The 72,089-nt window shown below is 41.0% G+C and overlaps 1 protein-coding gene across 1 annotated transcript; it reads right to left on the reverse strand.

Annotated features, from left to right (window-relative positions):
* Positions 1–26,526: 26,526 nt before the first annotated feature.
* On the reverse strand, positions 26,527–37,087 carry ARMCX4 (armadillo repeat containing, X-linked 4). Its single transcript, XM_008584682.1, is given in 12 exon segments — positions 26,527–28,836; positions 28,909–29,607; positions 29,716–30,833; positions 30,954–32,144; positions 32,265–34,201; positions 34,203–34,302; positions 34,639–34,708; positions 34,711–34,735; positions 35,055–35,138; positions 35,493–35,560; positions 36,318–36,402; positions 36,897–37,087. Coding segments are annotated over 9 exon segments (7,176 nt in total). The 5' UTR covers positions 35,129–35,138; positions 35,493–35,560; positions 36,318–36,402; positions 36,897–37,087; the 3' UTR covers positions 26,527–26,874.
* Between the last annotated feature and the right edge of the window lie 35,002 nt (positions 37,088–72,089).

The following is a 72,089-nucleotide window of genomic DNA, read 5'->3' on the forward strand; positions in this document are numbered from 1 at the left end:
AGAACAGGGATTGCTGGATCATTTGAAAATCTATCTGTAGTTGTTTGAGAAAACTCCAAATTGTTTTCCAAGTGATTGTGCTAATTTGCAGTCCCACCAACAGTGCAGTAATGTTCCCTTCTCTCCACACCCTTGCCAGCATTTGTTATTCACCATCTTTTTGATTATAGCCAGTCTAACTGGAGTGAAGTGGTATCTCAATGTGGTTTTAATTTGCGTTTCCCTGATGACTAGTGATGTCTAGTATTTTTCATGTGTCTATTGGCCATTTGTATGTCTTCCTTTGAAAAATGTCTATTCAGCTCCTTTGCCCATTTTTTAATTGGGTCATTTATTTTTTTACTGTATAATTGCTTGAGTTCTATGTATATTATGACTATTAGTCCCTTGTCAGATGCATAGTTAAATAGCAAAAATTTTCTCCCACTCCGTAAGTTGTCTTTTCACTCTGTTGATTGTTTCTTTTGCTGTACAGAAACTTTTTAGTTTGATATANTTCATTCTTCTGCATATGGATATCCAGTTTTCCCAGCACCACTTGTTGAAGAGGCAATCTTGTTGCCAATGTAGATTTTTGTTGCCTTTGTCTAGTATCAGATGACTATAAGCCTGAGAAGTGATTTCTGAATTCTCTATTCTACTCCACTGGTCTGAATGTTTATTTTTATACCAGTACCATGCTGTTTTGGTTACAACAGCTTTGTAGTATAATTTGAAGTCAGGCAGAGTTATGCCTCCAGCTTTGTTTTTGGTTTGTTTGTTTGTTTTGTTTGTTTGTTTTGTTTTTGCTCAGGATTGCTTTGGCTATTCGGGGTCTTTTGTTTTTCCATATGGAAAGTAAGATTGTTTTTTCCATTTCTGTGAAGAATGTCCTTGGTATTTTGATGGGGATTGAATCTGTAGATCGTTTTGGGTAGTATAGACATTTTCACAATGTTAATTCTTCCAATCCAAGAGCATGGAATATCTTACCATCTTTTTGTGTCTTTAATTTCTTTCAGAAGTGGTTTGTAATTCTCATTGTAGAGGTGTTTCACCTCCTTGGTTAAATTGATCCCTAGGTATCATGCTTTTTTGGTGAAAATTATAAATGGGCTTACTTTCTTTATTTCTCTTTCTGTTAATTCATTATTTGAGTATATAAATGCTACTGATTGGGGGGCATTTATTTTGTATCCTGCAACATTACTGAAGTTATTAACCAGCTCTAGGAGTTTTTTGATAGAGTCTTTAGCTTTTTCTATATATAGTATCATGTCATCTGCAAATACAGAAAGTTTGACTTCATCTTCTCCAATCTGGATTCCCTTTATATCTTTCTCTTGCCTGATTGCTCTAGCTAGTACCTCCATTACTATGTTGAATACAAGTGGTGAGAGTGGACATCCTTGTCTTGTTCCTGTCCTTAAAGGGAAGGCCTTCAATTTTTCTCCATTCAGAATAATACTGGCGGTGGGCTTGTCATAAATGGCTTTTATTGTGTTAAGATATTTTCCCTCTATACCTAATTTGTTGAGAGTCTTTATCATGAAGGAATGTTGAATTTTGTCAAATGCTTTTTCAGCATCTATTGAGATAATCATATGGTCTTTGTCCTTGAGCTTGTTGATGTGATGTATCACATTTATTGACTTTCATATGTTGAACCATCCTTGCATCCCTGGGATGAATCCCACTTGATGATAGTGTGTAATTTTTTTAATATGTTGCTGTATTCTAATTTTCTAATATTTTGTTGAGGATTTTAGCATCTAGCTTCATCAAGGATATTGGCCTATAATTTTCTTTTTTTTGTTTTGTCTTTATCTGGTTTTGGTATCAGAGTTATGTTGGCCTCATAGAATGAATTTGGGAGAGTAGAGTTTGTTTCAATTGTTTGGAACAGTTTCATGAGAATTGGTATAAACTCCTCTTTAAAAGTTTGATAGAATTCAGCTGTAAAGCCATCTGGACCCAGACTTTCTTTTGTTGGAAGATTGCTGATGACCACTTCCATTTCCTTGCTTGTTATTGGTCTGTTCAGGTTTTCCATCTCTTCTTGGTTCAGTCTTGGTAATTTATGTGTCTAGAAACTTATCATATCTTCCAGATTTTCAAATTCATTGTCATACAGTTGTTTATAATAGTTTCTAATGATTTTTTGTATTTCTTTGGTATCAGTTGTAATGTCTCCCTTTTCATTTCTGATTTTTGTTATTTGGGTCTTCTCTCTCCATTTTTTTTTTTTTTTTTGGTTTTCCCCCCCTTTTTTTTTTTTTTTTTGGTTTTCCCCCCCTTTTTTTTTTTTTTTTTGTTAATCTAGCTAATGGTGTGTCTATTTTGTTTATCTTCTCAAAAAACCAACTTTTAGTTTTGTTGATCTTTTCTATTGTTCTTTGGGTCTCTATTTCATTTAATTCTGTTCTGATCTTAATTATTTCTGTCTACTGCATTTAGGTTTGGATTGTTGTTGTTTTTCAAGTTCTTTGAGGCAAAGTGTTAGGTCGTTTATTTGGAGTCTTTCCATTTTTTTGATATAAGCATTTATTGCAATAAATTTGCCTCTTAGTACTACTTTTGCAGTATCCCACAAGTTTTTGGTATAATGTATCTTTATTTTCATTAGTTTCTAGAAATTTTTTGATTTCCTGTTTAATTTCTTCTTGGACCCATAGGTCATTCAGGAGCCTATTATTTATTTTCCATGTATTTGTAGAGCTTCCAGCATTTTGCTTATTGTTTATCTCCAGTTTTACTCCATTGTGGTCTGAAAAGATTGTTGGAATGATTTCAATTTTTCAAATTTGCTGAGACTAGATTTGTGACCTAATATATGGTCTATCTTGGAGAATGTACCATGAGCTGATGAGAAGAAAGTATATTCTTTAGCTGTTGGGTGAAATATTCTGTATATACCTGCCAAGTCCAGTTGGTCTAAGGTGTATATTAAATCCTGTGTCTTCTGTCAATTTTGAATAATTGAGGATGATTAGTTTTACTTGTTCTTCTTAGGGCCTATCTTTTATGCTGTTAGGTTTACTCTAATGTCTAGAGACTCCTTTCTTTTTGTTCATATTTATAATTGAGGCTCTATATTGTTAGGTATTGGTAGCTAGTGTGCTCTTCCACATAATGATAAAATTCAATTTCACCCCCTAAGTCTGCATCCTTGAATATGATGGATAACTTTAGGACTCTATGCACATTTTTACTTCCATCTGTGAGTAAGTAACAATGCATCCACAAGTGGAATAAGGTCTTTACTCTGAGACAAACCCCACCATTACCACCAATCTGCCAATTATCTAGGTATAGAAGGAGTTATAAGGTATTTCTACATCTTCTTTGGGCCTATTCCTCTGCTCTACTCTGCTGAAGTACAACTCACCTTCACTTTCCCTCTCTCAAACATGAAAGAACAATATTTTCTCTGTAGCCCAGTCCTTGCACAAAAAATAAGTGAGAGATGGAGATGATAGAGGGAGAGTAAGATTTTTACTTTCTTCTTAATATTTTTTCTGAACCGTTCTAATTGCTTTCCTCATGCACATTTATTCTTTTGATGGATGAGTTCATGTGTACATGTGCTATATAGTGCAGAGACCACACTGATTTCCTATATAACCTTTTATTTTATTTCTATTTTTATCAAAATGATACATGCATATGGTGAAACAATAGAATTAGTACAGAGAGGCTATAATTTATTTGCGAATAACCCCTCCTCACCCCTAGTTCTGCTCCTAATTCCTTTTAGCCATATCTCTACATCTCTAAAGAGCAAGTATATAAAATTGTGTATCATGGATTTGCACTTAACTATATTTTTTAAAACATCTAAAATAAATATGACTTCTTTTACAAAAAGGAAACAACAATAAAAATTATTTTTTAAATCAGACTTGAGATGAGGGAGTTCAGTCAAATATGATGTACTGAACATATGTTATGGGTTAAACATGTCCCCCAAAATTTCATAAATTAGAAACTTAATCATCACTGTGACAGTGCTAAGAAGGTGAGAAGTCCTATTATGGCAATTGAAAGGTGGAGCTTTTAAGAGATGATCTGATTGTGAGGACTTTACCCTTGTGAGTGGATTGATCCATTCATGGAGAAATGGGTGTGGCTCTGATGACTTTATAATGACAGTGAGTAAGAAGCTTGCCTCTCTCTACCTCAGCCATTTTGCCATGTGATACCCTATGCTGTAAAGAGTCACCACCCACCAACAAGGCCCACACCAGATGTGCTCCCTGGACTTTGGACTTTCCAGCATCCAAAACTATACGAAATGAATTTTATTTCTTTATTAATTACCCAGTTTCAGGTATTTTTTAATAAGCAACAGAAATGGATTAATACAACATAGGATGGTTAATTTCATGTGTCAACTTGACTAGGCTATGGTGCCCAGTTGTTTGATCAAACAGTAGCGTGGATGTTGCTGTGAAGGTATTTTATATGTGATAAGCACTTACAATCCGTTGACTTTAAGTAAAGCAGGTTACCTTCCATAAGGTTGGTGAGCCCAATCTAATTAGTTGAAAGTCTTAAGAACAAAAACAGGTTTCCTGGAGAAGAAGGAATTCTGCCTCAAGACTAACATAAAAATTCTACCTGAGTTTCCATCCTGCTGGCCTGTCCTATATAGACTTTGGAGGGAAAACTACAACATCAACTCTTTGCTGAATTTCTAGCCTGCCCTACAAATTTTATTTTACTTTTTACTTTTCTTTCTATTTTTTTTATTTTTTATTAAACATAGTTGATTGTACATACCTGTGGAGTACACAGTTGAATATCAATACCTGTGTGAAATATACTACGCTTAAATCAGGATAATTAGTATATTCAACATTATACAATGTAATCATTTTTTGTGACCCTTTATCAATTCCTCCCTTACTCCATCTCCCCTTTTTCTACCTCTGGTAACCTCAGTTCTGTTCTCTCCTTTTGGAAGTTCAATATATTGCTGTGATTTTTGCATCTTTTTTTTTTTATTTGTTTATTTTTTAGCTCCCACTTATGAGTGACGACATGTGGTATTTCTCTTTCTGTGCCTAGCTTATTTCACTTAACATGATTTTCTCTAAATTCATCCATGTTGCTGTGAATGGCAGAATTTCATTCTTTTTTATGGACATTGTGTATATATACCACATTTTCTTTATCTAGTTGGCCATCGATGAACATTTAGGATGGTTCTATACCTTTACAATTGTAAATAGAGCTGCAATGAACATGGGAGTGCAAGTATTCCTTCAACATGATGATTTCCATTCCTTTCAGTATGTACCCAGCTGTGGAATTGCTGGATCATATGGCAGTTATATCTGTAGCTGTTTGAGAAACCTGCCCTACAAATTTTAGACTTGCCAGCACCACAATTGTGTGAGCCAATTCCTTAAAAGAAAATGGGTGTGTGTGTGTGTGTGTGTCCTATTTGTTATGCTTCTCTGGAGAACCATGACTGCTACAGATTTTGGTACCAGGAATGGTTCTATGGGAAGAGAATCTTATGTGTGAGTTCCTGGGTTTTGGAACTAGTTATCAAATTTGGTTGTATTTAAAGATACTAATGACTCTATTTCCAGTAGTAGAGCACTGATAGTCCATGACATGATAAGGCAATAGAGATGCACAAAATATTATCTTTGGATACTCTTAATCATATACTTGGAAGAGTCAAGGTTCTGGGTGACCATATATTTAATACCTTAGAATGCTTTTGCCAAACTAAAATGACATTGGTTGATTACTTCGAATTGTGCTGGATGAAGTGGGGAGAGAGAGGGATGAGCTCAAGGCTTCAAATTTCCAGCTCAAGCATTGCATAAATGGCCTAAAAGTGTCTATGTCTTCCCTGAAGGAAGCTCTTATATCATGGAGTTGCAGAGTTGAGATTGCTGAAAAACAAATGCAGAATTTCATCCTGCAAGTGGCTGTATTACAATGTAAATTGAATTCCCAACTCACAAAGTGTCTGATATTAAAGGTAATACATTGATTGGGAAGGAATGGGATTCTAAAAATTTGAATGAGGACATATTGGCAGCCCCTCCAACCCTGTCGAGGAGATTAACCCTGCTTTTCTTGAGGAAAGATCACTGGTCTCCCCTGGCAAGACACTGTTGATTCTCCTCAGGACATACCCCCACCACCTATCTTTGCTTCTAGACCTATAACTAGACCCAAATCACAGCAGACCCCAAAAGGTGAGGTACACAGTGTGACCCATGAGGAGATGCATTGCACTCAAAAAAAACCTACACAATTTTTCCAATTTGTATAGATATAAACCCAGGAAATACATGTAGGGATAGATATTAAGGGTGTGGGATAACTGAGGGAAGAGCATCAGTTCCAATCAGGCTGAATTTATTGCCATGAGCCTACTATGCTGAGAGTCTAGATTTAATGTTGCAGCTCAGGGGGTTAGAAAGGGCTCTAACAGTTTGATTGGTTGGATGAAACATGGACCAAAATATAGCCCACACTAAATAAAGTTGAAATGCCAGAATTTCCTTGATAGACTGTGCCGGAAGGTATCCAAAGGCTAAAGGAGGCTGGAATGTTAGAGTGGATTTATCATATAAAATATGCTTAACCACCCTGGAAGGGTTCAAGGATACCCTTTTCACCACGACTGTGAGGAATAAATTTGTGGGGGTAGCCCCATTATCTAGTTCTGTAGACACTCTTCTTTGTAGGCCAGGGAACTGCTGCCACTAAAGTGGGATTTTTAAATACGATGTGGATAATTGGATTCTGGAGTGTCAGTGGCCAAATGGCAACACTCATTCACCAAAGAAAAGGTGGGTATGGTTGCCATAATAAACAACAGAGTCAAAGCAGTAATCAGAATAGTCTGATTTTGCAGACCTGTGACAATGGCTAATTGATCATGGTGTCCCTAGAAGTGAAAGAAATGGGCAGGTACTATGGTTTGAATATCTCCCCTCAAAATTCATTGAAGCTTGATCCCCACAGTAACAGTGTTAAGAGTGTGGGAAGTCTGACTATGGTATTTGAAAGATGAGGCCTTTAAGAGGTGATTGGATCAATGGGCTATCATAGGTGTGGACTGCTGGCTTTATAAGGAAAGTAAGTGAACATGTCAATGTGCTCTTGGCTCAGCACTCACCATGTGATTTCTTTTGTTGCCATGGGGATCCGTAGAGAGTTCCCACCAAGAAGGCCCTCACCAGATACGCCCCCTGGACCTTGGACTTCCCCAGCCTCCAAAACTGTAAGAAATAAATTCTGCTTCTTTATAAATTACCCAGTTTTATATATTCTGTTATAAGCAAAAGAAAAGACTAATATAGCAGGTTACTAAATTCTTACTTGATCTGTACAAACTGAAGGGTTCTAGGTCAAGTGGACAGAAGTCTAACTTAAATCATAAAAATGGAGAGTCATGCCCCTCCAATCAATTCCCAGACGTGAGCCATTTTACAAATGTATAACCCCTTGAATAAAGGGGAGGCCAGGTCTTCTTGAGGAAGATCCCTGTGACATTGCCAAAAATTTATACTGGTAGTCTTTTTCCCAGCCTTTCCCAAAGGGACCTACAGCTTTTTACCAAGGTAACTGTGAGTTGGGGAAAAGGAAATAAACAGATCTTTCAAGGGACTACCAGACACTAATTTCAGGAGATTCAAAACAACACTGTGGCCCACCAGTCAGAGTAGGGGCTTATTGAGGTCAAGTGATCAATAGATATTTAGTTAAGGTCTATCTCACCGTTTGTCCAGTGGGTACCTGAGTCCATCCTATGGTTATTTCCCCAGTTTCAGAATTCTTAATTGGCATGGCAACAAACAGGATCCCCATATTGTTTCCCTTACCCGTGGAGTGAGGTCTATTACAGTAGAAAAGGCCAAGTGCCACCAGAACTGTCTCTACCTAAGAAATAGGTCAATTTCACATTCTTGGAGGGATTGCAGAGATTAGAGCCACCATCAAAGACTTGAAGGATGAAGGAGTGGTGATTCCCACCACATTCCTGTTCAACTTGCCGATTGGCCAGTGCAGAAAACAATCGGAGCTTGGAAAACAGCAGTGGACCGGGGACCAGAGGCATGCAGAAGAGGACCGTACCTACCTCCTGTCCAGGCACACAGTGCCAGCGCCTCAAGGCCCATCTGGGGACCAGCAGCATGGAGAAGGGGACCAGACACACCCCACAACCAGGCACACTGCCAGTGCCAAGGAGCATGCCAAAAACATCACCTCCATGTGAGTGGCCCACCACAGGCACCGCAATAACCATGGCTGCTGCAAAAGCAGCTAGACACCACAACCACCACGCAGATGGTCCACCAACCACTGGAGTGCACTGACACAAGGAGAGTCACTACCAGAGACCAAAGAAAAGAAGAGGATGTCTCTCTCCACAAAGACGATTTCAGAGTGACAGAAGAAGCATTTGTTCTATGATAATATTGGGGGACCTGATCACACCTCTCAGCATTGGACAGATCATTTAGGAAACAAATTAACAGAATAACCATTATTCTTTCAGAAGGAGAGAAGAAAGAAATCTAGGGTAATTAGAGGGGGGAGGGTGAAGGAGATGGGGAAGGGGAGAGATTGGACAAGGGGCACAAATAATAATTATGATTTGTAACAAAATATATGCTAGTAATATTGATTTGATAAACATATCTGAATGCTCAACCCCAAAAATATGTATAATAGATTTTGATTCAATAAATAAAATAAGTTAAAAAAAACATAACCAAAGGATATTTCTAACTGTAGCTGCTGCTCCAGATGTGCTTTCATTGCATGAGCAAATTAACACATCCCCTGGTGTCTGGTATGCAGTTATCGATCTAGCAAATGCTGTTTTCTCAATAACTGTTTATAAAGACCACCAGAAGTAGTTTTCTTTCAGCTAGCAAGGACAGCAATAGACCTTCACTGTCCTACCTCAGGAGCATATCAACTGTCCATCCCTATGTCATAATTTAGTCTGCAAGGACCTTGATTACCTTTCCCTTCCACAAGACACTACACAGTTCCATTACACGGATGACATTATGCTTACTGGACCTAGTGAGCAAGAAATAACTACTACTCCAGACTTACTGATAAGGCTTTTGCATGCCAGAGGGTGAGAACTAAATCTAACAAAAATTCAGGGACCTTCCACCTCAGTGAAATTTCTAAGGGTCCAGTGGTATGGGGCATGTTGAGATATCTTTTGTAAGGATAATGATAAGTTGTAACATTTGGCTTGCTACTTGGCCTTAGCAGATACTGAACACTTAACCATGGACCACCAAGTTACCATGCAACCTGAGCTGCCTATTATGAACTGGATGTTGTCTGACCTACCATGCCATAAATTTGGGCATACAAAGCAGCACTCCATCATCAAATGGGTGTGATACATACAACATTGGGGTCCAGCAGGCCCTGAAAGCACAAGTTAAGTTATATGTGGAAGCAGTTCAAATGTCCAGGGTCCCCACTCCTGATACATTACCTTCTGTCTTTTAGCCTGCAGTTACGGTCTCATAGGGAATTTCCTATTCACTGACTGAAAAAGAGTAAACTCTGGCCTTGTTTACAGATGGTTCTGCATGATATGCAAGCATCACCCAAAAGTGGATATCTGCACCATTACAGCCCCTTTTTGGGACACCTCTGAAGAATAGTGGTGAAGGGAAACCCTTCCAGTGAGCAGAATTTCAAGCAGTGCACCTGGCTATTCGTTTTTCTTGAAAAGAGAAAAGGCCATATATGTTATTGTGTATTGATTCATGGGCTGTACAGATAGGGACTTGAAAGCAACATGACTGAAAAATTAGTGACAAAAAGATTTGGGTAAGAGGTACGTGGATAGACCTCTCCGAACAGGCAAAAGACATAAAGATATTTGTGTCCAATCTGAATATTCACCAAAGAGTGACCTCAGCAGAAGAGGGTTTTAATGATCTGATGGATAGGATGACCTACTCTGTAGACACCAATCAGCCTCTTTTCCCAGCCACTCTTATCACTGCTTAATAGGCTAATGAGCAAAGCTTCCATGGTAATAGAGATGGGCTCAGCAACATGGACTTCCACTCACAAAAGTCGACCTGGCTACAGCCACTGCTGAATGCCCAATTTGCCATCAACAGAGACCAACATTGAGTCCTCAATATGGCAGTATTCCCCAGAGTGATCAGCCAACTACTTGGTGGCCAGTTGATTACACTAGATCACTTCCATCATGCAAGGGACAGCATTTTGTTCCTACTGGAATAGACATTCACTCTGGATGTAAATTTGCTTTCTCCGGTTGCAATGCTTCTGCCAAAACTATCATCTATGGACTTACAGAATACCTTATCCACCATGATGTTATTCCACACAGCATTGCTTTTGATCAAGGAACTCATGTAACAGAAAATGAAGTGGTGTAATAGGCCCAGGTTCATGAAATTCACTGGCCTTACACCATATTTCCCATTATCCTGAAGCAGCTGGCTTGATATAATGGTGGAATGGCCTTTTGAAGACTCAGTTACAGCACCAGTTAGGTGGCAACTTCTTACAGGCAATTCCACACAGGAGCAATGTTCTCCTGGAAACTGTGAATGCTCTAAATCAATGTATGGTGCTGTTTTTTCCCATAACTACGATTCACGGGGTAGAAATGGAAATGGCATCACTCTACCACCCCTAGTGATCCACTAGCAAAATTTTTGCTTCCTGTCCCCATGATCGTATGCTCCACTGGTCTAGAGGCCTTAGTTCCAAAGGGAGAAATGCTGCCAGCAGAAAACTTAACAATGATTCCGTTGAACTGGAAGTTAAGACTGTCACCAGCCATTTTGGGCTCCTCATGCCTCTGAATCAACAGGGACTTTTTGTCCTAGCTGGGGTTATTGATCCTGATTACCAAGGGGAAATTGGGCTGCTACTCCACAACAGAGGTAAGGAAGAGTATGTCTGGAATATAGGAGATCCCTTAGGGTGTCTGTTAGTACTGCCATGCCCTGTGATTAAAATCAAGGGAAAACTATAACAACTCAATTCAAGCAGTACTAATCAAAGCCCAGAGCCTTCTACAGAATGAATATTTAGGTCATCCGACCTAATGAAGAACCACAACCAGCTGAGGTACTTGCTGAGGGCAGAGGGGATACGGAATGGGTAGTGAAAGAAAGTAGTTACAAAAACTAGCTATGACCATATAACCACTTGCAGAAATGAGGACTACAATTGTTACATGTATTTCTTCCTTATTTTATTATGATTATGTTTGTGTATGTGTATAGCAAGTATCTTTGCTTTGTTCCCTCCCTTATTTCCTTATCATATAACTAAGATGTACTAGCTTTACATCTTAGTATTTAAGTTACAGGATATCAAGGAGAAGTATGAACATCACCCAAAGACTTTTTGTCCTGTTCTAGAGAAAGAGTTAGTGAGTTTTCAGTTGTACACAGGATATTTATATTATATTAGTGGAAGTATTACTTTGTTGTTGTCTTTATTTGGAGATTAAATATGGTTTAAGGAGATACGTATGGGTGCTCAGCAGACAAGGGGTAGACTGTGATAGTTAATTTTATGTGTCAACTTGGCTAGGCTATGATGTCCAATTGTTTGGTCAAATACTAGTCTGGATGTTGCTGTGAAGGAATTTTGTAGATATGATTAACCTTTATAATCTGCTGACTTTAAGTAAAGCAAATTACTCTCCATTGTGGGAGTGGGCCTTATCCAATCTGCTGAAGACCTTAAGAGCAAAACCTAAGGCTTCTTGGAGAAGAAAGAATTCTGCCTCAAGACTTAAAAATCCTACTTAGCTTTCCTTTTCCTTTTTTTTTTTTTTTTGGTGTTTGGTGGTTGGCCAGTACAGGAATCCAAACCCGTGACTTTGGTGTTATAAGGCTGCACTCTAACCAACTGAGCTAACCAGTCAGCCCACAAATCCTCCTTGGCTTTCTAGCCTATTGCATGCCCTATGGATTTCAGAGTCAAGATTGCAACATCAACTGTTACTTGACTTTCCAGCCTGCCCTAAAAATTTCAGATTTGCCAGCTCCTATTGTTTTGTGTGAGCCAATTTCTTAAAATAAATCCCTCTCTACCTCTCTCTCTCTCTGTCTCTCTCTATATATGCACACACACACAATATATAATCTTTTTTTGGTTCTATTTCTTTAGAGGGCCCTGACTGATATAGAACACATGCATTTATCTCAGCTCCATCTTGAAATCTCATTAAAGTAACAGTAAATAATAAGAAATAGAAAGAAAAATAGAAAAGAAATGAGCTGTATTAACAAAGTTTTGGAAGATAGATAGATAAGCATTGAATGACCTAGAAAAAAAAAAAAAAACAGAAAAAGCTGAAACCTATGTTCCATTAATAATGAGAAAGTATGTGACTCACTCTACAGAATTTTACAAAATGAGCAAACAAACGACATAAAAAAGCAAGGTGTCAGTTACCTCTGCAGGGTCCTCTTTACACTAAGAACAGAATGATTAGTTAAAATTTTTTAAAAGAGGTAGTTAGGCCCCAAGATCCCCTCTCCCAGCCACTGTATTAGATGTGTTCCCCTTTTCCCAGAAGACAAATTTACTTTCTGAAGAAATTAAACCAGAAAAGCTCTAAATTCATGAGCACAGCTGAGGATTGGTGTAATAAATTGTACTAGAAACAGAAAAATTTAGTGACGGTTTGCATATTGAAGGGTGAGACATTCTCCCCATCCAATCTTCTTTCCCCTACTCACCTTCCTGAACACCATAAACCAGGATTATATGCCCAAGGAAGGAAATTGGGAGATTCCTCTCTATGTAATCTAATCAGACTAATAAAAATACCTATGAAAATTGACACTTTGTATGCACCACCAATGAAATAGATGGATCTCTTCTGACCTAATGGTGGGTGAGGCCCATTCTTATATATGAAAAATGTTTGTTAGAGGAAAGCCTCTAACACGAAAGGTGAAAACAAAACAGCAAACCATAAAATAGAAACTCAGAGTAAAATGGACTATACACGGAACAAAAGAAAGTTGTAAAAACCTATAATATCCTTAGATAAATAAGAATATAACATATCCATGAAACAAGAGCAAAATGTGATTTTAAGAGGAAGAGAGATCAAGAAAAGCTCTACATATCAATAGAGGGTCAAAAGAGTGGAAAAAGAATCCTCAGATGTAGAACACAGTAACAGATAGAAAATAGAAAAAAAAGATAACAAAATTATCGTGTGAGAGGTAAAACACACAAATAATAAGAGTTCCATAATGAAAAAACAGAAAAATGGTGAGAAGAAACAATCAAACAGCTAATACAAGAAATTATTAAAGAACTAATACAAACTATGGGTCACCAGATTGAAATAACCCATCAGGTTCCTGCCACAATGAATAAAAATAGATTCACTCAAAATCATATTAAGAAATTTCAGAACATCGAGGATGAAAAGAAGAACTTAAAAGTTTTCAGAGAAGGAAAAAATGTCATGAACAAGGGTACTTCAAAAAGTTTCTGAAAAATTTGAATTACAAGACAATATGGATCATTCCATGAACTTTTTGAAGAACCCTCATATAATGAACAGGAAATAAAAGAACACTGGACTTTTCAACCCACACAGAACTAGAAGATGACAGAAGAATGCTTTCAAAATTCTAAGACATAAACTTCCAATTAAATATTTTGGGATGAACTTGGCATTAGACTTTTTTCCTCCTAAAAAATCGACACGAAAGATATTTTTAAGGTACAAGAACAAAAAGGAAAGGGGATAAGAAAACAGCAGCAAAATTTTAGAAGCTGGATTACAGACGGACAAATGGCAACTGACTTATTAAATTTGGCAAAGCAGAATCCTATGTCTGAAGCAGAGAAAGTAACCTAATTTGCATCACACAATGCCTAAGCTCAGAGATTCATATCCTCTAAAAGCAAGGGTGAAAATAAGTCTAAAAAATAGGACACTTGGCTGGAAGTCTGTTTTAAAAAGTTAAATCCTCGGACACTTTGCCACTCCAGTACCTCAGTGATGCCCTTCCCCTTCCCTGGCAGAAGACTGGAGACTATTCATTGAAGGAATGCTTGTCATTTGAAAGACTGAGAACAGCCCAAATGTCCATCAGAAGGAAGCTTTCTAAATAAATCTGGTACATCCACACAAAGGAATACTATGCAGCTGTAAAAAGTGAGTAAATTATGGACTGATATGGAAGAATTGCCAGGATGTATTGTTAAGTAAAACAAGCAAACAACACACAAAAGCAAGGTGCAGTGAAATAAGCCAGACAAAGAAACAGAAATACCACATGTTCTCACTCGTAACTGGCTGCTAGGAAGGAAGGGAGGAAGTGAAAGAGGGAAGAAGGAAGGAAGGAAATAAAGAAAGAAAAGACCACAACAATACACTGAACTTTCAGAAGGAGAGAACAAACCTAAGGATACTAAAGATGGAGGGGAGGGACAGTGAGGGCTTTGTAAGTGATAGGTCAGGCAAAGGGCATAAAGAAATACCGCAATTTGTAAGAATGAGTGACAGTAAGTCATTTTTTTAAAAAAGCAAGGTGCAGGATAGCAAGTGTGTGAATGTATGCATGTATATATACTATCCTTTATCTTTTATATAAAAAGGGTAAAATAAGAATGTTTAGATTTATATTTACTTACATATGCAAGAAGAAATCCTGGGAGTAAAAAGAAGAAACTAATAAAACTAATTAACCTGTTTGGAGAAAAAGGGAACTGAGTGGAAGAAAGACAGTAGTGGAAAAAAACTTTTTCAATGAATTTATTTTTTTTATTATTAATTTGAGCCTCATGAATGTATTACCCATTGAAAAAACAAAATACATAAAGAAAGAACCAGAGTGACATTTAACTCCTCAACAGCAACACTGGAAGCTAAAAGACAATAGAGCAAAGTCTTCAAAATTCTATTTCCAGCCAAGCTATCAATCAAGTGTTGAAGTAGAATAATGACATTCTCAGACTTGAAAGGTCTCAAAAATGTGCTTTGTATATACACTTTCTCAGGAAGCTACGAGAAGATGTGCTCTGCCAACAGAGGACATAAACAAAAACAGGAGAAGAAATGAGATCCAGGAAACAGTGAATCCAACACAATAGTGAGCAAGAAGAGTCCCCAGCATTATTGTGAAAAGAGATAACAAAATAAAATTTGTGTTGCATGCTTAGAGTGCAACCAGTACAGTTTGGAGCAGGTCAGAAGATTCCCAAGAGAAACTTGGTCAAGAAGATGAAATTGATAAAATACCTAATTTCATTGAACATAAAGAGAGAATATTTACACAATTGGGATAATATTTGGGAGATAAATTGGTGATAAATACATAGAAAAAGAGAGGAGGGGGAAAGATTATATCTAGGGAAACAAAAAGTAGAGCTGACTGGTTAGCTCAGTTGGTTAAAGTGTGGTGCTGATGACACCAAGGTCTAGGGTTCAATCCCTGTACTAGCTAGCCACCCCCATCCCCCAGAAAAAGTTGTGTGCAGGACATAAAAAGTAATCCTACTATAGCATGTGATTTAGCTGTTAATAGCATGTACATAGTCAAAATAATATTTTCAATATAGCCAAAATAACAATTGGGAGGGAAGGGTGTAAAAAATGTGGGAATGTATGATGAGATTAGGCAGGGGTGGGTATAAAAGAAAGAGCTAAACTCTCATCTCCCATGGTCGGAAGTCAGTGACTAAAACTCAAAAATCAAGAAACAGCAATATAAACATGTTTTTTAACATAAGTAGAAAATACCAAAATAATCAGCTAAAAGAGTTGAAACTGATTGTTTCTGGGAGTGGGAAATAGGGGTGAGATATAGGGATATTGCTGTTTTTCATAATAACCTGTTATGAGCTGAATTGTGTCCCCCCCAAATTCACATGCTGAAGCCCTAACTCAAAATGTGACTGTATTCAAAGATAGGGCCTTTAGGCATGTCATCAAGGTTAAATTAGGTTATAAGGGTGGGGCCCTAATCTAATAAGATTGGTGTCCTTATAAGAAGAGGAAGAGACACCAAAGATCTCTACCTCCACATACACACAGAGGCCATGTAAGGACACAGCCAAAAGTTGGCTGTCTACAAGCCAGGAAGAGAGGCCACACCAGAACCCAACCTTGATGGCGCCTTGATCTTGGCCTGCTAGCCTCCTTAACTGTGAGAAAATAAATGTCTGTTTAATACACCCACTCTGTGGTATTTTGTTATGGCAGCTCAAGCAGACTTGTACACCTGCCTTGTATAATTTTTTGACTTTTTAAACTACATGCATGCATAGCTTTGATTTAAAAAGTGGATTTGTAAAATTCTGAGAGAAATGACCTCAACCAAGACTTCTATGTACAATAATTATCAATCAAGTGTGAGGGTGGAATAAAGGCACTTTCAGAACGTTCAAAATCTCAAAGTATTAACATCCTATAAAGCCTTTATCAGAAACCTAGATGTACTCTAAAATGAGGTCATAAATCAAGACAGAGGAAGACATGGGAATCAGGAAAAGGAAGATTCAACATGAAAGAGAGACTAAAGAAAATTCCAGCATGATGACGAGGGAGTCCCTGGGATAATAGCCATACATTAGACCTAGAGAGCAGTCTTTCAAAATGGAGCAGGAATACAGAAGGATCCAGGAACTAATAGATTGCTACTGTTTGACCATATTGATAGGAGCTTTCTAGCTCCATTAGAAAGTTTGAGGCTGAATTATTTATAAGCACATTAAAAGTTAAGCAAACTGGGGCCGGCCCGGTGGCGCACTGCTACAGTGCGCCGCTTGGGAAGTGCAGTGACCCTCCCGCCGAGGGTTCGGATCCCACATACAGACCAGTTCCCGCTCACTGGCTGAGCGAGGTGTGGGAGCAACACCGAGGGTTGCGATCCCGTTGCTGGTCCCGGCCCGGTACGGGCGCAACACTGAGGGTTGCGATCCGTTGCCGGACACGAAAAAAGACAAAAAGGAAAAAAAAAAAAAAAAGTTAAGCAAACTGAATATGAGGCAATGATTAACTCCAGGAAAAACAAAAAATTATACAAGCAATCACAGTAATATATGACAATTACTATGTGCCAAGTACTACTCTGAGTGCTTAATCTTTTAATCCTCATAGCTATTCTAACAGATAGGTATTATTGTTTTTCCCATTTTAAATACGGGGAAATTGAGACAGAGAACAATGAAGAGATTTGCCCAAAATCACACAGCTATTAAGTGGCAAAACCAGGATTCGAAGCCACACTGTCTAGTGGCAGCATCCATGCTCTTAACTGCCTCTCCTTTTAATGTATCAGCTGTGAAAAATATTTACATAGACGTAAGCACTGAATATTGATTTAACATAATACAGTGATATAACAACAATATATTGGGAGAATGTGGGAGAAGTGAGTTTGTGTATAGGGTGGGAGGTATAAGACAACTGAATCCTTCCATTGTAGGAAGTCATAGCTGATGTATAAAATTTTTAAATCAAGAAATAAAAAGATTACTTACAAATATGAAGGTGATACCAGAAGAAATAGTAAGAGATTTGAAAGTACATATGTCCCTTAGTGTCCAAAGGGGGTTGGTTCCAAGACTCCCCATGGATACAAAACTCCACAGATGCTCAAGTTCCTGATATAAAATGGTGTAGTATTTGCATGTAGCCTACACACATTCTCCCGTGTACTTTAGATCATCTCTAGATTACTTACAATAACTGATACAATGTCAATGATATGCTAATAGTTGTTATACTGTATTGTTTGGAGAATAATGACAAGAAAAAGTCTGTAAATGTTCAGTACAGATGCAATCATCTTTTTTTTTCCAAATATTTTCTATATGTGATTGATTGAATCTGAGGATGCAGAACTCACAGATACAAAGGGCTGGGTGTAATTATCTCAAGGGACCAGAAATCTGGGGTGCAGAAAATGAAGGAAGATTCTGCTGGATTTTTGTTATTGTTGTCACTGTTATAAGCCTCGTGTCATTCTATAACTATTAGAATTTCATTTTAAAAACGAGGCTCTGAAACTGAACATACAGAAGGACTCCAATTCTGTGTAAAGAATGTACAAAACCTTGATGGTCATTATGGATTGATGTTTTTGTCCCCTCCAAATTCATATGTTGAAGCCCTAACCCCTACTGTGGCTATATTTGGAGATGGGGCCTCTAAGGAAGAAATTAAGGTTAAATGAGGTCATAAAGGTAGGGTCCTGATCCAATAGGATTAGTGTCCTTATAAGACAAGACACCAGAGAGCTGATTTTCTCATTCTTTTTGTGAATGCGCCAAAGAAAGTGTATGTGAGGACATAGTGAGAAGGCAGCCATCTATAAGCCATAAAAAGAACCCTCACCAGAAACTGCTGGCATATTGATTTTTGACTTCCCATCCTCCAGAAAATAATTTTTTTTAAGCAAGCAGACTAATACAACAACTCTGTGCTAACTGAAATAAACCAATCACAAAACGACAAAACCTGTATGATTACACTTGTATGGGGTACCCGTCATAGTCAAATTCATAGAAACAGAAAGTAGAATTGTGGTTGCCAGGGACTGGGGGGAGGGCGGAATTATTTAATGAGTACAAGTTTCAGTTCGGGAAGATGGAAATAGTTCTAAAGATGCACAGTGCTAATGGTTCCACAACAGTGTGAATGTATTTAATGTTACTAAACTGTACACCTAAAAATGATGAAGATGGTAAAAGTTATGTGTATTGTACCACAATTTTTTAAAGAAAAAACAGAATATATTGATGGGAGGCTGTACCTTCAGTTTCAATTCTGTACTTTTCTCTGCCAAATTCCCACATGTATTGGGCTTCCCCGGTGTTCTGTCGTCAGTTTTTCAATCTGTACCCCTCACTGGGGCTACCTGACTTACTCCTCAGCTTCTGTTATCATCCATAATATGTATCTTCAGCCCAGATCTTTCTCCTGCACTCTAGACCCATACCTTTCAAATGAACACTAAGCACCTCCACTTGGAAGCTCCACAGGCACCTCAAATCCAAAAAGTTCAAATCAGGATTCATTCTGCTCCCCTCCCAAATCTACTCCTTCATGTTTGAAAAATAGAAGGAATAGAGAAATGTTAATTCCCCTTCCCCTTTCATCTCCAACTCCAGATTATACTCTTTCCCCTACACTACAGGCTAATCAGTTCATGTGATTCCCAGAAATGAATCTTTTTGCCCAAGAATAATGATTGCATTTTCATCTTCAAAAAGTAGTGTTGATTGCTCATATGTTTATGACCCTTCAAGGTCACTACACCCTAAACCTTAAACCAATCCTTAGTCCCGAGTCTACTACTACAACAACACTAGAGTAAAGTATCTGGGGACCTGAGGCCAGAGTCAGACCCAAAACTGATTGTAAGGCCACTTAACTCTCAAAAACATCTAGGAATGTTGTCTACTGCTATCCTAGCTTTAGCACTGCCCTTAGAACAAGGGCATTGAGGGCCCTCCTTAGTCCCATGCTTTGGAGGGTCTTGCATAACACACACACACACACACACACACACACACAAATACACACACACGCACTCATTAAAGAACACATGGGTGTCTGTGCCACATGTGATCTGGTGCTCATTGTTGGCACAGTGCAACTTGTAACCCTAAACATCTGCACTTTGACTAACACTGTTCAGGCTCCAGGAATATCCTTCTCCACATCTGTTTTACTGTGTCCTCTAAACAAAAGGCAACTGTGTCCAAATGCCATGAATGGATTGTACCACTGCAGACATAAGAGACAGACATTACTTGTATTTCAAACTGCAGAGAAGATTCAGCAGTAGAATACTTAGGGAAGAGAAAAAGCTAACTTGTCAAAGCCTTCTCAGACACATGAATGCAATAGGTTTTTGCTTAACAAACTATAATTTCCCAGGCATACCCAGTGTCCATTTTCTTGCTTGTCTGCATTTTCCTGTTTATGGTTTCAGAGATAATCAAAATTAATGCAGTATTTGCAACAGCTCGTCTGAAGGCTGAAAAACATTTTGAAATATTAAACAACTCATATTATTCCTGATTTTAGGATGGATGGATAAATAAATAGAAGATTGATTGATAGATAGATAATAGCTAGATAGATAGATATAATATGTGTAAAGCATTGTCACAGATTGGATTCCCCAGGAAGCAGAATCTCAGATAAAAATTAGAGTGCAAGAGGTTTATTAGGAAGTGCTGCTGGGATCAACAGTTGTGGAAGTAAAGAGAGGAAGAAAGCAAGAATAAACAGAAGGAGAAATCGAATTTCAGTGTAAGGTCAACAGAGTGCCTCAGTATACCCTGTAGGGAATTCTAAAGATAGGATGAAACTTCATAGCTGTCCTGAGTTGGGACAAGAGGACCAGGTCTTTACAAGCAGCATCTATGAGTCATTGGATGTGGGCCACCCTGAGAATAAGGTGTGATCTTGAACAAGGTAGCTCTCCCCAAAGGGAGCTAATGGTCAAGAGCTGTCCGATGGCAACATTCCGAATAACTGAAGTAGTTAAGTCCTTTATTGCTAAAGGGAGTTCTGAGTAGGACATCAGTGTCCACTATAGTCCACCCCTCATGCATCCCAGATCCACTTCTTCATATAAGTCTTGGGATCAGCTCCTCCACGGGTCTGGTGGGCTTCTCTTCCTGGGAGAAACTTAGGACAAACTATAGCCCACAATACCACAGCTGGTCTCAAAGATGCAAATGATTGTCTCTCTCTTCCGCAATCAATTATAGATCCCCATCACTCTTAAGGTCTTAGTAGTTTACCTGGTGGTATGACCCAGATCCTCATTCCTGGTCACCATACCCCTCTCAGGCTGGAGTTGCTACATTTGCTGATACCCATATACTAAGTCCACCAATCTATGAACAATGATTGTTTTTGTTTTCCTCCTCAGCTTGTCATAAGGGATCCCCCATGAGGCCATAGGCGTAAGATAAGGGAAAGGTGCTAGTGCAACAGTGGTGGATATCATGGAGGATCTGCTCTACCTAACTGTGCAACTGCTTGTGCTTGATCCTGTATGTAAAACACCCATCTTGTTGCTGGGCCTTCCCAACCTTGTACCTTAGTGAAGGAGATAGAACTCAGCTCATGATAGGCAGTTCTGGCTTCATGGTCACTTGGTGTCCTACAGTCAGGCATGCCATCTCTACCAGGATATAGTAGCATGTCAGGAGCTGTTTTTAAAAGGTACATAATTTTCTACTGCATGTGACATGGCTTTTCTCCAGAACCCTAGTTAAGTTGTGATTTTCCCATAGGGACTTGCCAAAAACTCCACATGGCACCTTTTGCCAACACAGATACTAATACCATACCATAGGATCTGTCTTTTTGTGTGGGCTAAGTGGCAGGACTGCTTGAAAATGCATCCTGGACCTGCAGGGCCTTCTTCTGCTCTAGGCCCCACTCAAAGCTGGCAGTTTTTGTGTCACCCAGTATATATGAGTTGAAACAGTAATTGCAAGTGTGAAATGTGCTGCTTCCAGAATCCAAAGAGGCCTACCAGGTGTTGATCTTCCTTCTTTATGAAAAAGGTGGAAAATGCACTAATTTGTCCATTACTTTGGAGGTGGTCTTCTGGCATTTCCCAGACCATTTAACCCCTAAAAATTACATTTAATGTGGCAGGCCCCCAGATTTTCAGAGGGTTTATCTCCCATATATAGTGCATGTGTCTTACCAAGGCCCCCAATGTGCTAGCCCTTTCTTACTCATTTTGGTCCAATTAGCATGGTGTCATCCACATAGTGAACTAGTATATTCTGAAGAATGTTCAGATGGTCCAGATCTCTTCAGACTATATTATGACAGAGGACATGAGAGTTAGTAGATCCTTGAGGAAAAACTGTAAATGCATACTGTTGTCCATTCTACATGACTGTGAACTTTTTCTGATGTTCCATTCAGACTCAGAGAGAAAAACAAACACATTTTTCAAATCAATAGCTGAATATTAAGTACCCAAGGCCATGTTAATCTGCTCTAGCAAAGATACCATATCTGGCATGGCCATTGCAATTGTCCTACTACTAGAGTGAGTTTGCAATAGTCTACTGCCACTCACCAGGCTCTGTCCATATTTTGCAGTGAGCCAAACTGGTGAGTCAAATGAAGATTCAATGGAGACTACACGCCTGCATTCTCTAGGTGGCTCTAATTTCTGCCATACCTTTCCCCCCCAGGATGCTATATGTTTTCATTTACTATCTTGGCCAGGGAAAAGGAGGGCAGTTTCAGAAATTTCCACTTGGCCTTCTTGTCTACAAATAGCTCTGACTTCACAGGCTAAGGAACTACTATGGGGCTTGTACGAGCTACCAACAACGTCTATCAATTATACATTCAGATATCAGGAAAATAACCACTGGGCGAGTCTGTGGACACAGTGGGCCCACTGTGAACCAGACCTAGGCTAGGATCCCATTTTAATACCTGGCTCCCATATACCCCCATTCTAACTGGGCTGGCAGGGGGAGAGACACGATGGCACTTGGGTCTCTGGGTGTTAGTATCGACTCAGAACCAGTGTCCACCTGCTCTCAAAATGTCTGCATATTCCTCTTTCCTTGGCACACAGTTACTTGAATAAATGGAAGAACTGGAGAAATCATTACTGTGCATGTGTTGCAGGGTTCTTCTTCCTAGGCACCCAGCCTCTCTTCAAATAGTGTGCTCCAAATCAAAAACTGACTTGGAACCAGAAGCTGGGCAAGGGATTGTGACTTTTTACTGAGGCAACTTCCCTCAGACTCCCAACTACCTTTGATTTCTTTTGATTCTACAGAACTAAGTACAAATTGTTGGCGGTCTATTTTCCCCAGGGCACTGCGTTATATTGACTGTCCATGTCCTATTAACTATCTCTTAATCATCTATCTGCCAGGGACACTGTGTTCTATTAACCATCTCCATAGCTCTCTGCAGGTCAGGCCTCCCCACCTGCTACTCTAACCCTGCAGTGCATTATGGTATTTGCATCCATCTGACTTCTAACAGTTAAGTGCAGCCATCCTGCCTCTATTGTCTCAGGTGATGTTTCATCACCATTTTTATCAGTGATCCTCATTCCATAACATCCTCTCCTACTCTGAGCCCTGACCTGCTGACGAGAGCCACCACTGAACTTATTAGAGATGCTGGTGCCCTTCTCACCAGTGCATTCCTTATAGCTTTGGTAAATAGTGTGTTCTTTACATCCTCCTGCAGAATATAGTCTTCTGGGATTTTCTTGGCATGATATAATATATTTACTCTATCATTCCCACTTCTCTGAGTCTTTAGTCCCTTCTTCCACCATCTGCTATGGCAATTCTGGCATTTATACCTCACTTAATTAGGGCCATTGTTTTTTCCATACTTTGAGGAGTCATCCTAGTAGTGAGTTCACACCATCTCCTGGGGTCTTTGCCAGGATGTTAAATCCTGTATCCTGGGAGACCACTCTCAAATTATTCATTCTCCTCTGTCCAATTTTATATTCCAGCCCTTTGATCAAGCTCCTCAGAATTCAGTCCCATGCTTACTCCCTCAGCACCTACTAGTACATGCCGGCCAGGTTAGGCCCTGCAACTCCCTGTTGGCATATTCCCTTTCCTTCTTTACTAGGCCCAGCATATCCCTAGCTAGGTTATGCTGTGGCTTAACCCTAGTTATGGAGCCAGTTGTCAGGATGGGAGGTGGGAGCAGATTCTGAGGGAAACCCGTGTTATCTTACAGGGAAAGGGCTCTGCATGTTCAAGCAAGGTGGAGTGCTAGCCCTTAATAGGGAGGAGTGGGACACTTCTGAATGTTCAAGAGGTTTAGGAGAATCTGGAGATACAAGATTTTTAGGGACATCAATCCAGATGTCCCCATCCCATGAGTCAAGGTCCCATTCCTTCCTAACCAGGGCCCTGATCTTGGCATAGAAAACATGTCTTGGTTGGAATTTAAACTTTCTTTGAAACTTGCTTTTAATAAGCCCTGGGCCTGGTCCTCAGATTTCCCTACCATCCCTGTAAAAGATGAGAGCCGCTTTTTATGCTATGAATGAAGCCCTCTGGCTTTCAAACATAACTTTTAATTGTTGATTAATTCCATTCAAGTTTTGTTTTTTTTTTCTAGAGGTCAATAAAGCTCAGCAGTAGCCACCCAATTTCCTGGCCTTCCTTATATTTAATATTTCCCACGTATTTCTCAAAGATCTGATACCTACCCGGCACCAGTTAATGCATTCCCTTTCACCAGTACGCCACCCCAGTTCACTACCAGTGAAAGCTCTAACAATCCCTCTGCCACCTTCTTCCAGGGGCCTATCTACTCCACCTACCACCAATGATGGGGTCCTCATTGCCAGCTGGGCAGCAGGTAATTCATCTCCAAAATTTCATCACAGTGGTTCACACTTCTTGTACCAACTGTTGCAGGTTGGCTTCCCGGGGAGTGGACTCAGAGACAGAGTTCAGCGTGAAGGGCTTTTATTAGGGAATTCTCTTAGGATCAACACCTGTGGAAGGGAAAAGAAGGAAGCAGGATTGGACAGAGGGAGAAGTTAAGCTGTCTCAATTTGGGGCAAGAAGGCCATGTCCATCAGTCATTGAATGTAAACTGCCCCCAAGAAAAGGGCTATGACCTTGGGACAGGTGGCTCTCTTTAGCTGAGGCAATTCCTAAAGAAGGGCGACAGCTGAGGGCTGTCTACTGGTGTTATTCCTAACAACTGAAATTATAATAAGCTCTTTATTCCTGAAGGGGGATCAGGGAAGCAGATGGCAGAATCCGCCACAAGCATAATATCATTTTTTTCACAGTAAAAAGTTGGTGGCCATCGAATCCTAGAATTGAGAATAGTTTTATTTTTTAAATAGTTCATAAGATTTAAATTTTCAAACATTTACAGCTTTATTGAAATAATATTTAAATAAATATTTAGGTATAACTATGTGAGCCTTCATTTATATTTTCACTCTAGGCACCTCAAATACCATTAACTGGCCTGCCTATCCTGAATCCATCCTCTTCCTTTTTGGTAAATTATGCAAGAAATCCCTGCTTGTTATATAATTATTATAAAATACAGATGAATGAAAAACAGATAAAATCGCCCACCCAGTCTAACATCCACAGAAAACTATTAACATTCTCAGAATATGAACCAAAGTTTATACATAGAGATAATATAAATACATACTTTTTCTTCATAAAAAGTATGGCACGTGCTTTTACAGCCTATTTTTTTCCACTGAAGATTATGTGATAATTTCTTTGTGTAAATAAATGTAGCTGTCCATCAACATTCTCAACAGCTGCAAAATATTTTAATGTGCAGACATACCTTAATTTGTTTAGCCAACTGCCTAGTTTAAAACCTTTGAGTTGTTTACAATTTTTCAGCCTTCAAAACAGTTTGAAGATACAAAACTTTGTACAAATCAACTATTTGACTATTTCCTAAGGGTAAATTTCTGCAAGTGGAATTACCGGGTCAAAAGGTATGCACATCTTGAAGGCTTCTGAAACATGTCTCCCAATGGACCTTGTACCGTTGCGTACTCCGCCAGCATAGTTTGAGAGTGCTCCTCCTACCACACCCTCATCACTACGGGGTGGGAGAGAGGCAGATCTTCTCCTCTGTGGATCCCAGCAGTACTCTCCATGGTTCCATAAAGGCCCCAGCCCAACTAACCTTATGAAAGAAATCTGATATAAGCACTAACATTATTCTTCCTCATGTTGTATTTTATTACTATTTCAAAATAGTGACTATCTTATTCACTTACACAGATACCAGCGTTAGCCAAGAAAGAATGTTTTCCTATCAAATGCCCCCAGGACCCTAAAAGAAAATTGGCCCTCTCTGTATATCCCCAGAATAGGTTCCAGCACTTATTCGTTCAAAGGTCTCTCACTCCCACCCTCTCCTTACCATTCCCAGGGCCACCAGTGAAATTTCACACCTTTGTCTTATTGTGTCTGGACTATGGTTTCCCAATCTCCAGTCACCTCTCCTGTCCCCTCCTCAACTCAGACGCATCCCACACACAAATCAACCACATCATTTTCCTTTCATCCTGTCATTCCTCTGGTCACGAAAGGCCTTGGTGTCTCCTGAACGTAGATGGGGTAATATTCAGACACCCCAGTTTAGCAATGGGGTCCTCCACGCCAGGACTCACCCCAACTGCCTGACTCTATCTCCCATCACTCCCCCTACACACACACTTTCCAACCCAGGTGGGCCAGCCTCCTCTCTGGAGCAGTATTCCCACCTCCGTGCCTTTCTTTCCACCACTCCATCCTCCTTGAATGCCCTTCGGGCCCTTTTGTATCCTGTCCTTCAAGCCTACCTTACTTAAGTGACCCCTCTTCTGTAAAGCTCCCTGAGCACTGTTGCCCACCGCAGTTTCTCAGCACTGATGGGAAGCATCTGGCGTGATCGGAGGTTCACAATTTGTTGCTATCTTTTTGTTTCCATATATCTTGCCTTTCCCAATAGTTCATAAACTCAAGGACAAGGACAATGACTTTTTTTTCTGCTGCTTAAAACACACAACTTTATTGATGACATAAAAATAAAGGCTCAAATGTATAAACATAAGTCCACACAAAGGACCAAAGATTACCTTACTTATGGAGAATCAGTTCAGTTTCTGCTCATGAAGCATACTAAAAATATCTCAATCCGGACAAGATAAAAATCAACACATGTATTTTCAGTACAAGTTTGAATTCATCTGGTTTTCATAAATGGGCCAGCTATAGACCATCATAGGTAACATCAGTTTTGAAGTCATAATGCAATATACCATGTGCATTACTTCCAGGCTGCAAAATCAAAATATTACTCAAATTTGTTTGGAAACATACAGCCAATCAGAGTTTACTTATTAATAGCTCAACTTTTTCTTTCACTTCAGGGTCATTGCATTCTGCGGCTAGGACTCGAAGTTTCTTGGCACATGCTTTAGGTCGTTGGAATAGGAAATAAAGGGAATTTTTACTGAACTTGTCCTGGGTAAATGCTTTTGCTCTTCTTTTAAAATGGTAATTTATATTTTCAAACAGTGAAAGAGCATTAAGAATGTTCTCTTTTGTCTCTTTCTTGCTAAAAATGTTAATCAGTGATGTTGGTGCATTGGCAATGAGCAAGTCTTTTGTCATAGATGGATTTTTAGAGAAATTCAAAAGCATTCCCAAAACATGGTCTTTAGTTTCTCCACTTCCCACAGTTAACAAACGAAGAAATTCTGAAATATAATTTGTAACCATATGCTGATATTCACTAGTAATAGTCAAGTGCCTTATCAATCTTAGTCCAGCCAGCTGCACATTTGAATTCAAGGGATAGGTGACTGTGTCTTCACATACTTGGTTTAAATATGTTTTAACTTTTCTGTGGTTTTCAGCAGCCACCGAGATGTTATTCAGTGCGTTTAAAGCCTTCTGCCTAACACTGGGGTGGGGGTTATTTAGCAAGCTTTCAATAACTGAGATTCCACCTACATTACGAACAACTTCGTGGGAATAAGGATAATCAGCACTGTTATACAGAGCATTGTTGGCTATTTCATGAACAGAAGGATCTTCAGTCATCTCAATCATGCAAATGAGTTTTTCAAGCTCTCGTGGATCCATATTAGCTTCGTGTTTACAGCGGCAGGACAAGGGCCGAACTTTCTCCCCAGTCCAGATCTGCTTTCTGAACTCATCTTCAGCTAGGAAGCTGGCCTCATTTTGGTGTGGAAACTTTGTTTCCGACCAGATCATGGCTCCATCCCATGACCCCATTCCTGCCCCAGGGACCATGGACGGGTATGTGCCTCTTGACTCAGCTGATTTTTTGGCTTTAGCCTTGGGTGCAGGTTTGTCCTCACTTCTGTTTTCATTATCAGCACAGAACCAAGACCTTATATCGAATCCACCAGCAGCTTCAAACGTATCCTGGATGCTGGCCTTATCCCCAGCCCCAGACTCACAGTTGACATCTTTACCGCTCTTGGATTTGAACTCATTACTGTTCTCACTTTCAGCCCAAAACAAAGACCTTAAACTGATCTCCTCAATATCAGGGCTGGATGCTGTACTTAGCTCATCATCATCTACATCCCTAGCCAAAGTCCAGGACCCTATTCCAGCCCTAGGCATAGACTCTGTAGTGGCTGCATCTCCATCCCAGGACCAAGACCCCATGTTGGCCTCAGCTCCAGCCTCAGCTCCAGCCACAGCTCCAGCCTCAGCTCCAGCCACAGCCCCAGCCTCAGCTCCAGCCTCAGCTCCAGCCTCAGCTCCAGCCTCAGCTCCAGTCACAGTCCCAGCCTCAGCCCCAGCCTCAGCCCCCACAGAGGAATCCACATATGTTGCCCCCTCAGATCCAGTCCAGGACCTAGTACTGGCCTTGGTCTCAGCCCCAAACCCAGAACTAATGATGGCCTCTTCCCCAGCCCCTGATCTGGATTCAGTACTAGTCTCATCCTTATTATCAGGCATGGAAACAATATCAGTCTTTTCCTCTGTCCAGCACCAAGACCCTATATAGGACTCACTCCCAGGGCCAAACCAGAATCCTTCATTAGCCTCTACCTCAACACTGACCTGGAATCTTCCACTGGCCTGGTCCTCAGATCTAGCCCAGGACCCTCCACTGGCCTGATCCTCAGGCCTCAGCCTAGACCCTCCACTGGCCTCATTCCCAGGAATAGACCCAGCCCAAGACTCTCCACTGGCCTGCTCCCCAGCACCAGTCCAGGAGCCTCCTCCACAGGTCTGATGCTCAAATCCGGGTTTGGAACAGCCACCAGCCTGATCCCCAGCCTCAACCCAGGACCCTCCACTGGCCTGACTCCCACTGCCAGCCCAGGACCCTCCACTGGCCTGACTCCCACTGCCAGCCCAGGACCCTCCACTGGCCTGACTCCCACTGCCAGCCCAGGACCCTCCACTGGACTGGTCTGCAGGCCCTGGCCTAGACACACCAATGACCTGGCCACCAGCCCCACCCCAGGAACCTCCTCCACTGGATTGATCCACAGGCCCTGACCTGGACCCAACACTGGCTTGGGCCCCAGCACCAGCCCAGAACCCTCCTCCAATGGCCTGATCCTCAAATCCGGATTTGGAACAGCCACCAGCCTGATCCCCAGCTCCAGACCAAGACCCTGCACTGACCTGACTCACAGTGCCAGCCCAGGTCCCTCCTCCATTGGTCTGACTCCCAGTGCAAGCAAAGAACCATCCACTGGCCTCGTCCCCAGTGCCAGCCCAGGACTCTCCACTGGACTGGCCCCTGGACCCCAGCCTAGATCCTCCACCAGTCTGGTCCCCAGCATCAGGCCAGGACCCTCCTCCACTGGCCTGATCCTCAAATATAGGCTTTGCCCCACCACCAGCCGGATCCCCAGCCCCAGCCCAGGATCCACCATTGGCCTGGTCCACAGCTCCAACCAAGAACCCTGAACTGATTTGATCCCCAGAGTCAGCCCAGGACCTTCCACTGGACTGGTCCTCAGGCCCCAACTTGGACCCTCCACCAGCCTGGCCAGCAGCCCCAGCCCATGACCCTTCTTCACTGGCCTGATTCTCAAATCTAGGCTTGGACCCACCACCAGACTGATCACCAGTCCCAGTCCAGGACCCTCCCATGGCCAGGTTCCTAGTGCCAACCCAGGACCCACCACTGGATTGGTCCATAGACCCTGGCCTAGACCCTCCATCAGCCTGGTCACCAGTGTCAGCCCAGGACCCACCACTGGACTGGTCTACAGGCCCCAGCCTGGACCCTCCACTAATTTGGTCTGCAGTGTCAACCCAAGACCTTACACCGGACTGGTCCTCAGGCCCCAAGCTGGACCCTCCACTAGCCTGGCCACCAGCTCCAGCCCAGGACCCTTGTTCACTGGCCTGATCCTCAAGTCTAGGCTTGGATCCATCACCAGACTGATCACCAATCCCAGTCCAGGACGCTATACTAGCCTGGTCCACAGTCCCAGCCCAATACACAACACTACCCATAGTCGCAGCACTAGCCCCAATCCAAGACCCCCCACTATCCTGGTTCCCAACCCCAATCCAGGACCCTCCCATGGCCTCTTCTCCAGCCCAGGACACCCCACTGGCCTGGCCCCCAGGCCAGGCCCCCTCACTGGCCTGACCCCCAGCCCAGAGCCCTCCAATGGCCTGATTCCCAGAGATAACCCAAGACCCCCCATTGGCCTGGTTCTCATGCCCTGTCCAGGACCCCACAATAGTCTTGTTTTCAGTCTCTGTCCAAGAACCCCCACTGGCCTTGTCCCCAGCCCAGGACCCCTCACTAGTCTGACCTCCAGCCCAGACCCCTCCACTGGCCTGGTCCCCAGCTCCGGTCCAGGACCCAACACCAACCTCATTCTCAGCCCTAGCCCCAGCCCAGGACTTAATGCTGGCCTCATCACAAGCCACAGCCCAGGACCCAATAACACCAGCCTTATCACTAGCCCCACTCCAGGACACAATATTGGCTTCATTCTCATCATCAGCCCAGGACATGCTATTCTCCCAGTCTCCATCCATGGCCTGAAACCTAAATTTGATCCACCGCTCAGCAGCAATCCAGTCCTCAACACCAATCCCATTCCAGTAGTAGTCATGGATGTTAGGCTGAGTCTTTCTGCAGGCCTGAGCATCTGACCCACCTTCACTCTCAGAAGTGGGCACGGCCTCAGCCTCAGGTTTTGCATAGACAACATCTTCTGCTATGGCTTCTGCCTCAGATCTGGGCATAGCCTTGTCCCGTGCCCCAGGCAAGGTTTCGCCCTGGGAATTGGCCACAGTCTGCCTTTGGGCAGAACTCCTTCTACCTGCCCCTGCCCCTGCTTTAGCCATAGCATTAGGATTGCCCCTGACCTTATTCCTGGCACCAAGCAAGGTCTCACCCTGGGAATTGGTCACAGTCTGGCTCTGGGAAGAGCCCAATGTACCTGCCCCAGCCCCTGCCTTGGGCACAGCACTGGGATTGGCCCTGACCTTATTCCTGGCACCAAGCAAGGTCTCACTCTGTGAATTGGCCACAGCCTGGGGCTGGGCAGAGCCTGTTGTATCTGCTCCAGCCCCTGCCTTAGACACAACATTGGGATTGCTCTTGACCTTGTTCTTTGCACCAGACAACATCTCAGCCTGGGAACTGGCCACAACCTGAGGCTGGGCAGATCCTGTTGTACCTGCCCCAGCCCCTGCCCTAGGTACAACATTGCGATTGCCCTTGACCTTATTCTTGGCACCAGGCAAGGCCTCACGCTGAGAACTGGCCACAACGTGAGTCTGGGCAGAGCCCATTGTATCTGCCCCAGCCCCTGCCTTAGACACAGCATTAGACTTGCCCTTGACCTTATTCTTGGCACCAAGCAAGGTTTCACACTGAGAACTGGCCACAGCCTGTGGCTGGGCAGAGCCCATTGTATCTGCCCTGGCCCCTGCCTTAGGCACAGCATTGGGATTGCCCTTGACTTTATTCTTGGCACCAGACAAGGCCTCACCCTGGGAATGGGCCACAACCTGAGGCTGGGCAGAGTCCGTTGTATCTGCCCCGACCCCTACCTTAGGCACGGCATTGGGATTCCCTTTGACCTTATTCTTGGCACCAGGCAAGGCCTCAGCCTGGGAACTGGCCACAACCTGAAGCTGGGCAGAGCCCATTGTATCTGCCCCAGCCCCGGCCTTAGGCACAGCATTGGGATTGCCCTTGGCTTTATTCTTGGCACCAGGCAAGGACTCACCCTGAGAATTGGCCATAGCCTGGGGCTGGGCAGAACCCATTGTACTTGACCCAGCCTCTGTGTTAGGCACAGCACTGGGGTTCCCTCTGACCTTATTCTTGGTACCAGGCAAGGTCTCACCCTGGGAATTGGCCATAGCCTGGGGCTGGGCAGAGCTCATTGTAACTGCCTCAACCCCTGCCTTAGGCACAGCATTGGAATTGCCCTTGGCTTTATTCTTGGCACCAGGCAAGGCCTCACCCTGGGAACTGGCCACAACCTGAGACTGGGCAGAGCCTATTGTATCTGCCCCAGCCCCAGCCTTAGGCACAGCATTGGGATTGCCCCTGACCTTATTCTTGGTACCAGGCAAAGCCTCACCCTGGGAATTGGCCACAGCCTGGGGCTGGGCAGAGGCTACTGTACTGGCCACAGCCTCTGTGTTAGGCACAGCATTGGGATTGCTCCTGACCTTATTCTTGGCACCAGGCAAGGCCTCAACCTGGGAACTGGCCACAGACTGGGACTGGGCAGAACCCATTGTAATTGCCCCAGCCTCTGCCTTAGGCACAGCATTGGGATTGCCCCTGACCTTATTCTTGGAACCAGGCAAATCCTCGCCCTGGGAATTAGCCACAGCCTGGGGCTGACCACAAGCCCTCTGGTCTGCCTTAGCCCCTGCTCTAGAAATGGCATTAGGGTTGCCCCTACCATCAACCGTGGAATCAGGTAAGGCCTCAGCTTGGGTCCTGGCTCCACTCTGAGGCTGTGCACAGGTTTTCATGTTTGTCCCAACCCCTGCTTTACCTTTGGCTTTGGCTTTTCCCCTAGCCTTACCTCTGGTATTAGGTAAGGCTTCACCTTGGCTCTGGGCTGTAGCCTGAGGCTGTGCCTTCGTGTCTGTTCCAGCTCCTTCCTTAGACATGGTGTCGGCATTGCCATTAGCCTTAATTCTGCCATCAAGCAAGGCATCAGCCTGTACATTGTCCACAGGCTGAGGCTGAGTACAGGACAATACGTCTGTCCCAGCCCCTGCTTTAGCCATGATAACAGTATTGCCTCTGGTCTTATCCCTGGTATCAGGCAAGGCCTCAGCCTGTGAATTGGCCCTCAAGTTTGCCTTGACCCCTGCTTTAGCCAGGGCATTGGGATTGCCTCTACCCTTAACCCTGGCATCAGGCGTGGCCTCAGCCTGAGCACTGGTTACAGCTTGAGGCTGAGCAGCAGCCTTCTTTTCAGCTCCAGTCATTGCCTTAGTTATGACACTGATATTTCCCCTACCATCAACCCTGGTACCAGACGTTGCCTCAGCCTGTTTTTTGGCCACAATCTGAGGTTGGACACAAGCTCTCATATCTGCCCCTGCCCCTACCTTACATATGGCATTGGTATTATCCCCAGCATCAACCCTTGCCCCAGGCATGGCCTCAGTGTGGGCCTTGGCAACAATTTGAGGTTGAGCAGAAGCCCTCATGTCTGCCCCAGACCCTGCTCCAGGCATGGTTTTGCAATTCTCCTTGTCTTCAGCCCCAGCACCAGGCATGTTATCACCCTGGATCTCGGCCACAGCCTGAGACTGTGCACAGGACTTCACATCCACTCCAGCCACTGACCCAGAAATGCCATTAAAATTTCCCCTAGCATCAACTGTGGCACCAGGCCTGACCTCAGACTGAGTCTTAGCCACACTCACAGTCTCTTCCAGAGCTCTTGCCTTGGTCTCAGCCACAATTTCAGTCTTGTTCGTGGCCCACATCTTGGTCACTTCCTTGGTCTCTGCCAAGGCCTCACTCTGTGTCACAATTACTCTATTAATCTCTGTCTCTTTTTCAGCCAATATGCGGGCTTCAGCTTTGGTTTGAGTCATTGCTTCTTTCTTGGCCTCTGCCCTGGGAACCAGTGCCCCTGCTTTAGCTTTGGTCTGAGTCACTGCCTCTTTCTTGACTACTCTCCCAGCCTCAGCATCAGTTTGGGTCACTGCCTCTTTCATGGCAACTTCAGCAAATTTTGCCTTGGCCTCAGTCAGAGTCACTGCTTCTGTCATAACCACTGTTCCAGCCACCTCTTTGGCCTTAGATTGGGTCTCTGCCTCTGCCCCAGCCATTGCCTTGGCCAGAGAGCTGTCTCTGGGTCTCACTATAGCAGTGATCTTGGTCTCTACTTCATCCCCAGGCCCACCTCCTGTTCCAGTTTCTGCTCCAGTCTTGGCCTTGGGTCTAGTCTCAACCTCTGCGCCAGCCATGGCTTCACTCATGGCCAAGGTCTGGTTCTGTACCCCAACCACAGTCTCCATCTTGACTCTGGACCCATTTCTGGCAAGTCTCCTCACACTCTGGGCTCTTCCCTTGGTTAATCTGTAAATGTAGTAGCAGGTGCCTGCCCAGATCACCAGTCCTGCAGTCACCCAGCCCAATTCCTGAATGCGGCCCATGTAATCACCCCTGCTGAAGGCACGAACAAGGTACAGGGGGCTCACTCGGGCTGGGGAAAGAGGATGATAGGTCTGGGTGTAGGCCTGTGAGGGTGCTGGTCTTCAGCCATTCAAAGGCCACTACAGCTGCGACTGGAAGTGGACCTAGAAGTGGAGGAAGGAAATGGACTAAAATTTCTCTTCTAATTCTGTTGCATCATACAGATAGATACACAAAGGGATAGGATAGGGTAGAAATTATGTGCTTGGTGGGAAAAAAGGATGATTAGCAAATTCTGGATCTCTCTTATTTCATCCTCTACCCACCTTCCCCAATTCCCAACAATTTTCCCTCAAAGTACTTCCATACACCAAATGGACAGTGGGAAGGATGGTGGGAGGGCTGACAATGAAAGGGAGAGAACAAGAAGCCCCCAGACTTTGATTTTTACATGACCTGCTCTGGTCACCACTCCCACAAGTCCCCACCCTTATACCAACCTGTAATGATCTGAGACTGTTCCCTCCTCTTTCCTCCTCTTGCTTGGTGATACACCCTAAAGTAGATGCAGCGTATAAACTCATGGGATCTTTGGACCTAGAGACAGATAGACACAGACAGACAGATGGAGGGACAGATGGGAGTGGAGGGTTTGTTCTGATGGGACAGGCATATTACTAGCAAACTACCTCTCTACTCTTCTCAGTTCACCCCATTCCCAAAGATGCCATCACATTCTTTTCCATGTGCCAGAATTAAGGTGAGGGTGTGGGGTAAGTGACAGGGAAGGTGAGAGGGTGGCTGGGAAAGGAAGAGAATAAGGAACCTCCAGACTGGACAATGGCCCTTATTGGATGCACGCTGCTCTCCACCAACCCACCCTAGAGGTCTACCCGGGCAGTCCCCACCCTCTTACCAGTCTATATTGATCAGGGGCAATTTTCTCCGTGCTTCTTTGTTTCCAGTGACCTCAAACCCCACAGCAGACATGCAGGCAGATCTACGAACAAGTAAACAAACAGAAAGTAATGGAGACCAAGTATTTGGTAGAACAGACAAGTACCCTGATTCCTAACCCCAATGCCTGCCTTGCCAGGGCCCTGATCCAGCTTGCTAATGTGTTTCATCTCGTGGTCCCCCCAAAGTCTTCTCTCAGTCACACTCCAGCCCACCCTTACCCCAATATTCCTACTGTTTCCTTCACTGAAGTCAATAGGGGGTGCGGCAGCACTGTGGAAATCCATCAGAGTGAAAGTGAGGCAGAAGTGCCCTCAAATGAGACCCTACCAAGTATCACCACCTGCTGTGCCCACCTTTCTTGTCATCCCGTGGCACTGCCCATCTTCACACCCACCTGCATGGTTCCAGGCCAGCCTTCCCCTCTTTCTCTTGCTTTCAGCGGTAAACAGCCCTACTGCAGGCCTATGGGAAGGAACAAACAGAGAAAAGGGGAGGAGAGTGTTGAATGCTTGTGACGTCCTAGCATCTAAGACAACTATGGGTTGTCTGGATTTAGAGACCCATCTCCTGCAGGCAGAGCCTGGGGCTCCCCCAGCACTGAAATGCGCAGGGTGGAAAAGGGAGGCAGGAAAAGTAAAAGTGGAGAGGCAGAGACAAATTATTTTAAAACCACCTGTAGAGTTCTAGGGTTTCACCCAAAGGTCCATCATTTCCTTCAGCAAGATGGTCAGGTAGGTGGGAGTATCTGGAAAGCTGGAGGATAACAAGGAAGATGGAGGCCCCCAGATTCCATACTCTAGAATCACAGCCTGCTGCCATCTGCTTCCTCTTAAGCCCACCTCTCGGAGACTCCAGCAGAAGAGACAGGTGTAGGGGAAGGCTTCTGCTTTTGCGAAATCACTGTCCCTCCCTCCCCACAAAGGCTATCTCAAAAAAAAAAAAAAGTAATATTGTATATTCTTTGATACAACCATTCATATTTTCTCAATAAATTATTTAAAGTGCAAATAAAAGCATCGGTAGAAAAGTTTGTTGTCTCTATCTGTCTTCAACACAGAATTTAAGTTAAAAGTCCTAAGCTTGGTAAGTAAACTCAGTTTAGAAAGTTTCCTAGCTAGCCCCACCCTACATTCCGATCAGATAGCGGTGCCTAAGTTCCTGTCATAGAATTCAGACAGAACTTGAGTGGCTCACAGACAGTGCCCGAGTTCACACTAACCTCCATGGATCCTGTGCAGTTTTCTCCTCTCCTTCTCCCCTCGCCTCACCACAAACCGTGCCACACCGAACTCCTGTCCGACAGACTGGTGAGAGTAAAGACACAGAGTGCTTGGACCAACACCCAGACCACAGATTCCAATATTGGCCTTCCGGATTCAGGAACCTGGTTGTCAAACGTCCCTCCCCACATTCCAAGACCCCACCCCTACCAAGCCCGCCGTCCAGTCACTAAGGCCCACCATTTTCTCTGAGAACGCCACCGTGGCGTGTCCCTTCCACTGAAATGAGCAGGAAGCGAGTGGACATGTGTGGTCAGTGATCGGAGCTAGAGAGGATGAGGATCTCAGTCTCTGTATTTCCCTCTTGAGACACTCTCCCCACCAGCCGCCCTGTCAAAGCCCACGATTTCCCTGCACAGATGGGAGGGTGGGAGGGGGGTGGGCAGGGGGACTCCGGAGAATCAGAGGAGAAGGCTCCTCAAACTTGAGCCAGCATAGACCCCCCATCCCTGCGCCCGCCGCGGGGGTGGGTAAGTAGCCGAAGCCCAGGGCTCCGCGAGCGGGGCCGGGGCCCTTACCTGCTCCGCTTTCCCCAGGCCCCGTGCCAGCCCGCCGTGCGCAGGGCAGCGGGGAGCTGGTAGCCAGACGGGAATGACGACTGCACCGAAGGCTGCGTCGCTCTGCAGCTCCAGGTCACGTGAGGGCCGCGCGTCAGCGCCGAGCTCGCCCCCCAATTCAGGAGGCCACTGCAGCAGGAACCCTCCCCCCGCGCCGCCTGCACACGCACAGCCTCAGTACCCGGCCTGTCTGCGTGCGGTGCCTGAGCGCGCACAGCCCTGCCAGTCTTCTCGGTCCTCTCCAATCTGAGAGCCCACAGGTGGCATCACCGTCTTACGGTTGGAGTTTGCCCTTCTCTTGTTACCAAGGAAAGTCTGTACCCCCATCCCTGGCTTTGGCCTTGGCCTTTTCTGCTTTCTTTCTACTTCTCCCTGGCTGTATATATGCTTCTTAATAATTTCTCCACATTTCCTTTTCTTAAATAAGCATGCCTCAAAAAATTGAATATTATGAAATTTTTCTTCAAAGGAATTGCTTCAACCTGGGGAAGTAAGAAACAAACAAACAAACAAACAACAAAAACGAAATTACTGTTTATATTCACCTGTACACGCAGAAAATATTTTGTTTGGATTCCACACACCATCATTTTTAAAGCATTCTAGTTTGTTTGAAAATTTTATGGGGGAACAAAAAAGAAAGACTCTTCCTGAACACAGTCGGTATTATGAAAATGATCTGTGAAATAAATCTTCAGAGAGAACTAAAATAATCAGATGTCTCCCTCTTACGCTATGAAACCAACGTTTCCAACCTGCCCCCTACACAACCTGCCCTTCGCACCAGATGGGCTAGGGACCGGGTTATCAGGAAGGAAAGCAGAGAGCAAGCAGAGCCTTAGCTTTCTTTTATATGTTCTTTTTTTTTTTTTTTTTTTTTTCTTTTAAAATCTTTTTTTTTTTTTTTTTTTTTTTCTTTTAAAATCTTTTTTTTTTTTTTTTTTTTTTTCTTTTAAAATCTTTTTTTTTTTTTTTTTTTTTTTCCTTTTAACATCTTATTATTTATTTATTTATTTATTGTAATCGGTAAAGCCATTTTCATTTGACTTAAAAAAATATTCAGGTTGTAAAAATAACAAAAGACTCGTTTATTTGTTTACATTATTTTGTGCCACATTAAAAATGCTTTCAAAACAAATTAGTAATTATTGACATTTTAAATACAAAATTTTCCTAAACAAAACCAGCACGTTTTCAAAGTAATCTATAAATTAATCTTTGGAAAGACATTCAGTTTTCTAATCTTTGCAATTTTACACAAGTGGTTTATAAACTTTTGAAGTTCTAGCTGAACTTATGGTCCCCTGTCAGGTGTCTAAGAACTTCTTCCGAGATGACTCCGGGGTGATTTAATGACGATCCAACTCCTGATGAACCCAGTGCCTTACAAACTAGAGACTTCACAGATTAACTTGATTGGAGTTAGAGAGGATGAGGATCTCAGTCTCTATATTTCCCTCTTGAGACACTTTCCCATTCATTTTCCATTCAAAGGGTTTTATTTGGATTTTATTACGCATGTAATCAAATCAATCTCACCACACCCGTGAAAAGAATAACTGCCCCCTCACAGATGGAAAGAAGGCTCAACAAGTGGAATTTTCATTCCATAATGACACTGGTGAGATCTGTCCAGTATCGGACATTCATGTAGTATATGTCACCCTACCAGTGGGAGCGTCCAGCACTTCCAGTGGAGATGGTGGTGAAGGTCTGTGGATGACAATGAATCGCTGCAACACTCCTGATGTCCATGTCATTTCCCCCTCACAAATGGAAAGACAAGGTACAGGATTCCAAGCAGTCGCCAGGAGGAAATAGCCTTTTTATTCCCTGATTTCTATTACAACTTCACCTCTACAAGCCCCTCAGAATAATCCTAGAACTCAGGGACAAAGTATGCAGGAGTTAGTCCCCAGACATCCACCTGTCCCTGCTGTGGAGTCATACTCTAAATATAGAACCTCCTGGCAGCCTCTTCTTAGAACATTGAAATATGACACCCCAGCGGAGGCCCCACTACCCCGTGAGGGGCCCCTGTGTGTGTGAAGAGCTTTCAGGAGGTGAGCCAGGGAGCCCATAGTACCATACAACCTTATTAATGGCTTTTCAGAACTCAATTTCCCATGACAAACTTACTTTCTCCTCCAAAGGAAAAGATTGATAAATTGATTACATAAAAATTTAAAACTTCAGTAGTTTAAAAAAATAATAAAATAAAAACTTAGCATTGAATGTCAGAGGGCTAGTTTGCAATAATCTAAAAACTCTTACAAATCATTTTTTAAAATGGTTAAAAAAACAATAGAAAAGTGTGCCAAAGACATGAACAGATTTGTTCACAGAAAAGAAATACAAATGACTAATAAACATATGAAAAGATGCTCAACTTCAAAAAAATGCAAATCAAAACAAGTATGCCTTACCATGTTTCAGCTGTGAGTTTGTCAAAATTTAGAAATTTGATAACATTGTTGACTAGTTTGTGGGAAATGGGCACTCCCACACTATACTGGAGGCAGATATTCTGATGCAACCTTTTTATGAAGGGCAATTTGGCAAACTCTGTTAAGTGATAAATATAATATCGCATAAATCCTTTGACCCAGCAATTTTATTCCTTGGTATTTAGCCAACCTATATACCTACACAGTTTGGCAAAGATATATATGGTAGGATATTTCTTGCAGTGCTGGTAATGGTTAAAAAAAAACCTGAAACAATATAAAATGGCCATCAATAGGCGAGCAATTAAAGAAATTATGTTATATTTATACCATGTGGCTGATAAAAAAGAAGAGTTAGGACTATGTATCCCAATGGAAAGATGATTAAGGTATTTTATTATTTTCTGTTTATTTTCTGTAGTTACATACAAATTCCACAAAAATACATTCTAATAAGGCTCAAACCCAGAAAAAGCGCAAAGTATTGCTTTAACTCCACTATCCTCATCCACATCACAGTTACCACTCTGTTGGTACAACTTTGGTGTGTTAAATCCTTTTCTATACATTACATACACAGATATGTCTTATTAAAATATATAAATAGGATCATATTTTACATACTGTTTTGTGACTTTTTTCCACTTAAAATTATATCTCAAAGAGCTCCACATGCCAGTACATTTAAAGCTGCTTCATTCCTTTTAATTGCTGCATACTATTCCATAGTTTGTTTACGCTACTGTATATTTATACACCCCCTGCTTGATTAACATAAAATTATTCTGGGTGTGGGGCTAATAAAAACAAGGCTACAATGAATAACTTGTTACATACAGCTTTGCCCACAAGTGGAAGAATTTCTTTAGGATATCCTACTATAAATAGAACTGTTTGGTCAAAGGTGTGAGATTTTATACATTTGATATTGCTAAAAGAAGAATATGAGACTTTATATAATTAATGGATATATGACCAAACTGCCCTCCAAAAAGGCCGGGTCGATTTACACCCCCATCAAGCATATGACAGGACCTATTTCCCCAAACTCTCATGCATACTGTATATTAGTAATTAGTGCCAATATAAGAGGCAAATAAAGCATCAGATTGTCATTTTATTTCACATTTTCCTAAATACCTATTATCTTAAGCATCATTTCAGAAGCTTATTGGTCATTTGCATTTATTCTTTGAGAATTAGTTGCTAATATCCTTTGCGTATTTTTCTATTTAGCTGTATTTTTCTCACTGATTTGTACTTCCTTGTACATTTCTGTATATTAGTTATTTTTCTATTCTAAAAGTTGCACATATATTCTCCCAATTTGTAACTAACATCTTAATTTTATTATATTTTTTGATATTCATAATATTTTACATTTTGATGTGGTCAAATGCATTAACTTGTTCCTGTATAGCTTCTTGGTTATGAAATATATATATATACACATGCACAAAACCTAATACACATAGATTACACACACACACAATATATATATATATATATATATATATACACACACACAAGAAAATATACAAGGGGTCTGTAGTGGATTGAATTATGTTCCCCCACAACTCACTGAAGTTTGAATTATGTCCCCCAAGTTTTGTGTATTAGAAACTTGGCCCCAACTGTGACTGTTAAGAGGGTGGGAAATCCTATTACCATAATTGAAAGGCAGAGCCTTGAAGAGATGATTGGATTGTAGGACCATGCAGTAATGAATGGATTAAAAATGATGGTCAGGGTCACAGTTCTGAGGGCTTTAAAAGAACAGAGAGGATAGTCTGTCTTTCTCTCTCTGCTGTCTCTGCTCTGCCATTTCACAATGTGATACCCTGTGCCACTAAAGTCACCACCAAGACCCTCACTATATGTGTTCCCTGGACTTTGCACTTCTGAGCCTCTTAAACTGTGAGCAATACATTTTGTTTTTCTTTATAAATCACCCAGTTTCAGGTATTTTGTTATGAGCAATGGAAATGACTAATACAGAAAATTGGTAACAGGAGTGGGGTGGAGAGGCTGTAGGAATTTGGAGGAACAGGCTAGAAAAAGCCTACATGCTGGTGAAAGTATAGAAGATAAGAAAACCAGGGAAGATTTGAAACTTTTTAGAAACTGGCTAAATGGTGGTGGGCAGAACACTGATAGAAATATGGACTGTAATGACCATGTGATCTGCTTGTACCTGCCAGCTGTCTGCCTCTTTTCACCATGAGTAGAAGTAGCCTGAGGCCCATGCCAGATGTGGCTGTCCCAGAACTATAAGCCAAATAAACCTCTTCTTTATAAATTACCCAGTCTCAAGTATTCTGTTATAGCAACACAAAAATGGACTAATACAGGATCCTCAAAAAGTTCATGGAAAATGCATGTTCTAGAAAAAGAATGCATGGATTGCAAACTTCGTTTGCACCAAAATAAACTCATACTAACTTGTTATAATATGTCTGAACAGGATCCAGTTTGAGGCAATAAGAAGGATAAAACATCAATTTGGAAAGAGCCCCTATCAGAACAACACGGATTCTGCTAAATTTGAAGCAAGAACAAACATCAAATTTATGGTAAAGTTTGGGGGGAAGAAAGGTGAAATCATTGATGCTTTACAAAGAGTTTATAGGGACAATGCCCCAAAGACATCAGCAGTTTACAAATAGATAAGTTGTTTTAAGAAGGGACAAGACAATGTTGAAGATAAAGACTGCAGCAGCAGACTATCCTTATCAATTTGTGAGGAAAAAAGTAATCTTGTCTGTGCCCTCATTGGAGAGAACTATTGAGTAACATCAGAAACAATAGCCAACACCATAGACATCTCAACTGGTTCAACTTATACAATTCTGACTGAAAAATTACAGTTGACCAAACTTTCTGCTCTGTGGGTACCAAAACTGTTGTGCCCAGATCAGCTGCAGACAAGAGCAGAACTTTCAATGGAAATTTTAAACAAGTGGAATTAAAATTCTGAAGCACTTATTTGAAGAATAGTAACAGTAGATGAAACATGGCTTTACCAGTATGATCCTGAAGACAAAGAACAATCAAAGCCATGGCTACCAAGAGGTGGAAATGGTACAGTCAAAGCAAAAGCAGATCAGTCAAGAGCAAAGGTCATGGCGATAATTTTTTGGAATGCAAGGCATTTTGCTTGTTGACTTTCTGGAGGGCCAAAGAACAATAACATATGCTTGTTATGAGAGTGTTCGGAGAAAGTAAGCCAAAGTTTATCAGTAAAACGCCTGGGAAAACTTCGCTGGAGAGTCCTTCTCCACCATAACAATGCTCCTACTCATTTTTCTCATCAAACAAAGACAAATTTGTGAGAGTTTCAATGGGAAATCATTAGGCATCGACTTTACCATCCTGGTTTGGCTCCTTCTAACTTCTTCTTGTTTCCTAATCTTAAAAAAATCTTTAAAGGGCACCCATTTTTTCTTAAGTTAATAATATAAAAAGGCTGTATTGACAGGGTTAAGTTCCCAGGACCCTCAGTTCTTTAGAGATGGACTAAATGGCTGGTATCCTCGCTTACAAAAATGTCTTGAACTTGATGGAGCCTATGTTGAGAAATAAAGTTTGTATTTTTAGTTTTATGTTTAATTCCATTTTTCATGAACTTTTTGAAGTTCCCTTGTATAGGCAAATCCCAGCACCATTCATACAACAATCCATTATTCCCCAACTAATTTTAAAATGCTGACTTACCATATGTTAAATTCTCATTTATGCTCAGATTTGTTTCACGGATTGACTTTTCTGTTCTACTGATATACGTATATATTACTGCCTCAATATCACACTTTTATTGTAGCTTGGTAGTAAGTTTTGGTATCTGGGAGGACAAATCCCTCTTTACTCTGCTTTTTCCAACTATTTTTGGATATTCTTGAGCATATCAAGCAAAGTTTCAATTTTCATTTTTTAAAAATCCTATTGGGTTTTTTAGTAAGATTGCATTGAATTTATAGATTAACTTTGGTAATAATTAAAATTTTAGTAATAAATTGTTTTATTTTCATGCAGGGTCATGTAGTATTTTTTAATTTGAATAAGTTAAATAAAAATGAATAAATCTGAATAAATATCCTCTTTGTGCTCTTCAGGAAAATTGTATAGTTTTTTAAATATAGATTTTATACATTTCTTATTAGTTGTATTCCCAGATATTTCATAGTGTTTGTTAACATTGTGAATGGTGGCTTCTGTGCATTATATTATCCCTTTATTTTTTAGGAAAATAATTTTACTGTTTTTATAAAAGTCATGCAATGCAATCCCTATCAAAATGCCAATGACATTCTTCACAGAAGTAGAAAAACTACCTTAAAATTTGTATGGAACCACAAAAGACTCCATATAGCCAAAGCGATCTTAAATAAAAATAATAAAATTGGAGACATCACACTTCCTGACTTCAAAATATACTATAAAGCTATAGGTACCAAAGAAGAATGGTACTGGCATAAAAATAGACAAATAGACCAATGTGCCAGAATAGAGAGCTCTGAAATAAACCCACACATTTACAGCCGACTGATTTTCGACAACAGTGCAAAACATATACAATGGGGAAAGGACAGCCCCTTCAACAAATAGTGCTGGGAAGATTGGATGTCCACATGAAGAAGATTGAATCTAGACGTCTATCTCTCATCATAAACAAAAATCAACTTAAAATGGATCAAAGACCTAAATTCAAGACCCAAAACATGAAACTACTAGAAGAAAACAAGGGAAATGCTACACAAAGTGGGAATGGGCAGCACTCTTTTGAGCAAAACTACAAAGGCACAGGTAACTAAATAGGACTACATCAAACTAAAAAGCTTCTGCACAGCAAGGAACACTGTCAACAAAATGAAAGACAACCTACAATGGGAGAAAGTGTTTACAACTACATATCAGACAAGGGGCTAATATCTAGAATATATAAGGAACTTAAACAACTCAACAGCAAAAAGAACAAATAACCCAATTAAAAAATGACCTGAATAGACATTTCTTGAAAGAAAACATACAAAGGCCAAGAGGAACATGACAAATTGCTCAACATCACTAATCATCAGAAAAATGTAAATTAGAAACACAATGAGATATCATCTCACTTCAGTTAGAATGGCTATTATCAACAAGACAAAAAATAACAAATGCTGGCGAGGATGTGGAGAAAAAGAAACTCTCCACATTGCTGGTGGGAGTGTGAACTGGTATATCCACTGTGGAAAACAGTATGGAGGTTCCTCAGAGAACTAAAACTACATCTACCATATGACCCAGCTATCCCACTACAGGGTATATACCCAAAGGAAATTAAATCAATATGCCAAAAAGACACCTGCACTCCCATGTTCATCACAATGCTAGTCACAATAGCCAAGAGATGGAATCAACCTAAATGCCTATCAATGGATAAATGGATAAAAACCTGTGGTATATATACACAATGGAATACTATTCAGTTATGGAAAAAATGATATCCTGTCATTTGCAGAAACATGGATGGAACTGGAAACCATCATGTTAAGTAAAGTAAGTCAGGCACAAAAAGACAAATACCACAAGATATCACTCATCTGAGGAATAAAAAAAAAAAGCAAGGTGGTTCTCATAGAAGCAGAGAGTAGAATAATGGTTATGAAGGGGAGGAGAGAAAGGACTAAAAGTGGTGAACTAATGGGTACAAAACCATGCTATCCACTCCAAGTGAATCATTGTACAGTATATGCATGTATTGAAACAACATACTGTACCCCACAAATAGGTACAAATAAATGTTAAAGTATTTTGAAATACAATCACATTTTATCTAGTTCTACATAAAAAATAAAAAAAGAATGTAATGCAATAAAGTACAAAGGATAAAAATAAAATATCACTCTGATTCTAGCATCATGAAATAACAATTAAACTTTCAAACATCAAACTTCCTGGAACATTATGTGTTCTTTAGATCTGAACATTTAATTCTTTCTTAAGAATATATGTGTATGTGTGTGTCACACACACATATATATTGTTATTTCCTTTAACTTCTGTCTTTTTCATCTCCAGCTAATGGGGTTATCTCAAGCCCTTCCTCTGTCCATAATTCAAGTTTTAGCCATGTTTTTCTGTTTCATGCTGTTTATAATTTATTACTTCTATAATGATATTGTTTGGTGCTAATGGGTTCCTTAGCTTTCAGTCTTCCTTTTTATCTGATTTTGCTCTTTTAACATCTCATCTTTGAGCTCTTGTTTTATTAAGTCCATATTCATATTAAGTTGTTCTATAGCTTAAGTACTTGTTGGAAATTTCCTTCTGTTCTTTGGAGTGTGTTTTCTTCTTGTTTAGGTTTTTTGTTTTTTGCATGTTGTATCTCATATGGCTTCTGAGGGGTGGGAGCAAGGTTAAGAGCTTGGCCACACTGCACCAACAAGGCTAAGCTCTGGAATCTCCTGTTTCTTTACCTGGCTGTGACTTTTTATTTTTTAAGTAACAATTTAATAAGCACCCTTAAGTTCATATGGTATTTGGGCCTGTACAGAAAATGTGAAATTCAGTCTATGCCATTTGGTTCTTTTAAACGGAAAAGTCATAGGAAGGCTAAGTTCACTTGTTACTCTTCTGCTGGTGTTTTCCTGAGAGCCACTTCCAGCTTGTGCTTACTAGAACAGTCTTGGGGATCGAATCAGTGTAACTGGAGTGGGTTTGCACAGGGCTTCGATTCTGGGACAGCTGCATCTGGCACGAGCCTCAGGCTGCTTTTACTCATGGCGGAAAGTGGCAGGGAGGCAGCGGGTGCAAGCAGATCACATGGCGAGAGGAAGCAAGAGAGATGAAGCAAGAGCCTGGCTGCAACTTTTTGAAGTTATGTCATTGGCATGTGCCCCTTTCCTTGTTTGGTTGTTGATGATTATCTCCACTCTTCCCCTGCTGTTTTTACTTTTGTTTTTGTTTTTTCTTTTTTCCCCTGCATTTTGTTAAGTATTAGGAGAGATTCTGTGAGGTGGTGTCTTTCCTCTTCTCTAACACAGAAGCTTCTTCTAATCCATTTTCTAGTTGTGCCTTGCTGGTACAAAATAAAGCTGCAATTTCTGAATCTTGCTCTTGTCTGAGGCCACTCTAATGAATCTTTATTATTAGCTACAAAAGTTTGTCAGTTGGTTCTCCCTGATTTTCTACTTATGTTGTCTGTAAATGAAAGTTTAGTATTTTTCCTTTCTGATGTTTTATACTGTTTGTTTCTTCTTTTTGTCTTATTGTGTGGAACAAGAATTCCAGAATAACGATGAATGGTAAAGGTGATGACAGGCATCCTTATAGTCAGAGTCTAGCTCCTTACTCTGATGGGAATGCTTTTAATATTTCATCATTAAGTATATACAATGTTTCTGTATATCTCCTGCACAAACCCTTTGCAAGGTTAAGGAAACTTCCTCTATTCCTAGAATGCTGAGTTGTTATCAGGAATGGATGTTTAATTTCAACAAATGATTTAATGATACTTATTGAGATGATCATATTTTTAATATGATTTTAACATGGTAGATTACAATAAAAATGTTCAAATATTGGACCACACTTGAATTCTTGGGATAAACGTCACATTCTAATGACTATTTTTTTAAACCTCCTGCTGGATTTCAATTTGCTAATATTTGATTTCACATTTTTGCACGTGTTCATTGATGAGGTTTACTTATAATTTTCTTTTTTATGTGTGTGCTCCATCGTTTTCCAGTTTTTGTTATTAGAATTATATTAGCCTTGTAAAGTGAATTAGTAAGTTTTCTATGTTCTGAAAATAGTTTGTATAACAAGAAAATTTTCCACTCCTTGAAGGTTGGAAGAACTTTCCTAAAAGACAGTCTGAGCATGATAATTGTCTTGTTTTTCATTTTGTTTGTTTGTTTTGTAAGCAGTAGATCTTCATCTTTTGACATTCTTTAGAGCACAGCTTTATTACTCCAAGGTCATGGGTTCAGATACCCTTGTGGCTACCAAAAAAAAAAAAAAAAGACTCAAAAGCATCTTAGAAACAACAGTAGTTTTTAATTTTGATAAACACAGGCTATTTTCTATTTATGATTTGTGCTCTTTCTGTCCTATCAAAAGATTTTTGCCTAACACAAGATGACAAAAGTTTTTATCATGTTTTCTTCTAGACATTTTGTAATTTTAATTCTTATATTTAGGTCAATGACACATTTTGGATTAATTTTTGTAAAAGGTGTGAGGTCTGAGGCAAGATTCATTTTTTTTCCCATATTGGTGTCCAATCATTCCAAGACCATTTGTTGAAGAAATCTATTCTGCTGCTGAATTACCTTGGCACCTTTGCTGAAAATCAGTTAACTAAATGTGTGGGTCTATTTCTGAACTCTGGACTCTGTTTCATTGATCTGTATGTCTATCCTTTTCCCAAACCCATACTCTTGATTACTGAACTTTATAGTAAGTCTCAAAATCAGGTAGTGTGAGTCCTCCAATTTTGTTCTTTTTCAAAATTGTCTTGGCTATTAGGTCCTTTGTTTTTTCATATAAATTTTAAAATCAGCTTGTCAATTACTATCCCAAAATAGATCTGCTAGGATTTTTGTATCCCATAAATTTTGATATGTCATATTTCATTATCATTCAGTTCAAAATATTTTCTAATTTCCATTTTATTTCTTCTTTGGCCCATAGGTTATTTAGAAATGTATTTCCTAATTTCAAAACATACAGCAATTTCCATTTTTAAAAATTAATTTCTAGCTTAATTTCACAATGGTGAGAGAACATACTCTGTTATTTCAACCTTTGGAGTTTGTTGAGACTTGCTTTAAGTCCTTCATGTAGTCAAATTTTGTAGATGTTCCATTTGTACTTAAAAAGAAAGTGCATTCTACAGTTTTAAAGTGTAGGTTCTATATATCGATTATGTCAAGATTATTAATTGGGCTATTCAAATATTTTATATTTTTACTGATTTTTGTCTTATTATTTTACCAACACTGAGAAAAGTCTGTTAAAAATCTCCTATTATATTTTTTTTTGTTTATTTTTTGTTTTTTGCTTTTTTTTGGCGACTGGCCAGTGAGGTGATCTGAACTCCTGACCTTGGTGTTATCAGCACCACACTCTACTGAATGAGCTAACCAGCCAGCCCTCCCATTGTATTTATACAATAAAATACTGTACAACAATGATAATGAACGAACTACAACCACATGCAATCAAATGGATGAATTTCACAAACATAAAGTTGAGCTATATTACTAGAGGCATACAAATTTAAAATTATTTTATCTTCTTGGTGAATTGACTTTTTTTATCATTATGAAATGTCCCTTTTTGTCTTTACTACTGCTTCTTGCTTTAAAATCTACTTTATTTGATAGTAATATAGCTACATCAGCTTTCTTTTGTCAATATTTGCATAATATATCTTTTCCCATCCTTTTATTTTCAGCCTTTTCTGGCTTGATCTTAAAGGTGGATCTCTTTAATATCAAGAGATCTCTTTAAAATCTAAAGGCAAGTTTTATCTTTTCATTGAAATGTTTAGGCTGTTTACCTATAATGTAATCACTGGTGCACTGGGTTTAAATCTACCATCTTACTATTTGCTTTCTATTCACTCTTCCTGTTCTATGTTGCTTTTTCTCTTTTCTCTTGCCCTCTTTCAGATTGATTAATGATTTCTTATAGTTCCGTTTTTTCCTATTACCTTGTTAATTATACATTCTGTTGCTCTTTATGTAGTGGTTACCCTAGAGATTATGAAATGCATCCTAGACATTACTCAAGCCTAATATAAATCATTTTACTATACTATACCACTACTGAGTGCTCCTAAATAAATATCAGATTCCTTGCCTTCATTCCCCACTGCCATCTGTGATTCCAAAGCCTGTACTTTCTTTTCTATATATTACTGCCTTGCAAACCAATTGATGTTGGTCCTACACTTTAGCCCTTTAGCACAAAGAAAGGAATTTTATCTCCATAGAGAGAAATTGATAAACTGGTACCCACATGTATCATTTCATAATATATGTGCACCATTCCAAACAAATGTAACACAGCCTTATCCTGAGCCCCAGAAGTCCATAGTCTAAAAGGAGAGGCAATGTGGTAATATTGGGAAGTTGTACATATTGAATCCAGGGGAAGGTGGAACCTGGACCGGTTTTACCCTATTTTGATCTTCATTTATAGGTAAAATTTGATGGGGTTTTTTTGGTGTTGTTGTTAAAAAGCTTCAATAATTTTTATTATTTTGCCATAATTTTCTACTACCAACTCATTATCTGATTTGACATTCTTGAATCTACCACTAGATGTCAGAAAATCCTAGAAAGGGATGGGCTGTTCCAGTTGTGGGATTGTGGGTGCTTATTCTCATATTCTTTCTGTTTTAATGTATTTTCCAAACGTTCTATAAAGAGCATGTATTATTTAAATTGTAGGAAAAAATAAAATTAATGCTATACATGGTAGGCACTTAATAGTGGTGAGCACCTTATCCATTCCTTTTTGTTATAGAGCAAAATAATATTGTTTATTATCACTGTGAAGCTACCTCTGGGTCTCTTGCTTCTGTGACCCTGGTATCTTTCCTAAATACCTGACTGATTTTCACCATCCCTGAGACTCAGTTTCCACATCTCTAAAATGAGGATAACAATCCTCCCTCATAGGATTAATCTAATTATGCAATGTCACCATGTATGTGCAAGAGCCAAGATCTGTGCAAACTGATCCCCAACCTGCTAGAGAGGCACACAAGAAACACAGGAGCCCCTTGAGAGAGCAGCCCATGGTGCGGTTTGCCAAGAGCACAGAGCACTTAAGAGACAGGGCTGGAAGTATAGTCTGGATCTATGCAGTGGGAGCATTGAATGCCAGCTGGGGAAAGAAGTTTGTGGTGTTCTTGATTGTTAGTGGATTGCATCTTAGGGTGTTTGTATTATGCCAGCTAAGGAAACTGCTCTGGGCAGCTGTGGGAAAGTGGCCTGGAGAGAGGTGGGTGGAAATGAGGTTTGTGAAGCTATTACAGGGGTATGGTACTTGGGGACTTGAGCCACCTGTTCTTTCCAGGGAGCCTGCTGTGTAGTGTGGACAGGTCAGCCAACCTTGATGGAGAGAGAGAGAGGAATAAAGTGTATATAAAACTGAACAGATTTCCTTTTAGCCTTTGTATATAAAAAAACCATTTTAAAAACACAATATATCATCCTGTGTATACTGTCTCATAAGTGACTTTAAAAATAACATTTTATTTCTTCAGGAAAAAAAAAGTCTTTTCATTAAAAAAACAGAGAGAGAGAATGGAGACACATATCACCTGCTGATCAGAAGCAGAGTTGCAATTCTGAAAGTCTAAGGACAGGAGGCTTTGCAAGGGGAGGAAAGAATGAGGGAGGGGCTTGGACTTCTCAGCATCAGCCATATCTTTTGGGAATTTATCACCCACTGACAGCAATCCTCTGAATGAATTTTCTGAGGTCTCTAAGCCTTAAAGCTAGGCATCCACTTCCTACCTGAGCTAAGGAGAAAGCTGCAAGTATGAGTGTGTGAGTATTTGGGGTGAAGTTTGAAACATAGAAATACACACATATACAGATACACTGTCAAATCAATTGCTTTAATCTGCCCTGTTCCCAACAAACCAGTATATTGTGTACATATTTCCAAAACATAATATATGCGTACATAATTATTGTCAGTTGGGATACACATTTTCGCTCTTTACAAATTTTTATAATAATAACTTTTCCTGATTATAAAATTTCAAACAAAATTTAAAAAGTATTTGTGTAAATTGAATTTATCCTGTTTATTCTACCTGCCTGACCTTCACTCCTTGACCCAAGATATTCACTGAAAATAGACAGTTGCATGTTTTCCAGGTGTATTTCTCTTTATGTAATTTACTGATATATAGTATAGTGGATTGGATTATGTCTCCCAAAACTCACTGAAGCTTGAACTATGTTCCCCAAGTTTTATGTATTATAAACTTGGCCCCACTGTGACTGTTAGGAGGGTGGAAAATCCTGTTATGGTGATTGAAGGGTGGAGCCTTGAAGAGGTGATTGGATTGTAAGACTGTGCAGTAGTGAATGGATTAATAATGGTGGTCAGCAGGGTGGTTCTGAGGGCTTTAAAAGAAGAGAGAAGAGAGTCTGTCTCTCTCTGCTCTCTCTGCTCCGCCATTTCTGCAGTGTGATACCCTGCCAAGTCACCACCAAAGAAAGCCTTCACCAGATGTGTTCCATGGACTTTAGATTTCCTAGCCTCTGAAACTGTAAGCAATAAATTTCATTTTCTTCTAAATCACCAGCGTTTTTTTTGCATATAGTTCCACGTATTTTGTTATAAGCAACAGAAATGGACTAATACAGAAAACTTGGTACGAGGAGTGGGACTTAACAAGCTAAGACTTTTGAGACTGTTGGGATTGAATGACTGTATTTTGTATGTGAGAGTGACATGAGTTTGGGGGGGCCAAGGGCAGAATGATAGAGTTTGGACACATTGCCCCCCCAAAACTCATGTGGAAATCTGATTACTGATGTGACAGTGTTGGGAGCTGTTTGAGTCATGGGGGCGGATCCCTCATGAATGGATTAATGCTCTCCCTGAGGGTTGGGGGTAGTAAGTTTTTGCTTTATTAGTTCCTTGGAGAGCTGGTATTTAAAAGACCCTGGCACCTCTCTCTCTCTCATTCTCACTTCTTCTTGCCATATGATCTGCTTGTACCAGCCAGCTGCCCGCTGCTTTCCACTATGAGTAGAAGCAGCCTGAGGCCCACACCAGAGGCAGCTGTCCCAGAATTGTGAGCCAAATAAACCTCTTTTCTTTATAAATTATCTACTCTCAGGTATTCTGTTATAGCAACACAAAAACAGACTAATACATATGGTTACATATAAAGAAAAATATTTACATAAAATATGCAAAAATACACATATTGTTCAAAATTATAGTCCTGTTATATACATTCTTCTGCAATTTGCCTATTTCACTTAATATGATGTCTCTGATTTTCACTGGGCACAAATATTGCTCTTTAAGTGAATTTTCTGTTGATCATTGACCCACCTCCTATCTGGTGGCAAGTCTACCCAACATATCACAAATATAAATCCCATATAATTTGCAAAATATTCTCTCTACTTTTCACATAATGTTTACCTTTCTTCCTGCCATACGCACTGTTTTATCAACATTTTTTCAATAAAATTGTTAATTAAAATTGTACAGCTTCGTAAATCTAAAATTACTACAAAATAAAGTTTATTTTAAAAATAAATAATAAATCACATTCATTAGGATGACAATTATTTTTAAAAAAACAGAAAATAATAAGTGTTGGTGAGGCTGTGGAGAAATTGGAACCTTTATGCATTGCTGGTGGGAATGTAAAATGGTGTAGCCACTACAGAAAACAGTATGGAGTTTCCTCAGAAAATTAGGTATAGAATTAGCATATGATCTAGCCACTTCACTTCTGGGTAGATACCCAAAAGAAGTGAAAGCAGAGACTCGAACAAATATTTGCACACCTATGATCACAGCAGCATTATTCATAATAACCAAAAGGTGGAAACAACCCAAATGGCATGGATGGATGAATGGATAAACAAAATATGGTATATCCATACAATGTAATATTTTTCAGCCTTAAAAAGGAAGGAAGGTCTGTTACATGCTATAATATGGGTGAACCTTGAAGACATTATGCTAAGTGAAAAAAGCCAGACACAAAAGGACAAAACCTATATGATTCCACTTATGTGGGGTACCTCAGGTAGTCAAATTCATAGAGATAGAAAGTAGAATGGTGGTTGCCAGGGACTCAGGGAGGGGGAAATCGAATGTTATCATAATGGGTACAGTTTCAGTCTTGCAAGATGAAGAGTCCTGGATATGGATTTACAACAATGTGAATGTACTTAACGCCACTGAACTGTACACTTAAAAAAGATTAAAAGGGTAAATTTTATGTTATGTATATTTTATAAATAAATAATACAATTCATTACAACAGGAATTGAGCAATACTCTGAGGAGCATCAAGAGCCAGCACCCAGGGAGATTAGAGCATTCAGAGCCCCAGAGGCTTCAGGACGCAAAGGGAAAAGCTATAGAGTAATTCCAGCTTTAACTACTTAGCCTCTCCTAACTCCCAGCCTGCGCTCAAGGATGGAGATGACCTAAGTGCGTAAACACTAGGAGACGTTGCTCACTGAGGCCATCCTAGAGGCTGCCTCCTTCATTTGCCCATCTCTCTAGTTACTGGGAATGCTTCATTTAGCATGAGAATTAGCCACATACAATTTGCAAATATTTGCTGTAGCCATTTCAGACAAGCTTTGCTGAATTTTTTTTTTTTTTTTTTTTTTGGTCATACGCAGTGTTTTAATTTTTTTAGTAATATTATAATTTAAAAGTAATACAGCTCTCTATTTAAAAAATTAAGCAATACTAGGACAGCATCAACTGTCCAGGGAGATTAGAGCACTCAGAGCCCTGTAGGCTTTGGGACACAATGCGAAACATTTTAGAGTAATTCCAGGTTTTACTACTAAGCAGGCATTTACAAAGTGATTTTCCTTATTTACTTAACCTCTCCTAACTTCTCATACCCTGATCTGAATTATGAAAGTAATAGGTTACTTGAATAGCTGTTAAGATCAAGAAAGAACTGGGGAGCCTGGAGCTTAATCCCTCACCCACAAGGCTCTCTAAGGTAGGAGATGTGACGAAATCACCAATGCCCACATGAGCTATTCCCTCATACTCTAGGGGAGTGCCATAGTGTTACCCACGGCTTGAGTGCATGGCCCAAGTCATGGGCCTGGGTACACTGCACACTGTGATCTCTTTGCTTTGAAGCCAGGCCATGTACCTCCACCAGCCCTCACAGCTCAGTGTGATTTTCAAGGTACTCTGTAAAGGGTAAGTGCTATTTTTGTTTGTTTATTATTCACATCAATGGTTTTCAAACTGTGTTCCCTGAACCAGCAGCATCAACATCACCTGGAAACTTCTTAGAAATGCAGATCCTGGGCCAGCCCGTGGCTCACTCGGGAGAGTGCGGTGTTAGGTTCGCTCACTGGTTGAGCGTGGTACTGACAACACCAAGTCAAGGGTTAAGATCCCCTTACCGGTCATCTTTTTAAAAAAAGAAAAAAGAAAAAGAAATGCAGATCCTTGGGTATCACTCAGATGAACTGAAACAGAAACTCTAGGGGCGGGGCTAGACATTTAGTTTTTACACACCCTACAGATGACACATGCTGAAGTTTGAGAAACTCTGCACTAATCCATAAATGACTGATAGAGTTTTATACATTATCACACTTCCTGAGCCTCGGTCTTCTCAGTGGAGGCGACAAATTCCCCCACTTCACCACAGTAGTGTGAAGAATAAATGGGAAATGCTGGGAGGAATAAATAGGAAATCCTGTGCAGATGGTACCTGGTGATACATATGTGTTGTAAGATTAATTACCTTCTGGGACTGAGAAAAGAATAGAAAATTCTTATGTCATTTCCTTTTTTAAAAAATGTGCTTACTTGTCTTCCTTACTTTATCTTCTAGGTGACTCTAAGAGAAAACATAATAAAAAAATCTACAAAGAATGCCTGGCACACAATAGGACTTGAACAAACGTTAGTCCTGGCCCACCCTGCTTCCTCTCTCACAGAAAGAGATGACTTCGACATAAACTGCATAGAACATAGCTTTCATAGACACCATCTGGAAAAGTAAGTAAGAAATGAAATACACACACATTTGCATAATGTATGAAGCTTTGGTGCGGGATGAGTGCTGAGGGAAGAAAATACTTCCATCATATCTTTTTATTCTGGGCACTTACTTGACCCATATGTTTAGTTCTGGTTTGACACTGGAGAGGAATCATTCCTGTTGGATCAGTTTTGCTAGAGGTTTATCAATGTACAGTCATGGCATTAGTCAGGCAAAGCAGTAGTAGCCAGCCTGAGCCTCCAGACTAATACAAACATTATCATCTTCTCTGGAACACCATCTGGAAGAAACAAGCCACTCAGAACAGAATTCCTTCCTCCTAAATATGGGGCAGGACCCCTCCTAAGATGGGGCTCTTATGACTTACAGTCAGACAAGGTAGGTCATAGAATTTCTTCATGGCCAGCTACAAGACAGAAAAGTGGGGGAAGATTAGAGCATAGTTTTAGTATTCATGGCTGGCTTTGGGGAAAAGAGATTTTGGTTTCTATGACCCACCTTAGGAAAGAGGGATACTAGTTTCTATGGTTTGCCTCAGGGGAGAATGAGAGCAGGAGAGGTCAGAGGAAAACTTTGCTTTTGAGGCTGCTTTTGAGGCCTTCACTTTGGGGTGTTGGTTTCTGATCCCCACCTTCCCCACTCTGAAACTTCCCCAATTTGGTACAATATACAATTCCATAGAATGGAGGTAAGGGTAGTTTTTATATCCTGTTATATGAAGCATAAGTAAATGGTAATTTAGACTTACAATCATACAGTTAACATGTCATAAATATTTCAATTACTTATTCATGCTATCTTATTAATTACCATACCAAAAAGCAAGAAAGCTATCAAGGACTATTGGGGTTGTATCAAAAGCATTCAGGAGCCAACTTGAAAAAGATCACAACAGCCAGTTTCGGCACCATTAAGAAAGATAACCGCAATAAACTGATGAAATGAAACACATTGAATATGTTGAAACTCCAGGAATTCATAATACCCCCCCAAAAAAAAACTTTATTGGCCACCTTTGGAGGATGATGCTAAAGGAAATCCAAACTGCCCCTTACAGTGACCAGATAGTTTTTGAGAGGAATCTTCCCTTTAATGAATCTAAGCAGTGACCACCAATAGCTACTAACATCACAAAAAAAGGGATTCAGCCAGATATTATGTACCTCTCTATGGAAAATACACACAACATTTATGAAATATTTCTGCTAGAATGTCGATCCTGAATCAGAACAATCCTCTAGATTAGCAGTTTATAGGAAATATAGCTAACAAAAAAATATGTTAATCAACACCACAGGGAAGCAATCAGCAAAATCCAAAATGTGGGAAACTTTTAAGGATAACTACCTGTTTTCTTCAACAAAAAAATTGAAATAATAATTTTTAAATAAGAATACAGGGACAGGGAACCTACAAATTAAGAAAGACTTCAGAGACCTATCAATGAAACACAGTGTATGGACCTTATTTGATTCCTGTTTCAAATTGTAAAAGAAAAACTAGATAGTCAAAAAAATTAGAACACTAAATGAAGATTTGATATTAAGGAATATTGTTTATTGTTTTATGAATAATAATATTGAAGCTATGGGTTTTTTTTAAAGTCCAAACTGTTTAGAAGGATTAAGTAAGATTGGTTAAAAGCCGATAATTGTCGAAGTTGGTTGGTGAGAATATGGTAATCTATTCTACTTTTATGCATGTCTGAAAAAGCTCATAGTAAAAAGTAAGAAGCATATATCTATAATGCTTTAAGATTCATGTCCCTACTAAGAGTTAAACTCATCACAGACAAAAATGCACCATTGGTCTAGTTTGGTGGAAATGGTTTGGCGAGAGCAATAGTGAGTCAGCCAAGTGGGATGTTTTCCATCATCATTTAACCAGTAGTGGTTCTGAAAGTTTTGTGTGTCCACATGGTCTTAGACATCCTTTTAAGGATTATATTAATTTACAAGCTCAGGTGGTATTTTTCTTAAGACTTTATCTCAGAGCACACTGACTGAACGTTAATGTGTGTAGCAAAGTGTTTACTTTCTTTAAGTAATCAGCTCTGTAATAGCTCTTTATGCTTCTAGCAGTTTATGTAGCTGTCTTTCTTTGGAGGAAGACTTTCCACATTTCTGGGGTTTTATTTTTTTTCTTCTGTTTCCCCTAAAATCAATGCAGGTGAGGGTAGGTGAGTAAGGAATGCTGTTTTTAACTATCATGCTAGATATACTCAGGTGGGTGGAAGAGTTGCTAGTATTTTTTTATGAATCTTCCTTAATACTGTCCATTAGCTCTCATGCCTGGTCAGCAAAGTGCTTTAATTTTTAAGTGTAGAACACATGACTCAGTTGATTCTTTTTCTTTTTTTTTTTTTTTTTTAAGAAACGTAAGTGCAGAATTGGGGGAATTAACACGAGCATGTTGCCTGATGTTAGAATGACTAAGTTTAACCTCTTATTTTTATTGTCCAAGGCAGTCATGATATAAGGAATGTGCACCACCAGAATAACTCCCCTGGCTGCAGAAGCCATGCTGCAACCCCGTCTGGACTGCTGCCTGCTTCTTGCCACTTTTCAAATAAGCATTGCCGTGGTATTGTAGGTACCATCAATTCAGTGGATGGGTGAGAAAATGAAGATTTACCCATAAAACATTTAAGCAAAAGTGGGGTTTTGTTAGTTTGGAGGTTTTCCTCCTTTTTTGGTTTTTACTTTTAAATCTTAAATGTTAATATTGCAGGTTTCAGGCATGACAGGCAATAAGCAGGTGAAGAATCAATGGAAAAGTGTTCAAAAATTCCTGTTAGCCAATAGGCTTCTGAATGTATCACTATGGTCCATAGGGAAGGCTAGAGAAGGTAGAGCTGCTGTACCAGCTACTACAGCCTTAAAACAAAGTTGGTATCTCTTTGGACTTTAAAATTGCTCCTATGCAGCTTATTTTATTTTTGTTTAACCAAATAAACAAGAGGGTTTTTCCACAGGAGAAAAAAAAAAAGCAATAGTGAGGCTAGAAAAGGGAGTATAATAAAATGCATATAGGTAATTAAATGTCTACTGAGAAATCTAGCACTTTCCACTCCTACTCTTTAATTCAGGCTATCATAACTTACTGCCAAAGCACTATGTTTCCTATTGTTGGAGTGAGCAGGACTGAAGCCATGTTGGGACCTAAAACCACCTGGGTGGGGGAATGGGCAGATTTTTAAAAGGGCAGGTTTTTTTCTCTCCACTCTTTCTTCCCATCCCCTGACTTTCTTATCTTGCTTGCTAAATAGGAGAACAAGGCTGAGAAGCTAATCAGTACTTTGCAAAGCTAACAATTCTTTCTCTGAGACTTGCAGAATTTTGAGAAGTGATCAAGGCCAAATGACTGGAAGCTGACCTTGGGCACCAGCCAAGTCAACCAGAGCTCTGCGAAGCGAAACTTCACAAAAGACTGCAGAAAAGATGATTCTACTATGGAGCAAATAAAAATCTTGCAGGATCGTGAGATAACAGAGAAGATGAGAACAGAAACCAGATGAGGACATGTACCTGACTCCTCATAGCTCATATCTCCTTCTCTCCTGCTTTACACTTCCCACGTTTCATTCCCTCATCCACCTTTAAAAACCCCTCAGTAAATCTAAGTCTTTGAGCTGGGATAGCCTACCATCTCCTTCAGCTGAATACATCTGCTTTTCTATCCCCTTCTTTGTCCCCCACGTTTGATGAACTATCTCTAGAATCTTACACAATGTCTGGCTTTCAGAAGGTAGTAATTAGTGTTCTTTGACAGAGTGATTATCTGAATGGGCGACTGGAATGCATACTTGTTAAACACTTAAATGATAAATGTTTAGGTGATGGATATGCTATCTACACTAAGTGAATTCATTGTGCAACATATGCATGTATTGAAGCAACACAATGTACCCCGCAAATATGTACATATGAAAATAAATTTTAAAAAACACACTTGCAGACCCAAGGAGAAACATAAGCAGAGAAGAAAGTTCATGGTTGCCATCTGCAGTGATCACCGATTTGCCTGGAAAGCATGGGATCAGAGCAAGGGGAGGGAGTTCGACACTTTCCATGGCCCGTGTCATCAAGCTGCGATTTGATGCAGATCTTTCATCTACACCACAGCTATGGGTCTGCCCTACAGAATAGACCATGGTATCCGTGGTCCAGGGCTCCATTTCTCTCCTCCATATCAAGCAACAGATGCCTATAGTATTCACCTCTCTGATTCACTCTCTTGTAGGCTGCCTTTGCTCATAAGCCACCTCTTATGATTAACACCAAGATTTCTTGGACGGCTGGAAGCACCCTAGGGATTCCAAGAATATTTAAGGAGTACTCCATAGTCTTGTTACTCAAAGCATGATCTGACAGAATGAGAAGCATCAGCATTACCTGAAACCTTGTTACAAATGCAGAATCTTAGGCCCCACCCCTGACCTATTGGATTAAGGACTACATTTTAACCAGATCCCCCAGGTCATCTGTTTACACAGTTAAGTTTGAGAAGCACAGATCTATAGAACATTGCATTTCCTGAAACCAAGCAGTTAGAGGCTTAGAGCCATAGAGTTTAGGGTATTAATGCTAATGGCACTTCATAACAATAAATACTGTTTACGTATTATAAAAATACGTTAAAGATTTACGTTCATTTTGTCATTGAATCAAAAAAGAACTCTATAACTTAGCAAGCTCAAATCGACCTGACCCTGATACCATCTGAAAGGAAACACCCTAGTAAACACCACAGTTCAACAAAGCCTGCGTTTGAGAATTGCCTGTTCTACTTACTGGTTGAGGGATCCTGAAAGAACTACTTTTCTAGATATTTGCTTCCTCATCTGTAAAACTGTGATAATAGTAGTTTGTTTCCAGGGTGGTGGTGAGAATTAAATGAGAAAACCTATGTAAAGTGTCTGGAATGTTGTGGTTGCTCATTAGATGTTAGTTTCCCTCATTCCTCCTGCCTCCTTTCTGAAAAGTAATTAATTAATAATGAAACAAAGAGCCAAACCATGCCACAAAGAGCTTTTGAAAATTTAACAGCATAAAGGAAAATAAGTACTATTTGGTACATTGTGTGATAACATCAACACCGTTTCTGCGTGGTACAGTGGGTTGGTCTGATGGAACTAGGGCTGAAAAAAAAATTTATCTTCTTTTAAAATGAATTGGTGGGATTCCTTTTCATTATTCAGACTCTCTAGATTAATATTAGGAGTGAATATTGTATTCACCCATGCTCCCTGGGAAGCATATTTTGGCCTTGTATTTTTACCTGTCAAAACCCAGACACAAGCACAGACAGGAAGGAGTAGACACTGGGTGGGCAGCCCAGTTCCCAGATAGCCTTTCCCAATTCAGAGCCACCATCATTAAACCGTCTCTATACATTTGTTTGTTTTATTATGTGATTGCTATCTGACAAACAACCCCACCCCCCACCTCTTACCTTAGAAACCTTGTCAGGATTTTGTTGTTGCTGCTGTTGTTGTTTCCTTACCACTGGATCCTTAGAGCTTAGCATAGAACCCAGCACTAGCTAGACATGCTCTGTAAATATTTGTAGAATGAGTAAGTATTGGGTAGGTAAAATTAAGGGGAACATGGTGGTTTAAAAAGATGTCCACAGATTATTTAATATTTCTCCCTCTAAAAGAGGAGCCTAATTCCCCTTCCCTTAAGTGTGGGCTGAACTTAGTGACTCACTTCCAACTAATAGGATATAGCAAAAGCAACTGTGTGTGACTAGATCATAAAAGGCATCACAGCTTCCTCATTGATCTCCCTCTGTCAGATCATTCACTCTGGAGGAAGCCAGCAGCCATGTTGTGAGGACACTCAAGCAGCCCTATAGATACACCTAAATGATGAGGAACTGAGGCATCTCGCAAACAGCTCTGTGAGCCATCTTGCAAGTGAATCCTTAAACTCCACTCAGACCTTCAAATGACCTCTTAACTGCATCCTCACAAGAGATCCAGAGCCAGAATCATCCAACTTAGTCACTCACAGATTCCTGACCCTCAGAAATACATGCGATAGGGCCGACCCCGTGGCACACTCGGGAGAGTGGGGCGCTGGGCACGCAGTAGGGCTCCCGCCATGGGTTCGGATCCTATATAGGGATGGCCGGTGCACTCACTGGCTGAGCACGGTGCGGCCGGTCACAAAAAAAAAAAAAAAAGAAAAGAAATACGTGAGATAATAAAGGCTGGTTGATTTAAGCTGCTAAGTTTCAGGATAAGTTGTTATGCAGCAACAGATAACTAATAAGGGACTTTCAAACAAATTGCTCCCCTAAAAATGCAGATATATACTACTCTATGGGGATACTTCAAAAAATTCATGGAAAGATTCATATTATCTTTTTTAAAAAAAGATGACCGGTAAGGGGATCTTAACTCTTGACTTGGTGCTGTCAGCACCACACTCTTCCAAGTGAGCCACGGGCCAGCCCTTCATATTATCATTTAATTCTATTTTTCCATGAAGTTTTTGAAGTACCCACATATGTACTATTAAAAGTATTGCATAAGCTGCCACTTTATGTTCTCTTCTGTGTTCTCCCCACAGAACACATCACATGTCTACTCTTCTTCAAGTATTACTCAATCAGCTTTTGTGGAGGCCATAGCACTTGTTTAGGGGTAAACCTGAATGAGCAAAATGAACACACCTCAAACTATGAGAGACAAACCAAGGGGGGCTGAAAATCTCCTCAAAAAGAATGAAGAGACACAAATTCAGGGTGTCTGGAAAAGTAAAAAGTGGTTTCAAAGAGGAGGTAAAACATTTTCAGTATATTCTGCAGAGAATAAAATTGTTTTTCTAATCAATAAAAAGGTAAATTAGTATCAATTGAGAAATACTAAATTGGAAACAAGTGCAAGGGCCAGCATTATATTTGGCAAATTTTCCTATTTAGCTCACATAAACTTCGGCAAATTTGAAGATGATGCTGTGACAGTTGTCCTTGATCCAATCAGCAGTGAGAGCTTCTGGAACAGAAGGAAATAATGTAATCACAAGCCATAAGCAATAAAGCTAACTGTTAATTGAAAATAAACTTGTATTGAGCACCTACTGTATGCCAAGTGAGGTACTCTGCATGGGGAAAGGTAACTCTCCTTAACTATCCCCTACTTCGTAGCTCCAGCCCAAGTACAGGCCTCTCCTCCCCAGGGCAGGCACCCCAGGCTCTGCCTCTTCTCTTCTCCCTCCTCACACCCATCCCCCACAACCTAGAAAGGGGTACAGGCAAGGAATCTGGAAATAGAGCTGGGGGCAAATTCTTGCCAATGCTGCTAATGAGACTTCATAATAATAAACACCATTTATGTAACTTAAATATATATTCAAGAGTTCCATTCATTTTGTCATTTAATCAAAAAATAACTTGGGCCGGCCCGTGGCTCACTTGGGAGAGTGCGGTGCTGATAACACCAAGGCCCCGGGTTCGGATCCCATATAGGGATGGCCGGTTGACTCACTGGGTGAGCATGGTGCTGACAACACCAAGCCAAGGGTTAAGATCCCCTTACCGGTCATCTTTTTTTAAAAAAAAAAAAGAAATTTAAAAACCTAAGATTTCATTCTGGGCAAATAATTTGTCTCAGAGTCTGTTTCTTCAGTTATAAATTGGGATATAATGATATTTTACTATAGGATTATGAGATTTAGAATATGTGATGCATGCAAAAAAGCATTGTAAAGTATAAAATCACCCAAAAGTATCAAGTGGTATTTGGTAGAGTTTGGAATTTGGTATATTTATAGTATTAAAAAAAAACTTCATTTCCTCTACCCCTCTCTACTCTCCAGCAACCTGTTTCTTTACCAAAGACAAAGCTGTTTTGCACCCTCCTTGAGACTTGGTTTCTTCTCCTCCAAAAGTGAAAACCAATGCTCCCTCATAGGGTTGATACGGAAACAACCTGTGTCCATCGACAGATGAATGAATAAAGAAAATGTGGTATATGTACACAATGGAACACCCTTCAGTCATAACAAGAAGGTAATCTCGCCATTTGCAACAACATGGATGAACCTGGAGGACATCATGTTAAATGAAATAAGCCAGACACAGAAAGACAAACACTGTATGATCCCATTTACATGTAAAATCTAAAAACATCAATCGAAAGGTGATTGCCAAGGGCTGGGGGCGGGGAAAATGGGGAGATGGTGGTCTAAGCATACAAAGTTAAGTTATGTAAGGTAAGTAAATTCTGGGGATCTAATATACAGCATGGTGACTATAGTTCATAATACTGTATTGTATACCTGAAATTTGCTAGGAGACTAGATCTTAAGTGTCCTCATGACACATACACACACACAAAATGGTAACTATGATGTGATGGATATGTTAACTAACTTGATTCTGGTAATCATTTCACAATGCATGCATATATCAAATCATCACACTGTATACCTTGAATATGTACAATTTTTATTTGTTAATTATACCTCAATAAACCTGAAAAAAAGAGAAATTAGTGTGCTACCTGTTAAAATGGTAAGGAAGGCTTTATTCAAGACTATCTGAAGAGCAGAGAGAGATTGAGCTCAACTCTGAGTTCAGCAAAGATAGCTGGGGCTGTATAGCCAACAGTAGAGTGAGGGGGTCAGTGGATGGAAAATTACTAGAAGAAGACTTTCTAGAGTAAGAGGATTCTTGCTAAACTAGCCTAACAGGGTTCTTGTTAAGTCAGGCCAAGGACTTAGACATCAAAGGAACTTGATCAGATATCAAGGTTGATCAGATTAAAGGGTAGGGGAATTCTCCCTAAAATGACTTAGCAGGATTCCTGCTAATGGCAGGTCAAGGTCATGGCCTACTTGAATAGAGGGCTCAGATGAGCTTGACTAAAGTTTGGTCAAGGAAGGTGTCTGTTTTAGTCCATTTGTGCAGCTATAACAAAATAATTGTAATTTATAAAGAACTGCATCTTATTTCTCATAGTTCTCGAGGCTAGAAGTCCAGGATCAAGGCACCAGCAGGCTTGGTGTCTGCTCTCTGCTTCCAAGATAGCACCTTGTTGATGCATCTTCCAGAGGAGAAGAACACTGTGTCCTCACATGATGGAGGGGATGGAAGGGCAAGAGAGCTCTCCCTTCAACTTCTATCCCTTTTATAAGGGTGCTAATCCCATTCATGAGGGCAGAGCCCTCATGACTTAATCACCTCCCAAAGGCCACACCTCTTAATACTGTTGCATTGGGTATTAAGTTTCAACATGAATTTTGGAGAGGACACTATCATTCAAACCATAGCAATGTCTTTGCCAGGGCACAGTGGCCTGAAGAGAAGATGATAGAGATGGGGGAGGTCTGGGAAGCCTTTACAGGGGTGGAATACTGGGGATGTGAATGGGTTGCTCTCTGATGGGCCCTCCTTACAGTATAGACAGGTCCCTTGATGACGGAAGGAGAAAAAGCAGGTCATCAGAAGGGTGTCCTCTCAAAGACCTCTAGATATCCAGTCAGGGGGCACTGGTCAATGTGGGAGTTTCATAAAGGCTTCCAAATACATGTCTGCATCCTAACCACTAGAACCTGTGAATGTTACCTTATTTGGAAAATGGTTCTTTGCAGATGTAATTAAGTATCTTGAGATGGAGAGATTATCATTCATTATCCAGGTGGACCCTAACTGCCATTACTAGTGTCCTTATAAGAGGGAAGCAGAGGAAGATTTGACACACAGAAGAAGAGGAAGCGATGTGACCACGGAGACAGAAATTAAAGTGATGTGTCCATGAGTCAAGGAATGCTCACAGCCACCAGAAGCTATAAGAGGCAAGGAACAGATTCCCCCTGGAGCCTCCCAGAGGGAGTTTGGCTTTGCCAGCACCTTGATTTTGTCTCAGTGAAACTGATATTGAATGTCTGGTCTCCAGATCCGTGTAAGAATAAATTTATTTTGTTTTGAGCCACCAGGATTGTGGCAACTTGTTACAGCAGCCACAGGAAACTAATACAGTCAGGAAGAACAATAGAAGCTGGCTAAGCTTTGAGGTTATGCAGGCACTGTCATCCTGCTGGGCACACACCTACCACTCATGAATGAATGAAGGTGACTACTGGGCTCAGTCTCTGAGTGAGCACCCACATCCTCGGGCAGGGGTCTTCAAAGAAGCAGAGTCTGAGCACCCATGTCCCATGGCTGATGGGTGCTGTTCACTCCAGTGTCAAAGGGCAGCATCTTTTAGGAGTCCTCAACCCTTCTCTTCCCTGTAGACCTACAGCCAGGCCCCCTGGAGGAGTACAAACACAACGCTGCCTTCCATTCTGGGCATTGAATTAGGGTCTCTGTGCTGATCCTGTTGGGAAACTGCATTCAGAAGTCTGATGAAAATACCCAGAAAGTAGAGATCTCACTGGTATCTCATTGTGTGGTGGGAGACTTAGCAGGTGAGAATTTTATTTCATCTGCAGAGAGAAAGTTTACAATGGCCCTTTGAAGCCGCATTTTGTAGAAAGAGCCTTTTTGCTGAAAATCACTGATTTTGGTTGGATGAAATAACCCAATCATAAACATGCACTCAAGTGTACAGCATGATCAGCCTTTATTGATAATGGTAGAGGTACTAAAACCTTGGGATGGTGGGTGATTTCTGGAACATTCTTCTGTGTTGCTCATCTGTGGAGATGATGGGTTAGAACCTCAACAAAGAAGCTCTTTGCTACTGTGAGATGAAAGCTGAAAACTGTTATGTAGTGCAGCTCGCACCACTGGAAATAGTCTCAGCTGAATTATGCTCACTGTCCTATTGGCCTCCAAACCGTCTCTCTCCCCTTCCAGGGAGAGAGCCTGGGCTCTGGGGGTGTCCCTGCCCTGTGTTTCTCCTCCTCTTTCCTTCTGCAAAGTCATGCCTACCCTTCACTCCTGGACTCTTTCTCTTTTTCTTTCTCTAAATTCAGGTCTAAGTCCAAAGTTGTACAGGGTATAGGAAATGGTATCTGCACTGGCAGCTGGCAATTCTGGGGTGTGAGAATTGACACAAAGATGATTGCTGCCTGAGAAATAGATTCACTGAAAGTTGATGAATTAACACATTATTGAGTGAGTTTGGAATTCACTTCATTTGTGAGAGGTACTGTTCCAGCTTGCTACATATATCAAATCATAAACTGCAACAACAGGCAACAGCATTGTCACTATCTCCATGTAACAGATAAGGAAGCCAGCTTAGATAGGTTGCATCATCTTTAAAATCAGAGAGCAGATAAAAGACTGACACAGGTTACTGACCTCTGTCTGTCTGATTGCTGAGCAATATTTAGTTCTTCCTAAAATGGAGTCTAGTCCAACAAATTGCAACAGCTATGGTTCTGCTCCCCAGAACCTCCACTAGCACCTGTGTAACCCTGACTTGCCACTGAAATCTAAATTTCAGAGCTAAATAACGCACAAGCATTAAGCCCAGGACACAGAGGCAGCCGTGCTAACTCATCATATCCACAGTTCTCCCCCAGCCCCAGCCCACCTCCGAAACGCACGCTCATGAACTTTCACATTAATATACCCATTGCCTTTGCAGCTCACATGATCACCTCTTGTCCCTTTCAATCACCATGGTCATGGACCTGTTTTTGCACATTTAGCTTAACTTGCCTTCTACTGTCCTTCATGTGCCTCAAGCAAACCTTCCTTCTGGGACCTCTCTTCTGATCTAGGTTGAGCCAAACCCTGTGTATCCTTAGAACATATCCGTTCTTCTATTCCTGAGTTTCAGGAGATTTACACCAGAGCTAAAGTCTTCCACAGACAGAACGAAGGAGGCTGGGGTCGGGTGGTAAAGAAGGGGGCACTGGGGGAGGCAGACAGACTGACACCCAGGGAGTCATTCATTTGCTGAATTGACCAAGGTCTTCAGCATGGCTGAGGTCAGAAATCTATTCTGGTACCATGGATCTGTGTCCCCTCAGGGGCTGACTCATATGCCCATACTCGGGAACCCACTGTGATAGGAAAGATTTGAAAAATTGCAGGGAAAGACTCGTGAGTGGGCTGGAGAATCTCCTTGGAAGATACTCATAATTTGTATATAGGCGGGGGGAGCTGAGGAGGGTGTTGACAGTCAAATGTCCCTGGAGCAACTGGTGAAATAGACCAACAAAAGTCTACTTGCAGTAGAGACTGAGGAGCCTCCAGGAAAGAATTCAAGCTATGCCCATTGCTTGAGTCAGAGCACTTCTGGAGAACTGGTGAGGGACACCTGACATAAGAGTATTTTCAGGTCTCATGGGTTGGGAGGGCTCTACTGCAAGAGAATTCAACTTGAGTGAAAACAGAGCCAGGCACAACAAGCTCAGCTTAGAAACAAAGCCTTATCAGTAGGGAAGTACAGCTACTCTAACAGCAGCACTGGAATTAGAATTCTTATTTGTGCCTGTTCCAACACCTTGTATTCCAGTATAGATAAATAGTTCAGAAAATAATTACTGAATAAATCATGGTGATTCTTAGATGTTGTCTCTCAGTACACATTTCCTCTTTCAGAAGCCTAACATTCTCTATCAGAGGTCTGGAGTGACGTGTTCTGTGCATCTGTCTGTGCTGACCGCTCCTGGGGGGGCGGTGGGGGCTCCATACCCAGGCTCCAGGTACAGGCACAACCTAACCCCTCACCTCCTCAGTGGGGTCCTGCATTCTGTTAACCTGCTGACCCCTGGACATGCCTGCTTTGCATCCATAAGACTGCATTTCAGTCAGTGTGGGAGCAGGTTGCAAAAAGGCTCTTATGACACTCCAGCCTGGTATCAGGCACAAGTGGAATTTCATTCCCTCAGCAGCTACCTGTTTTGCAATTAGCCCTGGAGGCCCTTCTTGGAGAAATCTTCATTTTTGCTGACAGCGCTGGAAATTCTCCCTGAGAAAAAAGGAGCTGGATCTGTAAATAAATTTGCAATGCATTTTCATATCAGTTTGCTGGGGGGAGAGGGGGCAGTGGGGAGGCAGAGAAGATGGGCCTTGCTTACACATAGAATTGTCTCTGTTTTGGTCACTTCCTTTAGGGTTGGAGGAATGAATGTTGGAATAAATGAATGGGTGAATAACGGAATCCATGCAAAAGCCAGTGGTTCCCTGCAGCACAACCACCCTGAGCGCTTGCTAAAACACAGCTCGTTTGGCCCCACCCCTAGAGTTTCTGATTCAGTCCGTCTGGTATGGGGGAGCCTGAGAATTTGCGTTTCTAACAAGGTCCCAGATCCTGCTGATTCTGCTGGTCCAGGAACCACACTCTGAGAACCACTGGCACAAGCCATCAGTGGAGAACCCCTTAGGGCACAATTACCACGACTGCAAACTTTCTGCTTGATCCTGCCAAGTAGCTCACGCATGCAGCCTAAAATTAAAAATGAATTCCCTGACTCAGTGGTTGGGGGTGTGGGTGGGCTGCCCACTTTATCTCCCAGCAAACTCTCCTGGGTTAGATTTGAGAGCATCAAGTCACTGGTGGTGGGGAGTACATGCGCACACATCTCTGTGTGTGTGTGTGTGTGTGTGTGTACGTACGTACATGCGCATCCATGCTGCTGCCCTGACAGGCTCTGCTGTCCCTTTGCACAGCTCATGTACTGACCATTGACCTTCTCCAGGTTCTCTCTCCTTTGCCTTTCTTGAAATCAGAGCTTTTTCAAGTTGAAGAAAATGGTACATTGCCTACTTCTTTGAGCCCGTCAGCAAGCCCACCGCATGGTGAAATGAGAGGATCATGGGCTTGGAACCAGGTACTCCTGGGGTTTTCATGCAGGTTCTGCCTGTTAGCAGTTATGTGACCTTCTAAAACTTTCAGGACCTATCTGAGGCTCAGCTTCATTAGCAGTAAAGTTGGGATTATGAGTCTTGCCTCACAATATTGTTGAGAGCATGACATGAGAAACTCAGGGGAAACACTCGACACAGTGTCAGGCACACGGTAGGCATTCAGAAAATGATAGTCCTCTTCCCATTCTCTACTCTCCTGCCCTCATTTTGATGTTCTTTAAGGAGATTCTAAGGTAAAATGTTTTCTAAGGTGGTTTCAAAGGTCCCAGTCCCAGCTTGGTTTCTGCCCCAGTAGTCCAACGGACATAAAGTGGGCTTTGCAGGAAATAATTTTTTTGGTATCGTGATTAATCACCAAGTTCTGTCCTGTTTTCTCCACTCAATCTATATTTTTCTCCACATTAGGTCTTTTATCAGGCAATAGTAATAATGGCTGACACGTATGAAGCACATTCTAACTGCCGAGCACTGGGATTGGTTTATAGGCATTTTCTCATTTAATCACCACAACAACCCAATGAAGTGGTACTCTTGTGATCCACATGACCGATGAGGAAACTCGGGCTCAGAGAAATTAAGTACCTTTCCCACAAATGTTTTTATGAATACCTTCCTATTGCACACCACTGTCCTAAGTGCTTTAAAAAATATATAAGATAAATCAATGAGAAGTTTGGCATCTTGGAGGATGTGATTCACTCTATCCAGGAAGGCAGAACTCCTTCATATGAAACCACTATTAAGGGACAGAGAACAAGGGACTCCTCTTCAGTTCAATTCCTTCTGGAGGCAGGAAATATAAGGACAGGAGTGGTCAGAGAAGGCTTCCAGGCTAAGGTGCTGTTGAGTGAACCTGCCTACAGCCATGAGAGGGATAGTATGTGTGAGGAAAATAGAGTAGTTTAGTCAGGCCCCCTTGCCACAGGTCCAGCTGGATGTGGTGCAGCACAACCTTTGTAAACAAGTTGTGTGGGAGTAGAGTTAGTGTGCATGTGTGCCTGTGTATCTTTTGGCTTGTTGCTATTTTTGTGTGCTCTTCAGTGTGTGAGGCAGTGGCTCTGAGCTGCTGGTCCGCAGAGCTCATGTCCAAATAAAGCCTATTATTTCTTCACCCACAGCTCCAAGAACCTTTTCCTGTTACCTAGCTCACAGACCTGCATGTGAAGGGTTTGTGACCCAGTCTGGACAAGGGGCTCAAGGGGTCTGAGCTCCAGCCCTAGCTTTATAATATGCAAACCTCAAAACAAATGTTAATAGAAACTTTTTAATGAAAAAGGAAAATACACGTTATGATGTCAATTTCGATTTTATTTATCTATTTATTTATTTATTAAATAAATATGGCTGGTTAGTGTGGGGATCTGAATCCTTGACCTTGGTGTTGTCAGCACCACACTCTACCAACTGAGCTAACTGGCCATCCCACAATGTCAATTTTTTAAAGAGCAATTCAAGATTATATATTTAAGATTTGGTTCTGAAGAATTGGAGGGAAATATCCCAGAATGTCAACAGTAATTTCCTCTGGCTTATTTTTTTTTTATTTTTGGTATATATATTTCTGTACTTTCATAAATTTCTACACAAAACATTGGTACTGCATGATCAACAAAATATAAGCTATTAGCAAAACTAGAGGAAGAGTAATCACTACATCTTCTCTTAAGGAATTTGGTGAATAAACTTTTGTAAGATCAAATGTAAGGCAATTTCTTAACAGCTTCTCAATGGTTTAGGAAGCATTGTGAACTTCTGGGAAGGAAGTACAGCATATAACAGAGCCAAAAAATAATACTCAAGACCGAATGCAGAAAACATGTATTGAGAGATACCTCTGTGCAAGGTTAATCTTTAATTCAAACCCTAGGTCATAGTGATAGATGTCTGTACTAGTTTGGGTTTGCCTTACCCACGGGAGGGAGACCCAACCCCTTCATTCTCCCAGATATACTGTGTATCCAGACAAGCCCCCTGAAGTGGCAAGGAGCTCCACTTTCAAGCCTGATCATCCCAAGTGAATAAGATATCATTACAGTGTGGAAGGAAATAAACACACTAAAAAGTAGGTTTTGGATACAGAGACAAACATGAACTTTTGAGACCCAGGAGTGCATGGGATGGAGAGATGGGAGCTGAAAGGGGTACATCTGGACTTCAGACCCTTCAGAGCCCCACTTCCAGGGAAGCCCCCCAAGATGCTCCTGACTGGGGCTGAGAGCCAGGAATTGTCTTGGTGGTTAATGAGCTTCCCAGGATCCCATGGATCTGACATAATCCATGCTCCACGTATATTTATTTTCTTCCTTCTGAGACTTTATCCTCACTTCCTACCCTAGCCCCAAAACTGCTCACTCCTAACACAGGTCCCTAGAGGTACCATGCTTCATTTGTAGAAGATAAATGGCTCCACTATGGGGTCAACAGTCACACCTCAAATGATGTTATGTTCAAATGAAGCATACTTTCAGTGCTCAATAAGTATTTGTTGAATGAATGAACAAATTGATGGACGGGTAGATGAACGTTTGGTCAAAGCCTTATATGGACATTAAGGGCCATCAGTGTTTGATTTGCTTCTATGGTTAAGCTGAATGGCTTTGGTTTCAGGCAGACACCTTGGTCAATGGTGACTACAATGGGGCTGAGACAGAAAAAGGCTGGACTATTTGTCACATGCTTTTTACTTGAATACAAAGCAAAAGTAAATAATACCAATGGATGGGGATAAGGAATCTTGCTTTTGCCACATATTTGCCCCATAAATGACTGTCTAGAAACTAGTTCTCTTTCCCAAAATCAAGTCTCCTCATCTCCAAAATCCAATAGTGGTCGTTATCTCACAGGGTTGTTTAGACACCCCACCCCCACCCCCACCCCATAAGACAATTAGCCCTGTGCTTGACACAGAGCAATCATTCAACAAACATCAATTCTCTTTGCACTGAACCTTTCCTAAAGGAACAACTTTTGGGATCAACTAAATAGCTTAGCTAGCACAAAAACGGGTTAGCAAGGAAGGAAATAGATAGGCATTTGTATTATGGCTGACTTTCACTGTCATTTCTACGTGATTGAGTCTGGGGTAGGAAGAAAAATCACAATCCTATTTTTGTTTACTTAGGTGTCTGAAATATCTTATTATGCCTGCACAAGGCAAGATACAGA

The sequence above is a fragment of the Galeopterus variegatus genome, unplaced genomic scaffold (assembly GCF_000696425.1).
Source record: "Galeopterus variegatus unplaced genomic scaffold, G_variegatus-3.0.2 Scaffold3332, whole genome shotgun sequence".
NCBI lineage: Eukaryota > Metazoa > Chordata > Mammalia > Dermoptera > Cynocephalidae > Galeopterus > Galeopterus variegatus.